The sequence below is a fragment of the Nicotiana tomentosiformis genome, chromosome 8, assembly GCF_000390325.3.
Source record: "Nicotiana tomentosiformis chromosome 8, ASM39032v3, whole genome shotgun sequence".
NCBI lineage: Eukaryota > Viridiplantae > Streptophyta > Magnoliopsida > Solanales > Solanaceae > Nicotiana > Nicotiana tomentosiformis.
This window is the reverse complement of record NC_090819.1, coordinates 142,224,185-142,296,273: the sequence shown is the minus strand read 5'-3', so window position 1 is coordinate 142,296,273 and position 72,089 is coordinate 142,224,185. Positions and strand designations below refer to the sequence as shown.

The 72,089-nt window shown below is 38.2% G+C and overlaps 5 protein-coding genes and 1 long non-coding RNA gene across 6 annotated transcripts; 5 read left to right on the top strand and 1 right to left on the bottom strand.

Moving 5' to 3' along the window:
- The first annotated feature begins 13,100 nt into the window (after nucleotides 1–13,100).
- On the top strand, nucleotides 13,101–14,764 carry LOC138896748 (uncharacterized). The gene is made up of 3 exons (XR_011410154.1): nucleotides 13,101–13,205; nucleotides 13,804–13,856; nucleotides 14,456–14,764. It is a non-coding gene; the product is annotated as an uncharacterized lncRNA (long non-coding RNA).
- Nucleotides 14,765–30,153: 15,389 nt separating this feature from the next.
- LOC104093479 (small ribosomal subunit protein bS6c alpha-like) lies at nucleotides 30,154–33,335 on the top strand. The gene is made up of 2 exons (XM_009599230.4): nucleotides 30,154–30,577; nucleotides 32,925–33,335. Exons 1-2 carry the CDS (start codon nucleotides 30,227–30,229, stop codon nucleotides 33,162–33,164), a joined length of 591 nt encoding a protein of 196 aa, XP_009597525.1. The 5' UTR covers nucleotides 30,154–30,226; the 3' UTR covers nucleotides 33,165–33,335.
- A 14,526-nt stretch (nucleotides 33,336–47,861) lies between these two features.
- On the top strand, nucleotides 47,862–49,336 carry LOC104104347 (probable E3 ubiquitin-protein ligase RHA4A). The gene is made up of 3 exons (XM_009612407.2): nucleotides 47,862–48,149; nucleotides 48,264–48,346; nucleotides 48,894–49,336. The coding sequence occupies exons 1-3, from the start codon at nucleotides 47,937–47,939 to the stop codon at nucleotides 49,324–49,326; spliced, it is 729 nt and encodes a 242-aa protein (XP_009610702.2). The 5' UTR covers nucleotides 47,862–47,936; the 3' UTR covers nucleotides 49,327–49,336.
- An 853-nt stretch (nucleotides 49,337–50,189) lies between these two features.
- LOC104104349 (splicing factor U2AF-associated protein 2-like) lies at nucleotides 50,190–50,782 on the top strand. Its single transcript, XM_070184309.1, has 2 exons — nucleotides 50,190–50,358; nucleotides 50,445–50,782. Exons 1-2 carry the CDS (start codon nucleotides 50,190–50,192, stop codon nucleotides 50,780–50,782), a joined length of 507 nt encoding a protein of 168 aa, XP_070040410.1.
- An 887-nt stretch (nucleotides 50,783–51,669) lies between these two features.
- Nucleotides 51,670–53,279, bottom strand: LOC104104346 (cellulose synthase-like protein G3). The gene is made up of 2 exons (XM_009612406.4): nucleotides 52,917–53,279; nucleotides 51,670–52,487 (listed from the first exon to the last, which is right to left on the bottom strand). Exons 1-2 carry the CDS (start codon nucleotides 53,262–53,264, stop codon nucleotides 51,933–51,935), a joined length of 903 nt encoding a protein of 300 aa, XP_009610701.1. The 5' UTR covers nucleotides 53,265–53,279; the 3' UTR covers nucleotides 51,670–51,932.
- A 6,983-nt stretch (nucleotides 53,280–60,262) lies between these two features.
- LOC117278762 (uncharacterized) lies at nucleotides 60,263–61,621 on the top strand. The gene is made up of 2 exons (XM_070184308.1): nucleotides 60,263–60,457; nucleotides 61,121–61,621. Exons 1-2 carry the CDS (start codon nucleotides 60,263–60,265, stop codon nucleotides 61,619–61,621), a joined length of 696 nt encoding a protein of 231 aa, XP_070040409.1.
- The last annotated feature ends 10,468 nt before the right edge of the window (nucleotides 61,622–72,089 follow it).

Genomic DNA, 72,089 nt, shown 5'->3' with positions numbered 1-72,089 from the left:
TCCAAAATCACCTAACAAAGCTAATGGAACCTCCGAAACTCCATTCCAAAGTCGTATTCACACATTTCCAACTACGGTCAAAATCCTAAGACTTAAGCTTCCGTTTTAGGGACTAAGTGTCCCAAATCACTCCGAATCATCTGGTAACTGAATTCAACAACGCACGTAAGTCAATACACATAATACAAAGATGCTTAGGGACTTATGCCACCAAACGGGACTTAAATTCTCAAAACAACCGGTCGGGTCGTTACATTGCTATTGAATTACTTGTTTAAATTTACAATTTTGTACTCAAACACATCTATCATTTGCATATCATATCTCAATATTTGTTGTCATTCATTGATACGTCATATCATCATGTCGGGTTAATTTTTATGTCATTGAAAGCCGGAGAGACTGGAGATATTGAGTGATATTTATGGGATCGGTCTGCACGCCGCAACATATTTTATTTATTTATACCTGGATTTGGCTATTATAGCGATTGGGCTGAAAGAGCCCCTCTGAAATCTACACACCCCACAGTGAGCGCGACTGATTTTATATTTGGCGATGGATCTTGCCATAGGCTAGATTGGCCTTATACAGTACTGAGTGACTAACTGTCGGTTGATGTGTATGTATATATATATATATATATATATATATATATGTGGAGTACTGAGTGATTGAGTATATTGAGATTATGAGTACACGAGACTTCCACTGAGGTGCGTCCCATACAGCATGTACATTGGAATTTAGATATAGAGATGTCATATTTCTCATATCATTTAGAATTGATTTATTTTACTTGTACTTAGTTTAACTGTTGAACTTGAAAGCATGCCTACATTTCTGTACTATTATTTCTATACTGGACTGTACCTGTTAAGCTCGTCACTACTTTCATCCCAAAGATTAGTCTTGTAATTTACTGAATACATGGGGTCGGTTGTACTCATGTTACACTCTGCACTTCGTGTGTTGATCCGGGTACTTTTGGATATGGCGGTTGCTAGATTTCGGAGTTTCATTTGTTGGAGACTATCGAGGTAGCTGCTTGGTGTCTGCAGACCTTGACTCTCTTTCCTTTCAGTTATTTGTATTGTTCTATATTTCCACACTGTGTTTTTATCAGTCAAAATATGTTATCATTTAGATGTCCATGTACTCAGTGACACCGGGTTTTGGGAGTGTATTCATATCAGTATTTGTGAGATTTTCTATTGAATTTAAATAATATATTTTCGGACTTAAAAAATATTTGTAGTTTATTGAGGTTGTCGGCTTGCCTAGTATTAATATAGACGCCATCATGACATGTGTGATTTTGGGTCGTGACAAGTTGGTATTGGAGCCTAGTTTATATAGGTCTCACGAGTCATGAGCAGGTTTAGTAGAGTCTTGTGGATCAGTACGGAGACATATGTACTTATCTTCGAGAGGCTGCCGAACCCTTAGGAAGAATTTCACTTTCTTGTATTATGTCATGCGAATTTGTTGATTCTGGAGACTAAATTTCTATTATTCTATTCTCTCACAGATGGTTAGGACACGTGCTACCGGATTGGACGGCCAGCCACTAGTGCCACCAATTAGAGCCGCGAGAGGTCGGGGTCGTGGTAGAGGCCGGGCCGTGGTAGAGGCCGAGGTGTAGCTCGTTCATCAGTTGGAGCAGCACCTGTAGAATCACTAGTTGCTCCAGCTCAGGAGCAGGTTCCAAATATAGTTGATCCGGCAAGACCAGCTCAAGTACCAACTATGCCTATTGTGATTCCAGGCCATCAGGAGGCTTTAGCCAAGATATTGACTGTTTGCACTGGCTTTGCTCAGGTGGTTTCGGCTCAGGCTGCACCAGCCACTTCTCAGGCAGGGGGAGTTACTCATACCCTTGTTGCCCGTACTCCAGAGCAGGTAGTGCAGGGACTTTAGATACCGGGGGCACTACTAGTCCATCCGGTTGCAGCTGTACATGTCATGGTGGGTCATATTATGAATGACGAGGAGCAAAATAGACTAGAGAGATTTGAGAGACTTCGTCCTCCATCTTTTAGTGGAACTGAGTCAGAGGATGCTTAGGATTTCTTGGATAGATGCCAGCAGATTCTTCGTATAGCGGGTATCCTGAAGATAAGTATTGTCTCATTTACTACTTTTTGGCTAACTAGAGCAGCCTTTAGATAGTGGGAGACTTATGAGAGGAGCAGACCAGTTGGTACAACACCACTTTCATGGCATGAGTTCTCCGTATTATTTTTGGAGAAGTTTGTGCCACAGACCCACAGAGAAGAACTACGCAAGCAGTTCGAGCATTTATGTCAGGAGGACCACTCAATGACTCAGTGTGAGATGTAGTTTTCAGAATTGGCTCGTCATGCAGTTTGGTTGGTTCGCACTAAGAGGGAAAAGATCAGGAGGTTCATTAATGGCCTCAACCATCAGTTCTATTTTTTTTATGACTATGGGAAATTTAGCAAGTGCTAAATTCGACGGGATAGTTGATTGTGCTAGACAACTAGAAATGGTTTGTACTCAGAAGCGTGAGGATAGGGAGGCCAATAGGTCTCATGGTCTGGGTAGTTCCAATGATGTTCCTTCTAAAGACAGTCATATCACAGCATGGGTCGACCTTATAGGCCCGCTCAGATGGCTTGTCCAGCTCATCGTGGCGCATCAACTAGACATGGTTCATAAAGTGCTCGACCGAGTCAGTCTTCTCTTAGTGCACTTCCAGCTCAGAGTTCATCTCATGCACCATCAGTTCAGGGTTCATCTGTACCAGGTTCTTCTAGTAGTTATTCTGGTTCTCGGGGTCAACCTCAGTAATTGCCGACATTTTTAGAGAAGTGTTAGTTTGAATATGGAGATTTGGGTCACATAGAGAGATATTGCCCACGCCTTACGGGAGGTTCAGCTCAACAGAGGAGTCAGACTATGACTTCAGCACCAGTTGCTTCACCACCCGTCCAGCCAGCTCGGGGTGGGGCTCAGTCAGCTATGGGTTGCCCAAGAGGGCGATGCCGATGAGGTGGAGGTCAGGCCTGATTCTATGCTATTCTTGCCAGGATAGATGTCGTTGATTCAGATGTAGTAATCATGGGTATTGTCTTAGTATGCCACAGTGAAGCTTCTATATTATTTGACCCTGGTTTCACATATTCGTATATTTCATCATATTTTGCTCGTTATTTGGATAGGCCCCGCGAGTCCTTAGTTTCACTTGTTCGTGTATCTACGCCGGTGAGCAATACTATTATTGTAGACCGTATGTATTGGTCGTGTGTAGTAACAATTGGGGGACTAGATACTAGAGTTGATCTCTTATTGCTTAGTATGGTTCTTTTCTATGTAATCATGGGTATGGATTGGTAGTCTCCATATCATGCTATTCTGGACTGTCACGCAAAAACTGTGACATTGGCGATACCGGGATTGCCAAGGGTTGGGAAGGGGTGTTTGTCATATTTGGACTTTATGAGAGATGTTGATGTAAACACTCCTACTATTGACTTAGTACCGGTAGTGTGAGCGTTTCTAGATGTATTTCCTACAGACCTGCTGGGTATGCCACCTGACAGGGATATTGATTTTGGTATTGACTTGGTATCTCAGCCTATTTTTATTCCTCCATATCGTATGACACCAACTGAATTGAAAGAATTGAAAGAGCAACTTCAAGAACTTCTTGATAAGGGGTTTATTAGGCCTAGTGTGTCGCCTTGGGTACATCGGTTCTATTTGTGAAAAAGAAAGACGGTACTATACGGATGTGCATCGACTACAGGCAATTGGACAAAGTTACAATAAAGAACAAGTACCCTTTTGCCACGTATTGATGATTTATTTGACCAGCTTCAATGAGCGAGGGTGTTCTCCAAGATTGATTTGAGGTCTGGGTATCATTAATTGAAGATTTAGGATTCGGATATTTTAAAGATGGCATTCAGGACCCGTTATGGTCACTATGAATTTCTCGTGATGTATTTTGGACTGACCAACGCCCCAGCATCATTTATGCACTTAATGAATAGTGTATTTCAGTCGTATCTTGATTTGTTTGTTATAGTATTTATTGATGATATTCTAGTGTACTCACGCAGCCAGGAGGAACATGCACAACATTTGAGTATTGTACTACAGAGGCTGAGGGAGGAGAAACTTTATGCCAAATTCTCTAAGTGTGACTTCTGACTTAGTTCAGTGGCATGGTTGGGACATACAATGTTAAGTGAAGGAATTAAGGTGGATCAGAGTTGTCCCAGACCATCTTCAGCTACTGAGATTCAGAGTTTTCTCGGCTTGGCCGGTTATTATCGTCGTTTTGTGGTGGTCTTTTCGTCTATTGCATCGCCCTTGACTAAATTTACCCAAAATGGTGCTCTTTTCAGGTAGTCGAATGAGTCTGAGGAGAGCTTTTAGAAGCTCAAGACTGCCTTGACTACAACTCCAGTTCTAGTTTTGCCTTCAGCTTCAGGCTCTTATACAGTGCATTATGATGTTTTTCGGATCGGTATTGGGTGTGTCTTAATGCAGTAGGGTAGAGTGACTGCTTATGCTTTGCTCCAATTGAAGTCATATGAAAAGAACTACCCTCTTCATGATATAAAATTGGCAGCTATCGTTCATGCATTAAAGATTTGGAAGCACTATCTCTATGGTGTGTCTTGCGAGGTATTTACATATCATCGGAGTCTCCAGCAATTTTTCAAACAGAATGATCTAAATTTAAGGAAGCGGAGATGGTTGGAGCTGCTAAAGGACTATTATATTACTATTTTGTATCATCCCGGGAAGGCCAATATGGTGGCCGATGCCTTGAGTAGATAGGCAGTGAGTATGGGAAACCTTGAATTCATTCATGTTCATAAGTGGCCTCCTGCAGTTGATGTTCAGGATTTGGCTAACCGGTTCGAGAGGTTAGATGTTTCGGAGCCCAGTCAGGTTCTAGCTGGTGTGGTTTCTCGGTCTTCCTTATATGACCGCATCATAGAGCACCAATATGATGATCCCCACTTGCTTGTTACTATTGGAGCTGTCTGAAGGACACAGTTCAGCACGACGATGCCAAAGATGTTACTATTAGAGATGATGGGATGTTGATGATAGAGTGTCAGGTTTGTGTACCAAATGTAGATGGACTACGTGTGTTGATTCTTGAAGAAACAAACAGTTCGTGGTATTCCATTCATTCGGGTGCCGCCAATATGTACCAAGATAAGAGGCAACATTATTGGTGGAGAAGGATGAAGAAAGATATAGTGGGGTTTGTAGCTCGGTGTTTAAATTGTCAGCAGGTGAACTACGAGCATAAAAGACCGGGTGGATTGCTACAGAGACTTGAAATACTAGAGTGGAAATGGGAGCGTATTACCATGGACTTTGTAGTTGGACTCCCACAGACTACGAGAAATTTCAATGCTATTTGGGTGATTGTGGATCGGTTAACCAAGTCCTCACACTTTATTCCAGTTGGGACTACTTACTCTTCGGAGCGGTTGGCTAAGATTTATATTCTCGAGATTGTTCGCCTTCACGGTGAGCCAGTGTCCATTATTTCAGATCGGGGCACGCAGTTTACATCACAGTTTTGGAGAGCACTGTAGCGAGATTTAGGCACCCAGGTTTAATTGATTACAACATTTCACCCTCAGACGGAGGGGCAGTCCGAGCGCACTATTCAGATATTGGAAGATATGCTACGCGCTTGTGTTATACATTTTTTAGGTTCTTGGGATTAGTTTCTCCCGCTTGCAGAATTTGCCTATAACAATAACTACCAATCGAGCTTTCAGATGGCTCCATATGAGGCTTTGTATGGGAGATGGTGTCGGTCTCCGGTGGGTTAGTTTGAACCGGGTGAGGCTAGGCTATTAGGTATTGTTTTAGTTCAGGATGCTTTGGAAAAGTTTAAATTGATTCAGATATAACTTCGCACAGCGCAGTCTAGACAGAAGAGTTATACCGACCGGAAGGTTTTCAATATTGCTTGCATGGTAGGAGAGAAGTACTACTTCGAGTTTCGCCTGTGAAGTGTGTTATGGGATTCGGGAAGTAGGGCAAGTTGAGTCCTAGGTATATTGAGCCTTTTGAAATACTTAAGAGGATTGGAGAGATGGCTTAGGCACTTGCATTACCGCCTAGTCTATCGGGTATTCATCCAGTGTTTCATGTATCTATGCTTCGAAAGTATGTCAGAGATCCGTCTTATGTTTTGGATTTCAGTACAGTGCAGTTGGATGGTAATTTGACTTATGATGTAGAGTCGGTGGCCATTTTGGACCGACAGGTTCGAAAGTTGAGATCAAAGAACATAGCTTCAATGAAAGTGCAGTGGAGATGCCAGCCAGTTAGAGAAGCTACTTGGGAAACTAGGCGGGATATGCGAAGCAAATATCCAAACTCGTGAGGTCCCGGGGGATTCGGGTGAGTTTCGGATGGTTAACGGATCAAAATTTGGACTTAGAACAAAGCTGGAAGTTGCTGCCTACTGATCCAATTGCACCTGCGGAACATTTCTCGTAGGTGCAAACTCGCATAAGTAAGCTTGGAAAGCACAGATGCGGGCAGTGGATTGGTGAGGCAGTGGTCGCAGGCGCGAGGGAATTTCCGCACTTGTGAGACTGCAGATGCGGACGGGGCATCGCAGAAGCATAAGGTTCGCAAAAGCGAACAATTTCTTCGTAGAAGTGAGTCCGCAGAAGTGGACAACTTCTTCGCAGAAGTGAGTCCGCAGAAGCGGACTCTTGTCCGCAAGAGTGTAGGAGGCGCATAAGCAGAAGAAAGACTGCATAATCGATTGTGCAGAAGCGGTTAAAATTTAGCAAATGCAAAAATACTGGCAATTTCCTAAACAATTCCAACTCAATCTTGAACCCCGTTGTTCCTCCTTGTATTAAATCTACCGATAGTAGTGGGTCCAGCCTGTCAAAGAGAAAGTATCATTCCATGATCGAACCTATTGGGTAGGAAATCTATGGTCATATTCATTCTATCACATCCTATAATAATGGTTGAAGGTCGCCAAGCGTTTAGTTTGGGTGTCTGACATAGCGATTTAGAGTTGAAGGAAGTGAACAGGTTATTCTCAAGATTTTCTCCATGAAGATATTATGTGAATTGTTAATAAAGGTAGAGTATGTGTAGTGCACACTAGGCCTTGTTGAATTTTGAAAGAAATAGGCCAAACTACAAGAATGATGTTTCTCCATCATTGTCCTCTATGCACCTGGTGCTTCGTCTGTCTACGTCAAAGAGGGTAATTGGAAGACCTTTTGTCTATCGTTCAGGTGGAAGCTATTGAAGGTAAAGTAGATAATTGGCTTGTGAGAGGTACCTTCTGGTTATCCTTGTTAGATAAGTCCGGAAGTTGGGATTGCCTTCGTTAAAGTGCTATAGCTAAGTCAGTGAGTCAAGGAGGTCGTCTCAAAGGCCGAGTGTGTTGTGAAAAGGAAATATTCTCACGTGTTTGTAGTGCCAAATAACTGCGGCTCAAAAGGTACTTTCTATGTATTATGAATTAAATGGGTGCAGTTCATGTCAAGGTACCGTTTCTGATAATGTAATGCCCTTAATATTGAGGTCGGTGTTATTAATATATATTTTGATATTTTTTTGAGTTGTGGATGTGTTGTTAGGAATCTTTTTGGTGGTTCTCTGGCAAGTGGTTAGGCCCAATTACAGGGGAGACTCTGCCAAAATTTCTGGAAATTTAGGGAGTTAGCCAAATTTTTAAGCTTTTGATGTGTGGATAAAGAACAACCTCTCCTTATGAGTCCTTATATAGGAGGAGAGGTTGTTCTCCTATTGGTTGGTTTGAGCCTAGGGAGGCTAAACATTTTGGCACTGATTTGGTATGAGATTCCTTAGAGATGGTAAAGGTGATTCAGGAGCAAATTCATACAACACAGTCCAAGTAGAAGTGTTATGCTGACCAAAAGGTTCATGATATTGCATATATGGTGGGTGAGAATGTTCTGCTCAGAGTATTTCCCATGAAGGTTGTGATGAGAATCAGGAAGAAAAGGGATTTGGCCCATTTAAGGGTATTGAGAGAGTTGGAGAGGTGGCCTACAGACATTCCTTGCCACGTAGTCTATCGGGTGTTCACCCAGTATATCTTGTTTCTATGTTCCAAAGTATTATGGTGATCCATCACATGTTTTGGACTTTATCACGGTGCAGTTAGATAGGGATTTGACTTATGATGTGGAGCTGGTGACCATTTTGGATCAGTAGGTTCGGAAGTTGAGGGCAATGAATATAACGTCAGTGAAGGTGCAATGGAGAGGTCAACCGGTAGAGAAGGCTACATGGGAGACCGAGGAGGAGATTCTTATCAGAAAACCTCACTTTTTTAGACTCCAGGTATGATTCTAGACCCGTTTGAGCATGAACGTTTGTTTAAGATGGGGAGAATGTAACGACTTGGCTGGTCGTTTTGTGTATTGTAACCCCGTTCCCCTATCTATTTCCTCTTCTATGTTCATTTGTGGTTATATGACTTTCGGGGGTGGTTGATTTGGTTTTGGGAAGGTCCTGCAGTTAATTGGGAAACATAGTCTCAAAGTTAGAAGCTTAAGTTGAAAGAGTTACCAAAGTTTGACATTTGTGTAGACGACCCTAGAATGGTGATTTGATGATTCCAATAGCTTCATATGCTTATTTTGGACTTAGCCTTATGTCCGAATTTGGATTTGGAGATTTGTAGGTTGGTTTGGTTCTTTTTGGTGAAAGTTGGAAAGTTGAAGGTTTGGAAGGTTGATAGGTTTAACTGGGAATTGACTTTGTCGATATCGGGCACGGATTTTAGTTCTGAAGTTGGAATAGGTCTTTTATATTATTTAGGACTTGCGTGCAAAAAATAGGGGTCATTCCCAGTTGACTTGATGTGATTCAGCATGAGTTTTGGAAGTTGGAAGTTCATTAGGCTGGAATTGTGTGCGATTCGTGGTTTTGATGTTGTTTTGTGTGATTTGAGGCCTCGAGTAGGTTCATGATATGTTTTGGGATTGGTTTCAGTGATTGGATAGGGTCCCGGAGGCCTCGGGTGTATTTCGGATGAGTTTCAGACCATTTATTCATGTTTGTCTTAGCTGATGTCTGAAGTCTGGTTTTCTCCTTCGCGATCGCGAGGAGTAAGCCGCGGAATCATAGAGTGTTATGGATGGCAAGAAAAATGTATTTCACGTTCATGAAGTTGTGACGCATTAGCAAAGAATTGGATGGCACTGATCATTGTGATCGCGATTGGACGGTCGCGTTCTTGTAGAAGGGTCAGTTCAGTTGGGGTGTCACGTGGTAAGCCTCCGCGACCGCGATGTTGTTTTCGCGTTCGCGTAGTTTAGGCAAAGGCATATTGGATTAAAGCATTTCACAGTTTGTGGTAAGTAACACTTCTAAACTTGGTTCTGAGGGTATGAATCCCTCAATTATGTGTTATATGAATTGTATGGAAGTGACGCACATGCTATGTAACGGGCGTGTGGGCGTGTACCATAGAAATTATGACTTAATTGATTCCGTGGAGTTGCATAATCAAATAATCTTGTCATTATCCACATATCCTCCATGTGTTAGAGGACATTGAGTCGAGACTCATGTTATGAACCATGTTCAGACTACGTGACGATATTTGGGGACCCACAAAGGTTTTATTGCTATTGAATTACTTGTTTAAATTTATAATTTTGTACTCGGTCATCTATTATTTGCATATCATATCTCAGTCTCTATTGTCATTCATTGATACATCATATCATCATGTCGGGTTGATTTTTATGTCATTGAGAGCTCGAGAGACTGGAGATTTTGAGAGATATTTATGGGATCGGGTTGCACGCCGCAGCATGTAAAGGGCCAAATATACCCCTCTACTTTCATATATTGTCTACATTTAACCTCCGTAATACTATCGGGCCAAATTTAGCCCTATCGTTATACTATCGGGCCAAATTTACCCATACAATGAGCAAACTTTTAAAAATACCCCTTGATCTGTTAACTAATCCAAAATCTCCCAAATTCATTTTATTTAAATCACTTGTTGTTCTTCTTTCTCCATTATTTTCAAAAATTACTATTAATATGAATGTTAAAGTTACTAGACTATACAAATTATTCATAATTGTTTTTTAATTACCAATGCACCCATTTCTCTTCTTGTAATAAATAAAATTGGTTTAGAATTTTATTTATTTTTCAATCATATACACACCGTAAGATTTAGTGGGTCTATTTATTATGTATTATATGCAGTTGATCATCATGTATGTACATGTATATTCAAATATATTTTGTCATTGCCTGGTTAGTATAGAGTTCAATCGACTAACTTAAGAGTACACAATGTGTAGGCATTTAACTAAAGTAAGGTTGAATTAGACAATGTAAAGTCTCTGAGGAACTTCAACTTCAATCACTAATACTTGCAAAGTCTCCATACATTTGGTGCAACGAATTAATTAAAATTGGGATGTTGTAAATACTTATAGAATTTAGAAAAGCTAGCTAATTTAGATTTTTTAATTTACTATACTTTGTTTATTCGGTTGTATTATTTAGTACTTTTTTCTCTTATTTTTTTCTCTAATTCAAAAAGCATGTAAATGCCAATTATTTCAAAAATAGTGGACCAATAAGAACAACAAGTGATTTAAATAAAAGAAATTTGGGAGGTTTTTGGATTACTTAACAGATTAAGGGGTATTTTTAAAATTTTGCTGATTGTAGGGGTAAATTTAGCCCGATAGTATAACGGTAGGGATAAATTTTGCCTGATAGTATAACGGAGGTTAAATATAGACAATATATGAAAGTAGAGGGGTATATTGTCACGACCCAAAATCTCACATGTCGTGATGGCGCCTATCTCAATACTAGGCAAGCCGACAATCTTAATAAACCACCATATATTTTTAATTTGAAAATATAATACTTAAATTCAGCGGAAGAAATCTCACAAATACAAATATAAACACTCCAAAAACCCGGTGTCACCGAGTACATGAGCATTTAATATGAATACAAAGTCTAAATGATAAAAATACTGTCTGAAAAGTATAGAACAATACAATAACTGAAGGAAAGAGAGACAAGGTCAGCGGACGCCAAGCGGCTACCTTGATAGTCTCCAACTGGTAACAGACTGAGGTCTAACAGTCACCGTGTCCGGAAGCACCTGGATCTGCACACGAGGTGCAGAGTGTAGTATGAGTACAACCAACTCAATAAGTAACAAGACTAACCTCTAGGCTGAAAGTAGTGACGAGCTCCGCAGGTACAATCCAGTACATAAATAATGGTGCAGAAATGTGGGCATACTTTCAAGTTCAACAGTTAAACTCAGTACAAGCAAAAATAGATCAATACTGCATGATCTGAGGAATATGACATCTTAGTGGAAAGACCTCATGTACTACTGGTCACAATTCATTTGGTCACTCAGTACTGTATATGGCCAATCCAACTGAGGGATATTCCATCCTGTATATATATATACACATCGACTACAGTCAATCATTCAGTACCGTATAAGGCCAATCCAGCCCTAAGAAATTTATCCCCAAATGTAAATGATACAAACAAGATCCATGTCTAGGGAAATTCATCACAATATAAATAAGTAAGGCAAGTCCATGCCTGGGAAGTCCATCCTGAATATATAATCATCTACGCTCATTGGGGGTGTGTACAAACTCCGGAGGGGCTCCTTCACCCCAAGCGTGATATAAAGCTGATATGGCCTACTGCATGCGAGCAGTTCCCATCCGTATAATAATAAAGCCTATAAGGCCTGCTGCAGGCGGGCAGCCCCGATCCATATAATACTAAAGCCTATAAGGCCTGCTGCAGGCGGGCAACCCCGATCCGTATAATAATAAAGCCTATAAGTCCTGCTGCAGGCAGGGCAGCCCCGTTCCATATAGTAATAATATATATAAAGCCAATATGGCCTACTACGGCGCGCAGCTTGATCCTATAAATATCCTCACAATTGACGAATATGACTGAGTGTGAAATGTACATTTCTAAAATAATTAATTCAACAGCAACACGACCCCATAGGTCCCAAAATATGACTAAGCTCCTTCATGTGCTTCTGCGCAGCCGCAAATGCGGAACTGGGCAGAACATTAAGGGGTCAAAAATGGCAATTTTTCTTCATTTCGTTTGGGTTTTTAAACCTCAGTTTTTGGGCGATTTGAAGGAGTTTTTCACAACTTTGAATTGGGTAAATATTCTATAACCAAAAGTGATTATATTTCATAAATTCATGTCTATATTCCTCCTTTATTTCGAATTTAGATGGAAGAAATTGGAATTTTTGTAAAACTTTCCAAAAATAAAAAATTAAGATTTGAAGGTCCATTTGATATCGAAATTTGATAATTTTTGTATGGTTGGACTAGTCTAGGAACGGGTGTTCGGATTTCATAAGTTTTTCTCAGATTCAAGATGTGGGCCCCACTGTCGATTTTTTAGATTAATTTCGGATTTTAATCCGAAAAAATTAGTAAATTCATATGGAATTAATTCTTGAGATTTGTATTGAGTATATTGAATTTTTTATGACTAGATTTGAGGATTTCGGACACGAATTCGCAAGGCAAAGGTTTATTGGATTTTTGAATTTGGTTGCAAAGCGAGGTAAGTGTCGTGGTTAACTTTGACTTGAGGGAATAATGTTACACCCTGTGCGTCCCAAGATGACGTAATGAATATGAGACTTTTTAATCATTATATTAATTATTTAAAGTCATAATATGGCTATATATGATGTTTGGATAGAAAATATGAAGTTTGGGAAAAGTCGGATTTAAGTTGCGGAAAAACCGACTAAAGATTTGCCTTGTAACAGAGCTTTTTGAGAAATATATTTGGTGTGCTATATGAGGTCTTTTTGGAAAATATTATATATTAAATTGAAGGTCTTGTAATGAATTTTCCAACTCTCTTAATCGTTCATTCATACGACACCCGGGTAAAACATTATAAGCTTTGGAAGAAGGACCAATGCGAGGGTGCCAAGTAGCACCTTTTGACTTTTCAAACAAAATGGATATTTATATCCTTATCTAGTTTCTTTCTTCAATTTTCCAGAATACACAATCAAATAAGACCCATAACTTTACTCTTAAGCTCTCTGCAAGAGGTTCAAACAAGATTATCATCCCGGACATGGAATCAAGAAGCGATAATATTAAAACGATCCCTACGATGTAAGTATCGCTATATCGCCTCTCTTTTTCTTTGTAGTTTGAGTTTTGGAAGGTACTTAATAGTTAAGAAAATATGTACTTTCTGTATTTAAGTGTTTAAATATCAAGAAAGGTTGATAAATTCGCTTCCTAATAGTTAGAACGCACGGGACGGTGATCGGAAGCCCTGAGTTCGAGTTATTCACTTGTAGGAGACTGTTTTGTGGATTGTTTTGTGCTGCTGTTGGGTTGCGTGTTTTACTACTATTTTGTGGAGTTTTGGAGGAGTACGGCTGTGGAGAAATAGCACATAAATACAGGGTGGTGGGCTGGTCGTTCATCGTAATATTTTCCGGCCATTTGACACTACTACGGTGGTCGTTTTGTGTATGAATAGATTGGGGTGTGTTGGATTGTTTTGTAGTTTTTGTGGTGTATATAAGGTTGTAAAATAATGTATACATATTGATATTGTTGTTTTTGGTGTTATCTTTAATTTGAAGGAAGTAAGGATTATAGGGGAGATGCTGCCCGTTTTAATACAAAATAAGTTTGTCGTTTGTTGTGCGATAGTTGTACCTTTCGTAACTTAATGATAGTATTATTATTGTTGTTTTAGATTAAGGTACGAAGAGGCGAGTTCAACTTGGTTATTGGAAAGATTGTGATAAGGTATATTAAAGTTATCCCTTCTTTCCTTTTTGGCATGATCCATATGATGCAAGAAATGAGCAAGTACGCAACTTTCACAAATAATTCTATTCGTAGAAGTACTAGGGTTGCCTATGTTCTTGATTCCCCATATGTCCTACTATCATATCGTCTGTTCATGGGTTTTATGATATTCTGAGAGATCTTATAGATTTACTTTCTTATGCATTGCATTTATTTATACATGTACATTGACCCATGACCAGATGGCATTATATACACGTATATTATATGTATATGGGATATGAAAAAGGTTATGGCATTATATACGCACCACCACCTAATCAGCTGGTATACGTTGATGATTTCGCCTACATTGGCTGAGATGATATGATGGGATGCCCTCAGAGGCTTGATGATGTTATGTACGCATATACTTATGCATGGCATGGCATTTATACACACATGCATGACATTATAAATATTTTCATGATTCACACAGTAATTCAGACTTACAGGTTGAGTTCCTTACTCCATGTTTCTTTCATGCCTTATATACTCGGTACTTTATTTGTACTGACATCCCTTTTTCCTGGGGACGCTGCGTTTCATGCCCGCAGGTCCCGATAGACAGGTTGAGAGTTCTCCTAGTAGGGTATCAACTCAGCATAAGGTATTTGTGCACTCCACTTGCTCCGGAGTTGCCTATTTGGTCAGTATGATTTGAATATGTATTGATTGGTATGACGGGGCCCTGTCCCGACCTTTATGACATTTATGTACTCTTAGAGGAATGTAGATAGATGACATGTATATGGATACTTGTATGGCCTTATCGACCTATGTCTTGAGTATACAAATGATTATGTCGGCCTTATAGGATCGTATGCCACATGTATAGGTTTCTATATCATGCTGGGTCGTCCTATGTGTAGTATTCCCTTATGTTTTATTCTAGTTATCTCATGACGGCATTTCCGGTTCATTTACCCATAATAGTATGGTAAGAGTGATACGTGATCAGCATATGTAAAGAGACAATGAGCTATAACCTCAATATCTCCCGAGGAAGCTCCGACCAGCCAGCCATTTACAATCTGACACATCAATAGAGAACATGATAGTATTAGAACAAAAACTATAACAGTCCAACTTTCAATCGATGTATCACATGAACTTAGTATAATCAAGTATACAGAAGTAAAAAAGAAATGATTACTAAGCACACATGTTGTTTGTTACAATTCCGAAAATAATCATAATTAATGAGTACATATCTATCTTCATTATGTTTCAAAACATCAAAATATCGTATCAATAGTTAATTTGTTTTTTTAAAAAAATACGTAGTTAAATTTAAGACAATCTTGCTACCCTACAATGTTTTTTATTTCAATTTTCACCAAACTTTCAAGGTTGATTTTAGTTCATTGAAGTGTAAAGCCAAATCATAGGAATGAATATAAAGAAGCAGAAGGAGGAATTGGTACAAGGGGATTCAAAAAAATACTTTAGTGTTACACCTAGGATTTGAACCTATGAACTAGAGTAATTCTCTAAACTCTATTTGCTACTACACTAGAATTTTCCGTTATGTTAAGGGAAAAGCTTAATAATCTGGCTTTTCCTTGTCTACCACATAATGAAACTATATATAACATGCAATTAGAATAGTAAACAATAGTTATACCCGTAAACAGGAAAAAGATGGATGATACAAGACATTTTTACATGATAGGTCTCTTATTTAAGATTATTTATATAAATAACATCACTTGTGGTTTATTTCAATAATGAAAGATTTTTTTACTATTTCATTGTTATTATTTTCTGAAAATTTGGAGCTTTGCACGTTAATTATTTTGAAAAGCAGTGTCTCTGAAGCCCTACTTATGTCCAAAAATACTTTTCTTAAGTTTCAGGAGGTTAAATACGTATTTGTAGGAGTTTTGGAATTTAATTTCAGATTAAAGTTCTTTCTGTAATTATAGAATCCAATTTTCTTAAATCTGAGTTAACTCTTCCCGATTTGCTTTTAATTTCCAAAGAGGTGGAAGTGTGTTTGCTATCATGGACAGGAGCGAAATTAGAGTACTAAGTATGAGTCTGGACAAATCTAGTAGTTTTTGCTTAGCATGTATATTTTTATAAAACAAATTCATTAAATATGTATAAATATTCAATAGTGATTATTTTCGCTTTTTCTTTGTTCTTGGGATCACTTGGCGGAGCAGGAGATGGAGGACCTCTGAATCTAGTGTGATATGTTGACGATGCTAGTATGCACGAACCAACCTTGGGGAATGGGAATAAACAAAAGAAAAGAAAAAATAAAAAGGTAACCAAGTCAGTAAGGAGTATTAAAGAATGTTTGCGATATTGAACATGTATTGCAGAATTAATAAATTCATGTCCTAATTTGAGGGACCTCGTTGTGCTCGAGGTAGGCCTAAGCGACACATAAACTTGGAGACAATTGATGCCAATAATTGTGTCATTTCATTAATGCGAAAATGAGTCAAATCATTACTAAAATGACAATAATGAGAAAGTCACTAATGGCATTTGCCTTATTACAATCAAAATATTTGAACGAATCTAGAAACCAATAAAGACATTGTTTCTTAATCTATTTGGCCCCAAAAGGACCTTATCCATGCTTGGCCTTCTTGGATCCGTCGATCAGGTTCCCCAGGTCGCGCATATCCAATAGTAAGTAAGCCCTTACTAGATGCCCTCCTTCATTGCCTTCCGTGTTCTGACAATCCGAGAGTCTCTTTCTCATCTTTCCCTCAAGTTCCATTAGCCCTTGCTCCAAATATTCCAATCTCTCTGTTAATTTAGTAGCAATTTTTCTCCATTCGTTGATCGCTTCCATATCCACTTTGTGTTGTTCCAAATGCCTACCTTCAGACTCGAAGACCCTTTTGCGCAGTATCCTATACTTGACTTGTGCTTCAGCAGCATCATCTATAACCCTATTTTTTAGATTAATTCCTGGCTTGACATCCCCCGCTATATCATCTACCAACCATGATGGGTAGAAGTACACATGGCCGGCATGATATCTGTTTGGATCGATAGTATCTTTCTCCACAATGACCTTTTGATTCCACATACGTTGTGCCTCAAACTTGAACAGAATGATGTTCCCTTTAAAATCTGCTTTGTATTGGACCATGTTGGAAACCCGAGGTATAACCTATTTTCTTCCCGCTTGCCTCATTACCCTTATAGGAGCATAAGGATATATCCCTCTGAACCCGATCAGCACTAGATGAGTAGTTTTTCTTGATCTGATGATGAACTCACTGCTAGGGAACCATTCAAACATCCAATGTACCTTTTTGTCAGTCAGATTGCTGAAGAAATGCACCCAGCTTACAATACTTCTAGGTTGCGCAAACATATCTGGGATAAATGTCATTCTCTTTGGATGATGGTAAGCTATGTAGTCATTCAATGGTCGTCGCAGAAGCTCTTGGCGATATTCACCTCTCTGGAAGTGTTCTGATAACCAAACCTGCAGCAACAGATTACAGCCCTCGAAGTGTCCATACCCCTTCTTGCATTGATCTAAAGCGCGATACATTTTGGCTAAGATCATGGGGATGATACTGTAAGTTTGTCCCCCGATTCCTTCCATTAGATTCCTGGCGACCATGTCTAAGCGAGTGTGGATCCTTCCCCCCTTTCATTGGAAATATCAGAAATCCCAAGAAACAGACAAAGAACACAAAAACTCGGCGGTGCGTCCAACCTAAGGAAGTGATGGCAAGTTCATCATGATGAAGGCGATATGACTTGCTATGCCCATAACATTTGTAAAGGAATTCAAATGGGTGTATAACTTCTTCAGACAGAGTAACTCATCATTTTTCTTGAAACCCAACATTTTCAAAAAACCGCAGGGAGTGGGATTTCCTGGTACTAATAAACCGGGACTATCCCGTGGCAGCTTAGCGAAACCTCCTATTTCCTCTAAGAGAGGAGTCATTTCTATGTTACCAAAGTGGAAGACAACTCTTTTCTCATCTAAAAAAATAGTGGCGACCTCAATCAATTCCCTATTTGGCCGAATGTCCAATAAGGAAGGTAAATTACCAAGAACCTTTTTCACATGATTCTTGTCACTAGGTGAGAGGTTCTTCCACCAATCAAGTAGAAAAGGTGGGATATTTTGAATCAAGCCGAACCTGGGGACTTCGTTCTTCTTTTTCTGCAAACAAATAGAGTTAGCCCTTTCCCCTTCCGGATCTGACTATTTACACATTAATGATCAACATACCGGCATGTTTTCTGCAAGTAATGCGCATAACGTGATGGTGTCCATTAGGATGATAGAAATTTCGTCGGACTTAGGACAAGGATTATCTTAGTGGATTATCACGTGGACAACGTTCTAACCCATACTAGGTTTGGCATGATGCATGCACATTTGATATTAGAGTGAGGTTTCTAGAAGGGTCTAGACCGGTACTCTCAAGTGGATAACATGAGAGGGAAAGGAATGGGACCATCGACTGCACCGCTGATCGACTAGTTTACCGCAAGTAAGCCTTTCCAATTTAAAAGGGTAATTTTGGAAGAGCGCGGACACTCATCAAGTGCCACTATGTTATTAATCGGGCACGGGTGTAATATGATGTGGAGCATGCTTTATGAAAAGATAATAACACGTTGCCAAGTATTTGCATGATAAATATGTAAAAGCAATAAATACAGTATCAAGGTAAAACATAAAAGACGTAAAAAGAAAGACAAAAGAAGAAGTTAGTTCATAGAATATAGGGAATGTAATAAAGTAAGCAAGGGAGTAGGAGTGGGAGAGACTTGATGTAGAAATATTTAAACAAATAAAGAGCAGTTTAGAGAAAATAAAGGTGAATAGGAAAGGGATATGCATGTTATAACCAATTTAAGAAAAGGAAGGTGGAGCAGGGAAGGGATGTGCATATTACAATGAATTTAAACCAGTAAAAGAAAAATGGGAGAGGGATGTGCCTGTAGTAGCAAATAAAAACGGAAAAGGGAAACGCGTTTATATCAAAGAAGACTAATCCATATAAGCCAAATTCGCTATGGTAAGAGCCTAAGTGTAAATCCCCAGCAGAGTCGCCATGTTGTCGCGTCCCTTTTTTCTCGCAAAATCGGGCTTTGATATGTGACAACTCTTTTAAGGAGGTACTAAAAGAGGAGAGTCATCACCTAACGATTTTTAAGGTGCGTTAGGGCACCTATTTGCAAATGACTCCGGTTTAACTGGTCAACGCCACCAAAGATCGGGTAAGGGATCAAGTTACCCCAAAGAAAAGGTGTTAGGCACTCCTCGAGGTTCACAACTGTAGGCTCCGGTTGAACTTAAATTATATGGATTAGTCTATGTGATCAAGTAAGCAAAGAGAGTACAAATTCTAAGAATTTTATTATAAAGAGATCTTGAATAGGGAGGTGCGGCTATTTGTTTTCAATCTAATAGAAAAGAAAGGAAAAGGGGGAGTCTTAAGTTTTTTAGCCTAAAGGATCACCCAGCGGGCACAGACTATCATCTCCTGCTATCCGATTACTATGTTAAAGTTGTTTACCTAAAAGCACTCTAATTCAATTCTAAGTCGTGCACTATGCGTGCACTACTCGTCCCATACCCATGGTCCAGGAGGTTTTGGACCTCTATTTGGATGGTTCTAGACCTTATCTAGGCTGCTTAAAAATGCAAAACTAGGCGACAAACAAAACATATAAAGAGTTAACATAAAAGCAATTGAGGGCTCACATTGACCTCCACACTCAAGCAGCGAATGCACGCACACACAGATGTCAATTAGGAAGCTGCAGAATCCAGAATATTAAACCTATCGACATATTTTCTAGACGATTTTTGAGTCAAAGTATGCGAGCGATTTCAGATGCAGGACAGAATTATTCAGGTATTGCAAGCTGATTATTGAAGGTTTTAATTTACCAATCCTATATGTGTTATGCCTAGGTGATCTACACAGTTGAGTATAACCAAATCTACTGGAAAAAGTCCCAGAATTGTCCAGGTTTTCCTAACAGTGATACTCAGGAAATAGTGTTTGAGTAGTCTAGTATTAACCAATTAACGAGCAATTATTTCCTATAGGCAGGATCTCTAAGGAACGCTCAAGTTCCAGCGGCAAAGAGAGTGATCAACGAACCCCAAATCCTAATGTGTCAGAGTTCACAAGGGTCTCAAATGGACCCCAAGCAGTGCTCACACTAGGGAGGTCAATAGAGAGAGTTTTGGTGGCCTTAGCCTTCAGCCGGCCAAGAGTGATAGATTCAGAATGTGTAGGTAACAAATGAGAGTGAGATGCCAGTGATCAAGTGATAGAATTTGAAGAGGTGCGCTTATGTTTTAGAAGCAGACATAGCATGGGTGATTGAACAAAGAACATACCGGAAAAGAGAATCAATAAAAAAACTCAAAGGACGGGTTGACATCACAAGTTCAAACACTAAGCATATTGGGCAGAAAATATTTTGTATGAAGAAGGAGAATCAGGTATTCTGAGACTACAAGATTAACATACAAAGGTGCACAGTGCAAACGAATCTAAAGTAGAGCACTAACTTAAAGAATTTAAAGCCAAGGGGTCCAAATTATGTTGAATATCCATCACAACACCAGCAAGTAGACATGCCAACTTATATCACTAAGACAAAACAATATCAACCATTATAAGGAAACACACGTTAAGATGGCTACTCTAAAGGTCCTAACTAATCACTAGGGGATACAGGATTAGGCAAACTGAAGACATAATGAGTGACAAAATAGCATGGGGAGCAAGTCATAGCTAGAGTGAAGGTCTTAACAGAGATTAAAACACATTATAGATACGAGTCAGTCATTACAGGAACACAGAACAAAGCAGGGAAGCAAACTCATGCCACGCAGAAAATGTAAACATTCAGGTACCAACACATTAGGCTAAACGAACTTAAGAGAGTTCAAATTATTCAAGTTAAGCATAAACATATCTATGAACTGGCAGATTTATGTAAAATCAAGTGCTAAAAAAGTTCAGATCACAAAACGAGTTCAATGCCAACAAGGCTGCACATAGAGATGGTCTAGAAACACATTAGGTCACGAAATTTCAGAGGTATGAATATGCAAATCATGAACATAGGAGAATAAAATTGCGAAATCTAAGGAACTTACCAGTTATCACTTGACAAAATAGACAAACAAGAAAGAACAAACTCCACACTACTCTGAACGTCAGCAAAGAACAATAGAACCCAGAATCTTAGTGAGTCAGAGTTCCCAAAGGTTTCAAACGAACCCCGGGCAGTGCTCGCACCAAGAAAAGTTGAAAAGTCAAATTCCAGAGGCCTTGGCTTTCAGCCGTCCAACGATTTTAAAAACTCGGTAACCGGCCAGGATTGGTGACCGGTCGGTCACTATTTTTCTCAACCGGGCCGGTCCGGTCCAGTTAACCAGTTCAACAGTAATTTTTATTGACTGAGTTTGACCGATCCGATTAACCGGTAAAAAAATATATACGGACCAACCCCCTAACCCCCCAAACCCAGCCCTACCCGGCTCCCTTCCATCGGTCCGGGCCGGTCCGATTTTCTACTGGTCTAGGCCGGTCCGTTAAACAGGTTTAGGTTCACTACATCGGTTCTGCAGAATTTGAGTGCTAAAAGTTTCTTTACCCAGTTGACTCAATGAATTCACTGTTAGTTTTTAGGTCTCTTTTGGGTCTTTTATTAAATGAACTAAACCTGCTCAAGTTTAGCAAACATAAAGGGTAATAAATGAAGGACAAAGTTAGACTTAGCCCAAAGATAAGGGACAGTTTTGGCTAAAAACTAGCAGCTGGTGTATGAAGTGATTAGTGAGGTATGCGTAACTGAATTAATATTTTTCACTTTCATTTCTTTCTGCTTATTATCGTGAGAATATAATAGGCAGATGTCTTTGGCCTCGAGATGATACATAGCTCCTTTAAACTTTAGAAGTATTTATGTTGTATATTATTTGGTGATGTATATTTGTAGTTTCTTAATGTGTATGTGGATTTTGCATTGCGGAAGACACTGCACTTGAAACCTTATCTCTTTAGTCTTCTAAGAGCTGCTTTTATAGTTGTCTTGATCATGGGTGTTTTAAAATTCCTCTATCAACATCTTGAATAGTTTGTTATCCACAAAATATATTTGTAGTGTGACAGAGCACCTATCTATGTCTACATTTTTTCCCCCTTGGTTTTTTTAATTAGTTGGATGTTGCTGGAGCAAGAGAATGGGTTTCTTTCGAAGGCAATATCAGGTTTAAGATGGCATATCAAAAGCTATAGTCATGCCTCGGTGTCTATTGAATTATATCTCGCTGAACTCTAGATGTTTGTTTTTTTATGAGGTGCAGGTTTCGGAGAAGTCTTTTCCTTGAAGGCAACGAAGTCTCTAAAAATTTCCCTAATATTGACCGTCTATTCTAATCTCAGATGTGCAATAACTCTTGGTCTGAATTGTTAGTTATTATCAGGAGACAACGTATAACTATGCTGGTTAATTTTGTATCTGACCACTGATATTATTACTGGAAAATTTGTAGGCTTAGTATTTATCGGACAATGGTGACACCAACATGAAACCATTTAGTGTTGGTGATCCCTCAGTATTGTTAGTATTGTTCTGGTGTGGTCTCCAACCTAATTATTGATAACTTATGTCATATTGTGGAGTAAATGAGAGCCTGCTTTTGCTAGGATGCAAGGGAGTAGACTAAGATATGTTGAGATTATCATTATATCTTTTATGTATCTAACTTGAGATATTTTATGAATTTACCACATAGAAGTGTTGAAAGAAATTATCTACTGTTTATGTCGGTATTCAACCAGAGGACAACTTTATTGTGCCTTTGAATTTCTAGTGCTACTCATTATTATTGATTAGCCGCTAGCATCTGATTTTTTTTGTATCTCCATAAATTGTCACTCCTTTTTGCTTTCTTTGTTTGCGGTGTACACTTTTTCTCACCTTTATGTATATGTGTGAACCCAATGCAAGGAGTGAGGGTTCGTCTTGGAACCACAAGAATTGGGCTGTTGTGCGAACACACGTAATTATTCTTGATATTGTAGTTCATGGCTTGTCTAATTCAGTATCAATTTATGACTCAGTTATTAAAATGCAGTTGGTATATAAATTTGTATACTCCTTATAAATATTGTATATAGAATTTGAATAGTCTGCTGATGACATAACGAACACTCATCTTTTACTATTGGCAAGTCACATAGGCTTTTAATGCTTTCTTCTTAAAAAATAGTGGCATCTTGCCATTGTAAGAGTTATTCTACCTACATATAGAATGTGTATACTTCTTGAACATGATTTATAAGAAACAGACTCTCTACCTTTATAAAATAGGAGTAAGGCCTGCATAGTTGTTACTTGAATGCGATGCTTGTTCCTCGAAATGTTCTTGAGCCAAATGAAATCAAGGGTTCATATCTCTAAAAGTGATACGTATTATTTTTTGAGGTTGCTGAGTACAACCTACAAAAGTCATGCTCAGAAGCGTCAAACATGGTAAGTTATTCGCCAAGGCCAATTACCAATAACATGATTATGTTCGAACAACAACTTGAAATCTCGATTTTCTAGTCAACAAAGATACGACAATTCAAATGATTTCAAAAGCCTATACAACCATTGCAATTTGGTATATATATTAATGCTATTTTTGTTTCAGTAGATACCGTAAAATGTTTGAGTCAAATCACATCATTATATCATGTACTATCTAAGAAAATATTATTGAATGGATTAAACATTGAATCACCTAATATATGTAATGTTGAAAGAAACTATAGACCAATTAAAAAAGTCAAGATATGTGCAAACTGTCTTAAATATCAATTCTATAAAAAATATTTGTGTATGAAAGAACTAACTGAAATGAAACATTAAAAGAAGAAGAACAATAATGCAGAGAAAAGAGTGAGATTATTCTTATTAATTTTGGGATGATTTATAATGGGGTAAAGTCCCTCTATTTATAGGGGGAAATGACTTAGCCACAAAGTAACAAACTTTCTAAAAGATAGATATTCCCTCTAAGTACAATTCTATTCATAACACTCCCTCTTGAATATCTACTCAATAGGTAATTTACCTTGTTAAAACCTTAACTAAAATAAAATCTAGTGGGAAAAAAAATTCAAGGAAAAAGAGTACACATGTTTAATAATACGCATTTTGGTTGCCTCGTTAAAAACCTTGCAAGAAAAACCCAGTGGGACAAAATCTTGTAAGGAAAAAAAAGTGTAACGTGTATTAACTCCCCCTGATGAGAGCATCAATTCACATTCTTGAGCCTTTGTATGCCAATCTTGTACACCAGCTTCTTCAAGGTTGACATCGGTAGAGATTTGGTGAACAAATCAGCCATATTATCACTTGAACAAATCTGTTGCACATTGATACCACCATTCTTTTGAATCTCATGTGTGAAAAATAACTTCGGTGAAATGTGTTTTGTCCTATCTCCTTTTATGAATCCTCCCTTCAATTGGGCTATGCATGTTGCATTGTCTTCATATAAAATTGTGGGTAGTTTGTCACATTTCAAACCACATTTGTCTTGAAGAAGATGTATTATAGAACTCAACCACACACATTCTCGTCTTGCTTCATGAATAGCAATTATCTCAGCATGATTAGATGAAATAGCCACAATTGATTGCTTAGTCGATTGCCAAGATATGATAGTGCCTCCACAGGTAAACACATAGCCTGTTTGAGATCGAGCCTTATGTGGGTCGGATAAATACCCAGTATCGGCATAACCAACAAGTTCAGGACTGCATTTGTTGCCATAAAATATGCTCATATCTTGTAGTCCCTTATAGATACCGCAATATGTATTTGATTTCATTCCAATGTCTCCTTGTAGGAGCAGAGCAGTATCTTGCCAAGACATTAATCGAAAAAGTTATGTCAGGTCTTGTAGTATTAGCAAGATACATTAGTACACCAACTGCATTAAGATATGGTATTTCAGGACCAAGTACCTCTTCATTCTTTTCTTGAGGTCGGAGCAGATCCTTATTCACATTAAGTGATCGAACCACCATCAGAGTACTTAATGGATGTGCTCCATCCATGTAAAACTGTTTTAATACCTTTTCTGTGTAGGCAGATTGATGAACAAAAATTCTGTTTTCAAATGTTCAATTTGCAAATCGAGACATAATTTTGTCTTTGCGAGATCTTTCATCTCGAATTCCTTCTTTAAATGATCAATTTCTTTTTGAAGTTCTACAGGAGTTCCAATAAGATTTATGTCATCAACATATACGGCAAGTACAACAAATTCCGGTGTTGTTTTCTTTATAAAACTACATGGACAAATTGCATCATTTATATAACCTTCCTTTAATAAATACACACTGAGGCAGTTATACCATATTCTTGTTGATTGCTTTAGACCATACAAAGATCTTTGCAATTTGATTGAAAAAAATTTTCGACACTTTGAATTATGTGCGTCAAGCATTTTAAATCCCTCGGGAATTTTTATCTATAGCTCATTATCAAGTGAGCCGTAAAGGTAGGCTGTAACCACATCCATTAAATGCATGTCAAGCTTTCATGGACAACAAAACTAATAACGGAATATTATAGCATCCATAACAGGAGAATACGACTCTTTATAATCGACATCAGGCCTTTGTGAAAATCCTTGTGCAACAAGGCGTGCTTTATATCTTTGTACCTCATTTTTCTCATTCCTTTTACGTACAAAACCCCATTTATAGCCAACAGGTTTAACACCATTAGGTGTTTGGACTACATGCCCAAAAACTTCACATTTCGCAAGTGAATCCAACTCGGATTGGATTGCTTTTTGCCATTTTGGCCAATCACGTCTTTGTCGACATTCTCCAACAGATTGAGGTTCAAGATCCTCACTATCTTGCATAATGCTAGATGCAACATTGTATGCAAAGACATAATTCACCACTATATCCAATCGATTCAAATTTGTCTCAATATCGATTGAATTTATCGGTAGTTCCTTATTTTCTCATGCTCAATGATTTCATCATGAATATCAGGATTGGTTAAATCGTGGATTTTTTCATGAGACTCTTTCGTAGTGTCATTTTGATCATTTGTTTTTATTTTTCTAGGATTTCGATTCTTAGAACCCAATGGTCTGCCACGCTTTAGGTGTGCTTTTGACTCATTAGTTATGACACTAAAAGATTGTCCAACAGGAACATCAATACGAATTGGAACATTCTCTGCATGGATATGTGATTTTTTTATCCTTTTCAGATCTGTAAATGCGTCTGGCATTTGATTTGCTATTTTTTGCAAGTGAATGATCTTTTGCACCTCTTTTTCACAAATAAAGGCATGTGGATCAAGATGATGCAAAGGTGGATTTTTCCACAAAATTTCTCATTTGGTTTTACCAATTTCTCCCCCTAATTTTGGGAAAAGTGTCTCATCGAATCGACCGTATGCAAATCGAGTAGTGAAAAAATTCCCCGTTAATGTTTCGAAGTAGCGAATAATGGAGGGCGATTCAAACCCAACATATATTCCTAACCTTCTTTGGGGATCTATTTTGATGCGATCTGGTGGTGCTACAGGCACATATACTGCGTATCCCAAAAAATCTAAATGGGATATATTAGGTTCATGACCCAAAACTAATTGCAATAGGGAATATTTATGATAATTTATCGATCTGAGACGAACTAGCATTGTTGCATGCAAAATGGCATGACCCCAAACAGAAGTAGGTAACCTCGTTTTCATGAGTAACGGTCTTGCTATCAATTGTAGACGTTTAATCAAAGATTCTGCAAGGCCATTTTGAGTATGAACATGAGGTACATGATGTTCCACTTTTATCCCAATTGATAAGCAATAATCATTAAATGCTTGGGATGAAAACTCAACAGCATTATCAAGACTAATAGACTTAATTGGATTATCGGAAAATTGTGTTCGTAATCTGATTATTTGTGCCATTAATTTTACAAACACCAGGTTGCGAGATGACAATATGCACACATGAGATCATCTAGAAGATGCATGTATTAAGACCATAAAATATCTAAACGACTCACTGGATAGGTTAATAGGTCCACAAATATACATGTGTATACGTTCCAAAAATGCAGGGGACTCAATCCCAACCTTTGTTGGTGATGGTCGAATAATTAACTTACCTTGATGACAAGAAGTACAAAAAAAATCATTATTTAAAAAAATCTTTAAATTCTTTAATAGATGCCCATTTGAGTTTTTTATAATCCGTCTCATCATAATTGATTCAGGATGTCCCAATCGCTCATGCCAAAGTACAAAGTATTAGAATCAGTAACCTTTTGGTTTATGATAGAATGTGCCTTAATTGCACTAATTCTTGTCCAATACATATCACAAGATAAAGATGGGAACTTCACAATAACCCTTTTCTCACAAGAGACATTCTTGGTAACGATGAGATATTCAAGATTATTCTCATTTATTGTCTCAATATGATATCCATTTCGGCGGATATCTTTAAAACTCAACAAGTTCCTCCTGGACTTGGAGGAGAACATTGCATTATCTATGATAAGTATTGTTCTCCTAGGCAGAGTTATAGTAGCTCTACTAGAGCGTTCAATTAGATTACTACTACTAGAAATTGTAGTAACATCTGCCTTACACATACTATTACTACTACCAAAAATTGTAGTAACATCTGCCTTACACATACTTAAATTAGAGAAATATTTCTTTTCTTTGAATATTGTATGTGTCGTACATGAATCAACTAAACAAATATTTTTACAATTGAACTTTGATCCAAATTTGCTTTGAGAGATATCCATATTTTGCTTCTCATGGTTTGACATACAAAAGAAATAGACGAATAAATATTAGTATTTAGCACCATTAAACATAAAAAGTAAAATTAGCTTTCATGTACTACATGGGTTTGCTCAATTAGGCTATCTTTAATAGTCTATATCCTAATTCACTACTAGGATTCATAACAAAATTTCATAGACTGGACTAGTTAATCGTATAGCAATATTGACTACTCCATCCGTTTCAATTTATGTGAACTTGCTTGATTGGGCACGGAGTTTAAGAAAAAATAAAAAAAATTGGAATTTGTGGTCCTAAATAATTCAAAAAGGGGTTCAGAGTATTTGTGTGGTTATAATCGTTTCTCATTAAGGATAGAATTGAAAGTTTAAGCTAAATTGTTTTCAAATTTAAAAATGAATCATTCTTTTTGGATCGCAACAAAAATTAAATAGGTTCACATGAAACAAAACGGATAGAGTAATTATTAGTAGTGACATGGTGACAAGACAATAATATTACTTTCTTTTGTTAAATATCAAACGTGCACTTCTGGAAATTAACTAAGTTCGATTTGGTTGTCAATTCAACAAACCAAAGAATGAAAGCCGTCAAATCTAGGTAACAAAATAAACATTTGCTTTTGTTGGCGAATGTTCTTGCCAGTTGCCAATTGCCAGTAACAATCTATACATTCGTATGTTTTTTTTATTTTTTTGTCCAAAACCAGTAACTAAATATTCTCTTCACATCACAATGTTACTTTAATAAAAAAAAATATGTTAATCCTTAAAAACTAACCAAACTGAAATATTGTTTAAAATAAATACTAGAACTATATTTAATTAAAATGAACTAACACTATTTCATAAAATACATAAAATTAATTGATACTAATGATTACTACTCAGGTAAAGAATTGTGATTGCTTGATGTTTATTCGCTAGCTACTACGAATAAGTAAAAATAAAAATCAAACTGCTCAATCATCTTTAACCACGGATCCATCACCGATCAAGTGATCTATTTTTTCATCAGGGTGCTCAAAGAAGTTTGCCACATCCAGGTGCGTGATATCACATTCATTGTCACAGATAAAATTAACTTCAAGGCCTTTATTCTTTAGAGATGCTTGATAAAGCTCAACCAAATGTCTTGATGTACGACAAATATTTGCCCAATGCCCTTTTCCACCGCAACGACAATATTCAATTTACGAACCATTTGCCTTTGGCTTCTCATCTTTTCCTTTCCACTTTTGGTGGTTATTTTTCTTTGGGGGATGATTAACACCAGAAAAATTTCTTCCTTGTCTACGACCATGGCCACGACTACGAATAGGGCCACGACTTTTTTCACGCTTAGCATAATGGGAATACACCCCATCCACTTCAGGCAATAATGTAGACACGATGGGTCGATTATCGTGATTTTTCATGAGCAAGTCATTGTTTCGTTCAGCCACAAGTGGAAGAGAAATCAACTCAGAATACTTCTTGAAACCTTTCTCTCGATACTGCTATTGCAGGACCATATTGGAGGCATGAAACGTTGTGAACGTTTTTTCAAGCATATCATAGTGAGTGATATTATCTCTACAGAATTTCAATTTAGAAGCAATTCTGAACATCGCCGAATTGTATTCAGAAACAAACTTAAAGTCTTGGAGCCTCAGATGTGCCCAATCATATCATGCTTGTGGAAGAGTGACCAACTTTAAGTTGTCATATCTTTCCTTTAAGTCATTCCAAAAAATAAGTGGATCTTTGACTGTGAGATATTCTATTTTCAACCCTTCATCAAGGTGGTGACGCACGAAAATCAAGGCCTTAATTAGCACAGTCTTGGGTAGATGCTTTATTTTTATCTTTAATGGCGTCTCCAAGACCCGTTGCATCTAAATAGATTTCAGCATCCAACACCCATGTCATACAGTTCTTGCCCGAAATTTTAAGGGCAACAAACTTTTTTTTCATAATATTAGTCATAATTAAAAAAGGAGAAAAGTTATACCTTAATCTTCTCAAAGAGTTTCTTGAGATTGAGATGATATAGTCTCGTGCTGATAACGTGAAATGAAACAATAAAAGAAGATGAACAATATTGCAACGAAAAGAGAGAATTCTTATTAATTTTGAATGATTTACAATGGGATAAAACCCTTCTATTTATAGGAAAAATAACTTAGCCACAAAATAATAAAGTATCTAAAAAATAACATTCAGTCTAAGTACAAATCGTTAATTCTTGTGATCTTCTTTATTATAGTAGTTATCTTCCCTAACAATATTTTACAGGTAATAATTTTGGAACTAATTTATTGTATGTTCTCTGTAACAACACATTTGGCTACAGTTGCCAAAAGAACGGCAATTGTACGGAGGTTAAAGTTTTGTAAATTTTGCGAAGTAACATGATGGTTAAAGGAAAGCCAATAAATTTTCTCTTGTACAGTTTTTACCAATGTTGGAATTGGGAATAAATTTTCCCTCCTTATCCACTTTATCTCTCAACAACAAACAACAACAATGGCGTCTTCTTCTTCTTTATCATCAATATTCCCATCTCTCACCTCCACATTCTCCTCTTCTAAACCTTCAATTCTCTCACTCACACACCCTTTTACTAAAACTTATAAGGCCTCTGTCCCAATAGTGAAGGCCCAGACTCTAGAATTTTCGGGATCTTTCTTTGAAGGTGGATTCGGAGGAGGAGATGATGAGCCACCAGCAACTACACCTTGGTCTGGGATTTCAGCCGTTGAAGATAAAGAGGAGCCGCAGTGTCCTCCTGGGTTACGCCCTTATGAAACTATGGCGGTTTTGAGACCCGACATGTCTGAAGATGAGAGACTTGCTCTTACCCAGAAATACGAAGAGGTATGATTTATGAATTTATGCAATTTTTTGTACTCCCTTCGTTCCCAATTTATGTGAGAGTGGTTATAAAATATTTCATTAAAAGTAAAATGAGAAGTTAAAGTTAGATTTTTTCTGGATATAAAATGTTACTTTTGGACAGACTAAAAAGAAAAGAGCATTCACATAAATTGGGACAGGGGAATTAATTGATATCTCCTAGTAGATTTTGTTTTGTAACTTGCAGGACTAAGCTCAAGGTGGTAACTTTTGAGTTTTGAGTTTGTAATTGCTGATTTCTTACTATTTGAGCGTGAGAGTCTAGAAGTTCAGAGTGCTAAACATTTATCTTTTGAATCTAATACTGCATCTATCACAATTTGTTTGCAGTTGTTGCTTATTTACAGTCAATTTTTTGACTAACTTTTTGAGATAAAAATGAGCTAGGCTAATACATTTTCTTATAATTAAAATTTGGATGTCGAAAACTGCACGAGAAGTATTATAAGTTGTACTCATTTGATAGGAAGATGGCTAGGGACAACGAATCGAGGAAGAAAAATAGTTGATATTCGGTTTGCATTCATAATGAAAAGATTAGTTATGGTGAAAATGCAGCCCCGTAGAGAGCGTAATTATTCCCTTGTATACGACTCTCAATCTTGCTTACTCTTCTTTTCAGTTCTTATTTCTCTTGGCTAGGAAATCCTCTATTTTATTTTTCATTGTGAATGGGTGAGCTTGAAACCAAAGGAAGTTTTGAGCTTTGCAATTGATAATTTAAGCACAGGAGTATTAGAGAATAAACTTCCATTTCCTCCGTCTAATAACCATTCTTTGGAAAATCTGAGCTGTTGATCCAATAAAACTCTTAGAATTGCGGTGCATAATTTTATAACTATAACTTAAGCTGGCATAGATATGATCCGAGTAACAAAGAAAATTATTTCTTGGCTTCTGCTACATTTTCATTTTTCTTTTTCCCATGGAATGACTTCCCTTTTAATCTTATTCTTTTTTTCCATCTGTTGCTTGAGTCCAAATAGATATAAGATATTTCCGCGCACAAGCACATAACTTGATGTAGGTGGATGGCTCTAAGTTTTTTTGTAGTAGCTAGATATTGTGTTTTACTTTCATTCAGAGGCGAATCCAGAATTCAAACTCTATAGGTTCATCCTTTAAGGTTCTTAGCATTGAACCCATTGTATTTTTATAATTATGGGTTCATTATGAGTTCATATCTGCTATTTATTGAAATTTCAGTGGATATTTTCACATAAATTTATGCTTTGCATTGAAAGTATTGGGTTCAGATGAACCCGCTGCTGCAACGTTGCATCCGCCCCTTGCTAATCACTGTGGCCTGCAGTAAGTCAAGCATGCCTAGTAAAGAGGTTTTCTTAGAACTCTCCCCTTTTCTTATAATGTTCTTAATACTCTACCTCTTACCAGTGGCATTTAATGGTTTAACAAAATTATCATTACCTTCAACATATGCAACTACTTTGTGATTTTCTATGAATTTTGGCTAGTACCGGTAAATCTTTATGTTTCGCCTTAGTTTGATCATTGATTGGGTAATCAAGATATTAGGTGGTTGAGTTAAAAAAATAAAGAAAAAGAAGAACAGACGGAGAAGCAAAGCAGTTACAGAGGGAGGGATGATTTTCTTTAACCACTGTATCTACAACCTTTAACCACTATGTTCCCAATGGAAAAGCTATGAATTGTTAGCTGTCCAAGTCTCCATTATCCACACAACTCACTGTCTCCACCTGCACAAACTATTGTCTGACTTTAAACCTTTTTTGCAACCTTTGAAGTTTGAACTCAAAGTAGCTCTTTATTTACTTTCTTTTTTTGTTCCATTTCAATCTAACAAGAATATTTTATTCCTTTTGTGATTAATTTTTAACCAGGTTCAGTATCTTTGAGTCTCTGGTTGCTCAATTTCATGTCCTTCCTGAGCCATTAACTGATTAGACATACTAAGAAAAGCTAACCATAGAATTATGTCTTCTAATTTAAGGGACAAGTTCATAAATATGAACTTTGTTAACTTGAGAAATCTGTACAGTGTTATCACTCGGATTTTCACCTGAAGCTAGAAACAATATGTATATTCTTATTGCAGTGTTAATGCTTCAACTGGTCATGGAGTAAGTAATTTTCATGTAATTGTTTGCGTTATAGATTCATTGCATCTGTGTTATGGAGTTACATCAGGTTCCGACACTATCTCCCTTCAATTTCAGTTGCACACAATACTGGCTATTTGATGAATGATGATGCAACTATTAAGTCTTTAGACCAAGTATTTTCATTAGTTCTCCAATGTCGTTTTGTTTTTCTTTCTGTTGGGCAGTTACTGGTTGCTGGTGGTGGTATGTATGTGGAGGTCTTCAACCGAGGCGTTATTCCACTTGCGTACAGCATTAGGAAAAAAAATAAAGCTGGAGAGACAAATACATACTTGGACGGGATCTACCTCTTGTTCACTTATTTTACCAAGCCTGAATCCATTGCAACCCTTGAGGCAACAATGGTGGCTGATGATGATGTTATCCGATCGTCCACTTTCAAGATTAGGAAAAGGAAATACTAGTTTAATTAGTTAGTTTAATTTGTATTTTTTCAGCTGTAAAAGACAATAACAGGGGGAGGCAGGTTTTCCTCATCTCACCTCTCCGATGTTTTAGTCTTTTTCAAAGTAAAGCAGTACCATTTTGTAATATATTTTTTACATTACCGAAAGTTGCCATTACATTCTGCTTTAGCATCCTCCAATTTGGCTGTATAATAGTACCATTATTGAGCACTTGATAGTCCTGTATAAAGATGATCCTTGATTTTTTGCTTCTGTAGTTTCTTTGGTTGTCAAGTCAGATTACCATTTCTCTTAATTATAGAATTTAAAACCACATTTCTTTTTACAACCATTGTCGAGGCCAGCTTCGTGCAACTTGACTAATTCCACTCGGCATCTATTACCTCCCACCGGCATAGGTACATGAGATGAGAAAGTGAATTAGTGTAGTCTATTCTCCTCTTTCTCTTGCCCTCTCCCCTGTCAATTGATCTCTGTTTGGTGGTTGGTAGGTGAATTTGTATCTTTAATTGGACATTTTTTGAACTTTGTTTATGAACCCAGGTTGACAGTTGGTACTGAAGGAAGTTGAGAAACAGCATTTTATTTTCTTAGAAACAGTATTTTATTTTCTTTCTTTTTGTTGATGCCCTTTTGCCCTATCTAAACTGCCATGGCTTCCAAAAGCAAGACTAACCACTTTGTGGGTTGTGATTTAGACATTTGGTTCAAAATTTTGTGCTGATTGCTTTAAGACAATTGTGTTGGCTTCCACCAGAACATATGTAATAAAATAGTCTTTTTAAGTTGATTGCTAAGAATTTTTTCCAAAGTCAGGCTACTTTATAGTTAGATAAGTTTTAATTTTCTTTGATTTCTTTTGCTTTATGGGAAATCTTGAGAATCTGATTTAATGGTGTAATTTGAAGATGACCTCAATGCCCACTTTGAGAGAGGGAAATGATGAGAATCTTCTCCATCCCACAAACAATAGCAGAGCTTTATTCTAAAAAATGCCCACATGAAGTGAAATTACATCTTGTAAAGTTGTTGAAAAAGGATAAGTTACAAATTAAAAACTAGTAAACGGAGACATAAAGAAAGAGCAAGTAGGTTACATTCAAGGGAGTTAGCTTAACAACCAATAAAGCGGGACGAAAATCATTAGAAACTAGACATTCAACAATTTCTTTCCGTTTGTCCAACCTTTGATAGATAGAAATAGGGGTGACAACCGGACGGGACGGGTCAGATATGGGTCGGGTCGAGATGGGTAATGTAAAAACGGATAAATTATCTGATCACTCATATTTAATATGGATAAAAAATGTGTTAACCGGTAGATAATATGGATATCCATATTATCCATGACTTCTTGAATATGATCACTTTTAGGAGAATTTCTAGTCTCCCAAACTAAAGGAACCCCCAATTTGAAGCTTTGCAAATGTAAAAGTTAAACTCATTAGTTATTCATTAATTATCCATTTTCTAAATGGATAATATGGTTCTTATCCATATTTGATCCGTTTTTAAAAAGTTCATAAACTAACCCATTTTTAATGGATAATATGAGTGTATAATTGTTTCTATAACCATTTTTCCACCACTAGATAGAAATATTTGGTACTTGTATGGTATCAAAGGTAGTAGATACTCGGTGAAACTTGTGTTGGTAGAGGTAGCAGGTACTCAGTGAAATAATCTAAATGTGCATGAAAATTGTTTACCCTCAAAATCGGATAACAATTGAATTTGTTAGTGGTTTTAAGGATATGCAGATTAACTTGATACAAAGTGATAAATTAGATTGCAATTGAAATAAATAACGATAAACTAACTACAAACCACGTGAGTTGGATGATTTCAACGTAAGGAAGCAAGCCACCCTTGAGTTGAATACACTTTTATTGACACAAAAATATCAAAGAATAAGAGCTTAGAGAATGTATTGCTTATTAGTATATATTACAATGTTCCTAATGAATTGTCAAGTCCCCTTTTTATATTAGGGAAGATCTACCTTTTAAGGTGTTATTTTATTGTTTTATAATAGGCAAAAGTCCTTGATTTGTTGACCGTTGGTTCCCTTTTTGAGTTGTTCCGTGATTTCTACCATAATGACTGATTAATGGCGAGAATTACGGACCCATGTCGGATGAGTTGGAAAAGCTTTCTTCTAGGCTGTTGGAAACATGACCGGTTACGCCTTCGGTAAATTCGAGGGAAAATCTGATGGTTTCGATTTTGACAATACTTTGGGTTCGATCATAATCACCATGTGCCGATCTTGGCCGATGGTTTTATACGTCAGATCGATCTTCGAGCTCGACTTCACCCGATCACAGATATTTCGACCCTGGCCTAATCAGGGAGTTCGGAAGCTCGATCAAATATCGAGCTCAGCTTTACCCGTATACAGATAGTCCCCTCGTTCTTCGGAGAGTAGATGACGAGGAACGACATGAGCCTCAGGTTCTCACTTCGATATATCATGACGCAAGTGACAAAAACATGACGTCAAAATCCCTTTGTGTTTTGGAGACTAAATGATGAGAAATGATACGAGCTTCCGATTCTCAGTCTGATTAAATAATGACGACGAATTCATGACATAACTGACAAGAATAGTTAAAATGTCCCATCGGACCAGTCTTCAAGGCATTAAAAGTGTGTCAGTTAACGGCCGACCTCTACAGGATGTGAACCGCCGTTTGAGAAAACTATAAATACCCCCTTTCATCCATTCATTAGAACTTTTACATTAGGCTTTTGTGTTTTAAGAAACCTTCATTACTCTCATCTTCTAGTCTTCTGAAAACTTAAGTTTAAAACTTCTTCCCTTCTGGTTTTCTGAAATCTTTAGTTTTAAACTTCTTCCCTTCTGGTTTTCTGAAAGCTTTCATAAGTCATCTATTAATTATACCTCCTCTTATATCATCACCTTCCTTTCTCCTCTATTTAGAAGCAAATGGCAAAGACTACAAAATCCGTTCCTCACAAAGAAAATCCCTCTTCCTCAAGACCATCTAAGAACGTTTCTCATGTTGTTACTGAAGAACCGACACCAGAACCCCCTCCAAAGATGTTCGTACTTGCGGGGTGTTCAACCGGAACCAATTCCAAGGTTGAGAAAACCTTCTTGGTACCGGGTCAGTGTGAACCGGTCTCGAGGTACATATGTTCGGTCACCGATAGTGTCCTCGAGAAGTTCAAGGAGGATTGCAACTGGGCCGATAAGCTTGTAGTGGTCCCTACCCCCCGAGGAATCGATCACCACCCACGTGGAGGTTTTTTTAAGTGTTTACACTTACCCTTTCACGCTGGTTCCTTTAGATCCGGTCATCATCGCCTTCTGTAAGAGGTACGAGGTGATCCTCGGTCAGATTCATCCTTCGTTTTGGAGGATAGTAATTCTTCTTCGCTTCTTTGTGCACAAGGTCGAGGGATATCCCTTCACCATCAACCAGCCTTTGTGCCTGTATAGCCCTCGGCTCTATCGATGGGGATTAATCAAGCTTGCACGTTGGGCCAATAAGGCCCATTTTTCGAGCATCGATGAGGATCGGGACCGAGGCTGGCTGGCTCGTTTCGTTCGAGTGAAGACCTCGGATTTGATCCCAGCCGAGCATATGCCATTTCTTGAGAAGTGGAATATGAAGCGTAAGTATAATCTTGATTTTAAGATTTCATTCGATGTTCTTTTCTTTCCCTCCCCTCTCATCTATATTTTGTGGTGGTGCAGCTATTGCTCGGATACCAGATGCGGTTCCTCGACTCAAGGAATGGGTCAAGGGCATCGTGAAACAAAGACCTTATTCCGAGCATTCGTGGCGCGAGCTCTCAAAGGGCCGATGGGAGGCCCGTTCTCATGGTAAGAGTTTCCTTAAGTGACTTTGATTTCCCTTTCGAGTTATTGATTTCTAACTTGTTTTTACTTATTTTTTATAGGTTTATCAAAAGATGTTGAGATGATGCCTCCGTCCGGTGATGACGATATATTCTTCGAGCCCCCTGACTCGGGACAGGATAAATAGAAGAAAAGGAAAAAGGCTCTAAGTTCTACGGGCCCTTAGAAGAAGTGGCCAAAGAAAAGATTGGCTCGTAAACCCAAGGGAAGCACCAGTGGTCGAGCACTGTCCCCGGACTCGCTCTATTGACTGAGGGATGAGTCCGAGGGGGGGAGGAGAAGCCTTTGATCTCGTGGCCAGTATGCCGCAGGTCGAAGGGCAACGGCGTCCGAACTAGGAGGAGGTGAGGCCGAATTTCATCATGTCAGGGAGGCCGAGGTAGAGGCAAGAGTTGAGGTTTCCCGAGATGCGGGCAAAGCCTCGTAGGAAGCACTCGGTCCGATAGTGATTGCTGAGTTGCCCTCGTTCACAGAGTCGATGTTTAATGAGGCCCAAGCAACAAAAGAATGCCCCATCGAGGGAGCCCACAGATTGAACGACCTTTTTCGTGGCTTTTTCGATGGCATGGATTCGACGGCCACATAGGATGCCATTGGATTTGGCGATCTAGATATACCTAGGAAGAGCTCACCCTTTGAAGAAAGAGGGCCTTCCTCGAGCCCGAAATTGATCGATCGATTCCCTACCCCAAGTGCATATCCCGATCGAAAGCGCACCATTGTTTTTCCCTTCTTGAGGATGCCCGAGTCCTTTACGTCCCCATAGGGGTGGCCCGCTATCTTTGATGCCTAGTGATCAAGTATGATCAAGCTAAGATGAACGAGGTGGATGCACCCTGCCTGTTCAATGAAGCTCAACAGGCGTTGAATCGGGTAACTTCGAATATCCCTTTATTATGTACTTGTAGGCTTCGGTAACATTTTAATATTATTAAATAATCATAACATTTTCCTTTGTGTATGCAGGCCGCATTACTTCATCACGAGGCTTTTCTCTTATACCGAAAAGAGTTCAAACGTGATGAGGTCAAGACTCGGGAGCTCACTGAGAAGAAGGATGCTAACAAGCTTATTAGTGAGAAATCCCAAGCTGAGCTAGCACCGGTTCGGAAGGAGCATGCCCACTTGGTCGAGCAGGTAAGAAGAATTTTTTAAGTTAGTCATGATGAGTCAGACACAATGGTTGACGATACGAACCCGCAGGTTCAAAAGAAGCTTGACCAGATCGAGCAGCTTAGGGGGGAGCTGGATACGATCAAAGCCGAGGTCGAAGAATGGAAGAAGAACACGGATCGCCTGGACTCGAAGAAGGAGACTGTCCGGGCTCAGTTGGCTTTGGTTGAGGTTCAACTTCGGGCTGCAAGGGAGAAAAACTTGGTGCAGGGAACAAAGATCGGTGGTCTTCAGTCTCAGCTGAACTCGGCTATCTCCGGTCAAGAGAATCTGGCCAAGGAGCTTGAGTCGGCTAAGTCAGAGGTTGTTGTGGTCAGGGACAAGGCTGATGATAAGGTAGCCCAACATAAAGCTGATGCCGAGGCGATTCAGGACCAATCGAGAAACATGGTGAAGCATGTGAGGTGGCAATCCCGAAGGGAGGCCCTCGAGGGAGTCCATGCTCAGAATTTTGACATATTGGTTGTAATCGAAAATGCCAAGATATACGAAGGCAAGCCCAAGAAGCTGGCTTATCCCGAGAAAGGTTCCAAGGGGTCCAAAAATTCGGGTGAGTCCGATGGTGGCGAAGACCTTGTAGGTGACGATGTAGCCCCCGATGAAGATTAGGCCGTTTAGGATCTTTTTAGGAATTTTTGCCTTTTTGTACTATCTTTTGTCGAGGCCGTTCGTCCTTTGTAAAAAATATGTATCAGGGCTATTCAACCCTTATAAAGAAATTTTGATATATATAAGTCTTTTCCCTTTCATAGCTTTTGAATTTTTCCTTTGCTTTTTTATTTGTATTCGCAAAGGTCAAAATGCCTTAGCATGAAATAATTAGGTTATGTTCGAAGGTTCGAACAAACCTTTCCTTTAACATTACCTAGGTATTCGGTGTTACCGAAAAAATTTTCCCAAAATAATTTAGGTTTATAGCTTGCCGAGGGTAGCCTTTAGAACCGGTTATAAGAATTTTTTGAAGGCCTTGTTTTTGTTACAAATATCGGACGTCTCTGAGTCTTGTTAATATGGCCGTAACCTTTTTAGTTCGGGCAGTGCCAAATAATCCTTTGTCCCCTCGGGTTTTGTTGACCCGGGAATGGCCTTAGCCTTTTAATTCGGGCAATGCCAAATAAGCTTTTGTACCCTCGGGTTTTGTTAACCCGGGAATTACCTTAGCCTTTTAATTTAGGCAGCGCCTATAGTCCCCGAGTGAAGTGAATCTACAAACTCGGATTAAGGTGACCCTTGGGCTCGATACCTTTAGAGGATCGGGTGTAGGAAATTCCTTGAGAAATGCAAGAAATGTTTTTTGAGGACAAGATGTTTATGTGCAAAGAAAAGTCTTCTTTTTTATTCTTATGCATAATAGTTGTACATGTATATATATTTTGTGATAAAGCTCGAGCAGTTTGAGCGGGTACGGTTCATTTGACCATTTGGCCCTTACAATAAATCCTATTGATCGAGACCCTTCAATCACGAAGTTTCTTCCTTTGTTAAATTCGATACCCGAGGATATTGCCCCAATGTTCGGGGTTGACCAAAGAGAGGTCTCGAATGCTGTTGTGATCATTGTCAGCGGTTCGTAGCCTGCCTTCGATTCTAAGTTAGCACGATTTACTTGTTGCCTAGTTAAAAATCTTGCCGGAAAACCCATTTAGGATAAAGTCGGTTCAAGGAAAAAAGAGTGCAACGCGTGCTTTCAGACCTAGGGTCTCGTATCATCCTTTATTGGTTACCTGCAAGTGTTAGTTTAAAATGTAAATAAAAGAAATAACGGGATCGCACCTTAACAGTAATATTTCTTTAAGTGAGTTATATTCCAGTTTTTTCGTAGTTGCTCACCGTTCATTGTTCCGAGCTTGTAGGATCCTTTCCCGGTGATCTCGATAATTAGGTACGGTCCTTCCTAGTTCGGCCCTAATTTCCCTTCGTTCGGGTTTCGGGTACTTTGTGTGACCTTTCTTAGTACCAAGTCTCCGGTATCAAAGTGTCGAAGGTTGGCCCTTCGATTGTAATATCTTTCGATCCGCTGTTTTTGGGCGGCCAGCCGGACACGGGCGGCTTCGCGCCTTTCATCTTATAGCTCCAGGCTCGTACTCATAGCTTCGTCGTTTGATTCCTTTGTTGCATATCAGAGTCTGATGCTTGGCTCTCCGAGCTCGACTGGTACTAAAGCTTCGGTGCCATAAACCAAAGAAAATGGGGTGGCCCTGGAACTGGACTTTGAGGTTGTACGGTACACCCATAGGACCTAAGGTAGAATTTCCTTCCATTTTTCTTTGGCGTCGGTTAACCTCTTTTTAAGATTTTGGAGTATGGTTTTGTTGGTAAATTCAGCTTGTCCATTCTCACTAGGGTGATAGGGAGTGGATAAGATCCTTTTGATCTTATGGTCTTCGAGAAACTTGCTTACTTTGCTGCCAATAAATTATTTTCCGTTGTCGCACACAATCTCAGCCGGTATTCCAAACCGACATATGGTGTGGTCTCAAATAAAATAAATGATTTCTTTTTCCCCGACCTTCTCATATGCGTGTGCTTCCACCCATTTAGAAAAATAGTCAGTCACAAATAAAATAAATTGAGCCTTGCTGGGTGCCTGTGGGAAGGGGTCGACAATGTCCATCCCCCATTTCATGAAAATCCATAGTGACAAGACCGAATGTAGCAGTTCTCCGGCTTGATGAATCATTGGAGCATGCCTTTGACATTTATCACATTTTTCTACGAACTCCTTTGTGTCTTTTTTCATGTCGATCCAGTAGTAAACGACTCTGATTATTTTTCGAACCAGTGATTCGGCACCCGAATGATTTTCCACAGGTACCTTCGTGGATTTCCCTCAAAACGTACTTAGTATCCCCCAGCCTTTGACATATCACAAATGGGCCATCAAATGTTTTTCTGAACAGGGTTCCGTCTTTGGCCAGGCTAAATCGGGCTGCCTTCGTACGCAGGGCTCTCAATTCTTTCGGGTTCGAGGGCAGTTTTCCAGTCCTGAGATATTCCATGTACTTATTCCTCCAGTCCCAAGTTAGGCTCGTCAAGTTGATCTTGGCATGGCCTTCTTCCACCACCGATCTTATAAGTTGTACGACTTCTCCCGAGTTGATCTCGTTGTCTTCGATCGACGATCCCAAGTTAGCGAGGGCATCGGCCTCGCTGTTTTGATCCCGAGTCACATGTTGCAAAGTCCATTCTTTGAACTGATGTAATGTCACCTGTAACTTATCCAAGTATCTCGGCATTCGTTCTTTTCTGACTACGAATGTCCCATTAACTTGATTTACCACAAGGAGGGAGTCGTTTTTGGCTTCGATCACCTCTGCCCCCAAGCTCTTGGCTAGTTCAAGGCCTGCTATTATGGCCTCATATTTGGCCTCGTTGTTAGTCAATTTCACAGTTTTAATGGATTGTCCGTGAATAGGGTCCAGATTCCCGAGGAAGTTCCAGAGTTAACCAGTAACTCTCTTTCGGCCTCGGGTATTAGGACATGTGTAAAGTCGACCACAAAGTCTACCAAAATTTGAGACTTAATGGAGGTCCGAGGTCGGTACTCGATATCGTTACCACTTATTTCTACGACCCATTTAGCTAATTGGCCCGAGAGTTCAGGCTTATGCATAACGTTCCTCAACGGGTAAGTAGTTACGATACATATGGGGTGACATTAGAAGTACGATTTTAGCTTCCTAGAGGCGCTTAGCAAAGCGAGTGCTAGTTTTTCCAGGTTAGGGTACCTAGTTTTGACCTCACCTAAGGTCCTACTAATAGTAAATTGGAAATTGCGTACCTTGCTCTTCCCGAACTAGGACTCCACTTACCATTATCTCTGAGACCGCCAGGTACAAGTAAAGTCGTTCGTCTGTCTTTGGTGTGTGAAGCAGCGAGGGGCTCGATAAGTATCTCTTGAGTTCCTCCAAAGCTCGTTGGCATTCAGGGATCCACGAGAAATTATTCTTTTTCTTTAACAAAGCGAAGAATCAGTGGCCCTTGTCGGACGACCTCAAAATAAATCGCCCTAGGGCGGCTATTCGCCGGGTTAACCTTTGCACGACCTTTACGTTGTCCACGATCGTGATATCTTCGATGGCTTTGATTTTATCGGGATTGATCTCGATTACCCAATTAGATACCGTGAATCCTAGAAACTTACCCGACTTAACTCCAAACGCACATTTTTCTGGGTTCAACTTCATATTGTATTGTTTTAGTATGCTGAAGGTTTCCTACAAATGTTTTAAATAGTTATATGCTCAGAGGGACTTAACTAACATGTCATCAATGTAAACCTTGTGGATCCATGGCCTTCCGAGAAGGGCGTTGTACCTTATGTATCCTTCAATCATATAAAAATTGGCTTCTTGTATGGTTCCGGTGGTATTAATCGGTAACGTTATATCCCCCTAGTGGTTTCACATGCTATATTGAACCCATTTAGAACTCAGACTGCATGCACGATTTTGTCTTGTAGACCGAGCTGCTCCACGACCCTCGACCGAATGATGTTGGCCGAGCTACCTGGATCAACCAACACACGTTTAATTCGAGTTTTATTTACGAGTACAAATATTACTAGTGCAACATTGTGAGGCTGTACGATCCCTTCCGTATCCTCATCGCTGAAAGATAAAATTTCTTCTGGTATGTAGTCTCGAGTTCGTTTCTCCCTAGTGATGGATACTTTGGTGCGTTTCAACATCGGCCACTGTGGGATGTCGATTCTACCGATGATCATATTTATGACGTGTTGAGGGTCGGTATCCTCTTGTTCTGTCTGTTTGTTAGAATCCATGTTCCTAAAATGGTTCTTGTCTCGGTCACTCAAGAATTCTTAAAGGTGCCCACTGTTGAATAAACTGGTTACTTCTTCTCTTAGATGTCTACAGTCTTCCATTCTATGACCATGAGTGCCATGATATTTGCACATCTGGTTAGGGTCTCTTTGAGCTGGATAGAATTGTAGAGGTCGAGGCCATTTGGTATCACTGATGCGCCCGATAGTTGATACGATGGCGGCAACATCAACATTAAAGTTGTATTTTGATAGCCTCGACGCTTATTTAGGCCCGATGGACCTGTCGAAGCTGTTTTTGGTCATGAGCCCCCGATTACTTCGACCTTGGTCATTTCTCCTTTCGTTTCTTATGGGGTTCCGCTCGGACCCGTTACTCCTCCGATCTTCATTATATGGAAGATATCTATCCCTGTTTGATCTTAGTTCATGATCGATATCTCTCTTGTCTCGGTTGAGGATTCTGACGAGATAAACAGATTCTGAAGGGGTCCCAAGTTGGTCATCTTCAACTCTGTTTTTCGATTGATACCGGTAATGTACATCGGCCCAGTAACGAAAGGGTATTCTATCAGATTCTGCTTCAGTTGTTGTGAAGCCACTGAGCTCCGAATATTGAGTCCCTGAGTGAAAGCTTGAACAACCCAATCATCAACGACTGACGGTAGATCCATTCGTTCGATTTGAAAACGGGACACAAATTCCCTGAGCATCTAGTTATCCTTCTGTTTAACTTTGAATAGGTCTGATTTCCTGGTTTCGACCTTGATGACACCAGCATGTGCTTTTACGAACGAGTCTGCAAGCATAGAAAATGAGTCAATAGAATTAGGAGGTAAGTTGTGATACCATATCATATCTCCCTTTGACAGGGTCTCTCCAAATTGTTTTAGTAGAACAGACTCGATCTCGCCGTCTTCCAAGTCCTTCCCTTTGATGGCACATGTGTAAGAGGTTACATGCTCGTTTGGATGGGTCATTCCGTTGTATTTAGGTATTTCGGGCATACAAAATTTCTTGGGGATTGGCTTCGGAGCCGCGCTCGGAGGAAAAGGTTTTTGCACGAACTTCCTGGAATCCAATCCTTTCAGTATCGGAGGTGCTCCTGGGATTTGATCTACCCTGGAATTGTAGGTTTTCACCTTTTTCTTGTTCACTTCGATTTTCTTTTTCCCTGATTCTATCCGCTTTGTCAGCTCCTCGAGCATCTTTATAATCTCGGGGTTAGTACCCGATTCTTGTTCATTTGACCTTACCATGACCAGCTCATTTCTGTGGGTGACTTCACGGGATGGATCGGGTTCAACCCTTCTCGGCGCCTGACTTTGGCTCTACAACTGAGCTATCGCCACTTGTTGAACTTGCAACATTTAGAAGATCATCCATAGGCTGACTCCGTCTTCTTCATTGTTTTGTGTGTTTTGAACTGCCGATCGTGCCCTACCACGGACGTTATTTTTGAGGTTGGTAGGCAGGTTTGTGTCAATAGCTACATGTGAATTAACATCAATCGGTTCTGCGATCGAAATCCCAACGAGACCAGCGGGTGGCCCTACGTTACCAGGCGTCATGTTGTTATTCTCACCCTGATGACCAGACTCATTATCGATATGTAGGGGTGATAATTGAGAGTTTGATATTTTTAGCCTGAAATCAAAGACACTTCAAAGAGCAAGCGTAAAGTAGTGTGTGTTATGGAGATTTATATCAAATAACTATTATTATCCTTAACCCCATGGTGGGTTCCAAACTGTTTACCCTCAAAATCGGATAACAATTAAATTTGATAGTGGTTTTAAGGATATGCAGATTAACTTGATACAAAGTGATAAATTAGATTGCAATTGAAATAAATAACGATAAACTAAATGCAAACCACATGAGTTGTATGATTTCAACGTAAGGAAGCAAGCCACCCTTGAGTTGAATACACTTTTATTGACACAAAATATCAAAGACTAAGAGCTTAGAGAATGTATTGTTTATCAGTATATATTACAATGTTCCTAATGAATTGTCAAGTTCCTTTTGTATATTAGGGGAGATCTACCTTTTAAGGTATTATTTTATTATTCTATAAAAGGAAAAAATCCTTGATTTGTTGACCGTTGGTTCCCTTTTTGAGTTGTTCCGTAATTTCTACCATAATAACTGGTTAATGGCGAGAATTACGGACCCCTGTCGGATGAGTTGGCAAAGCTTTCTTCTAGGCCGCTGGAAACATGACCGGTTATGCCTTCGATAAACTCGAGGGCAAATCTGATGGTTTTGATTTTGACAATGCTTTGAGTTCGATCATTATCACCATGTGCCGATCTTGGCCGATAGTTTTATACGTTAGATCGATCTTCGAGCTCGACTTCACCCGAACACAGATATTTCGAACCTGGCCTAATCAGGGAGTTCGTAAGCTCGATCGAATATCGAGCTCGATTTTACCCGTATACAAAAATCATGAGAAGCTAGACATTCAATGATTTTTTCATGCCTCTGCTTAAGTTTTGATGGATAGAGTTACCCGATACTTATGTGATAAAGATAATAGATACTTGGCGAAACTTTTACGGTAGAGGTAGTATATATTAAAAGAAATAATTGAGATGTGAACAAATTGATTCAGACACCATGATATCAAGAAAAATGAGAGCCAGTAGGTTTGAATAGTAGAGCATATTGAAGATATTTCTCATCACTGATTTGCTAATTTAAATTAGTTAATCTAAGTGATCACCCCGTCATCAGCGGCTAGTGCTCGCCCTGGCCAGGAAACAAGATCTTGCACTAATGCATGTTTCCTCTTCATATACAAGTCTCTTAACAATTGGTAAACTTGTCTTCATCTGAAAAGTTGAATCACTTTATGATCACATGATTAAATTGAGGTGTTTTTTTGTTCTTTGGCTGACTTAAAGGTCAATCTCTTAGACTGCTAGCTTTTTCTTTTTTCTTTTTGAATAATTGTACTGCTAGGGTTAATTTTCGTCGTACCTTCACTATTTTATTGAGTACATGTTACCTCCACCGACACAGTTATTAGAAGAGCATTGTCAACTCCAAGATGACATAAAGAAGAGTATTGTAGTAAGTTGACGGCCAACGTAAAAATAGTTCAGAAGTGATAAATGTTCTCAAATTACCATGAATATAATAAAATGGTTACATACTCCATCTAATTTAAGATTAAAGCCTAGTTAATTGATTTATTTTTTTGAGAATATACCTTGCCTTGGTGGATGAGAGTGCAAATGTGATATGACATTTCCAAGTTTATGGATGGGACCCTTTTATTGAATCAACCTGCACTGATAGGTGCATATGAATAAATGCATGTTGCAGGGGACACTTGTACTATATTGTTATTTATTTCCATATAAGAAAATGCTCATTTATGTTCAACACTTTGAGTGTAGTATGTGGAAGAACCACTCATTTTGTGGATGTCAAACAGAATAAATTCCAAATGTTTAGAGTATATAAAAAGAATTATCACTAAGGATTTGCTTTCATCCGTCTAAATCGTGGTGCAAGAGTTATTTGGTACTTGTGCCGATGATAGAAAACAAGGACTCGATGGAATAATCGAGGCACGTCCAAGTTGTCCCGACACAAATTACTAAAAAAAAGATGTAAAGAAATTATCCCTAATATCAGAAAATCATCTGTCTTTACTAAAATCAAGAATGACTTTTACCTTCCAGCCCCAATGAGATTCTGAAACATCAAGAAAATAGAGATTGAGAAATACTTAGTGAAGTTAGGTTTCAGCAAAATTGCCCCAATAAACTGTTGCACTATTGGTTTTCGTTACATGACAAGGTAATAACTAAAGGTAAGTTAGGCTTATCTGATCAGTGCTCAATATCTTGATGACAATCTTCTGAGGTTGATTGATTATCGGACCTGGAAATCATGATACATAAACTTATGTTTATGGGAATCTTGTCAAAAGACAAGTGAGAAAGTAAGATATTTGTATATACATAAAGCAAAAGGGTAAAAAAGTGTACCTCTTATCTATCCTAAATATATCTTAATTTTACGCTCCGTTATAAAAATTTATATACCTTTATTGTTAGCAAATCGTCTCGTATTCGTACTTGAGCCTAACAAAGTTACAACTTAAGTATAACAAAGGTTAACTTTAGATCCATAGTCAAAAGTAGAGTGTAACTTTGGACCATTTTCCTAAATTAATTTGATATGTTGAACCACCCAATCCACGCTAGAACTCCCTTAAAGTTAAGAACATCAAATACAAGATGATTGGCTAACAACAAGAATATGAATTACCCTAAAATATATGGGACGATGAACTTAAGATATTTTGTATAGTAGAGTAGTAAATTGTGACTTTTTCCTATAACCTATGTATAGTTTTCAGATGCTTTTCCAAAGAAAAACTATGATTGAATCCTATGCTAATAAGATGAAGATGAAAGAGTGGGCTGAGGAACCTGGAATTATTGCCTTTTCTTTTTCTTTTTATATGTATAAAATCTCAGTGGCAAGTTATGAGCAAGTCACATCATTGAAAAAGTGTATATAAAGTAATCATGTTATGTTGATCACTTACTTGATCTCTAAAAGCACTTCACATTTTAGCAGTCTCCTAAGCATTATTGCTACTGTCCTTGTCAAATCTCAATTAAAATCCAAAATAAACATACCTTTTTAACCTCTTTCATATTTTCGTGATACAATGTTTTTGATCTTTGTTTGTATATATAAAGCTTAGTACGAACACTTTTTCGGATCTTGCATGAATATGGGATGCCTTGTGTACTGAATTGTTATATATATATATATATATATATATATATATATATATATATAAAGCTATAAGGTTTATGTATATTAGCTTATACCCTCATAATCTTTCTCATTAAACCTTTTAACAAACTGAGTTTTAAGAGTTTATTGTTCAATGGGGATCCCTGAATCTCCTAGTCCACCTCACTTATATCCTCAAGCACTTCAACTTAAACTTTATCAAGCTTTCATCTTCTCAATTCCAATACTTTTTTCTATAATCTTGTTTCTTTTGTTTTACTTGTTTTATCTTAAAAGAAGGGCTTCTACTGGTTCTAATTCCCCTGCTCTAACACTTACAAGGAGTTCAACTCATGCTATTATTCATGTCAGTAAATATCTCCTAGCTGATTAGTCTATGTTTAAATTTCATAATATTTCAAGAACCATAGTATACAAACTAAAAAATTGGTGGTTTGCTAATAGTTTTCTTATTTTGCAGGGTGAGGTAGATATAAAGGGGATGCTCAAGAACAAGCTTCCTGTGATATTATTTGATGAAGATTCAATGATCAGAGATTCCCAGTAAGTTAAACTTTTGTTTGTGCTACTGGGCAAATCCATAGTCTTTATACAAAAAACTTGACAGGTCTAATTCAAGAGTTTGAAAGGGGTGTCTCGGCGTAACTGATAAAGTTGTTGCCATATGACCAAACAGGTTTTGAAACAGCCTCTTGCAGAAATGCAGACGTACAATAGACCCTCGTGGTTCGGCATTTCCCGATCCCGCGCATAGCGGGAGCTTAGTACACTGCCCTTTTAATTCAAGAGTTCCATTTCATCCTTAAACTTTTGACAAGTCCTTATAACTTTTTAACTACATATCTTAGTTCACGAGTATAATCTTAGAATATGGACAAAGTAACTAAATGCTGCCAAAAGTTACAGATAAAAGGGTGCCTGGATTCTGATAAAGATTTTTAGTTAATCCATGTGGTTCAAAGATTTCATTATTTGAAGATACTAAAGTGAGCATTTCAAGTTCTAAGGTTGAATTAATATAAGACAATTTTGTCAACATAGTACTTATAATTATGAGGTGTACTTATAATTATGGGGTAATTTGTCACAGGTGTTGTGTTTGCTTGGGAGAATTTGAGATCAAACAAGCGTTGCATCAGTTACCTTCTTGTAAACACATTTTCCATGTCGAATGCATACGCCATTGGCTTCGTTCGAATTTCTCTTGTCCTCTCTGTAGATGCCATGTTATTATTTCAAGACAAAATCCACAACCTCCACAGCAGCCAGCTTCTAATCTTGAACATAACAATCAAGTCAGATTAGATGATGGAAATTCCAATAATAACAACCCTCCAAATATAAATGAAGAGGAAAGGGAACAACACGATAGAACGATTAACACAGCCAATATTAGCAGAGAAGAACATCATGTGGTGATAATTGAAGAATTGTGTAGTGCTAGTTCATCCTCTAGCACTGCTGAAAATAGTGAAAGAGATTCTTCTCATGTAGAAACTCTTGTTATCAGTATTAAGGCCTAATTTTGCTGCATTTTCTGGAAGTGTGTGTGTATATATATAGCATTTGGAGTTTAATTAGGATGATGCTCAATTTTCTCTTGGAATTTGGATGACAGAGTAGCAAAGAAATTTAGGGGATACCATTTTATACTCATCACAATCTGATTATTAGATGAAACATTGCAAGATCGTCAAGCTTTTAATTTACTGCTCAGTTTTAAAAAAAAAACAAAAAAAGCACACAAAACTGTTGCATATATTATGGAGTATAAGATATAACATTACGTATGACAATTTTTTTTAGTTTTGGTAAGACATATGACAGTCGGAGTCTTTTTTTTCTTCGAACGAAATTGGAGAGTGAAATTGGAAAAAACGGCAGCCTGGTGCATAACGCATACCTCATTCATGCAGGGTCCGGGGTAGGACCGCAGGAGGACCAGTGACCTATATATCACACAAAGATAAATTGACGGTTGCTCCAAAGGTCCCTTAATGAAATTGGAAAAAAAGTTTGTACGAAATCAATTTTTTGTTATTAATATAAACTTCCGTGATTTGAATATTGAAGTAATTATTTCGAGTGAATAATCGCCCTAGAATCAATAAATCCAACCACAGGGATGGAATATGTAGTAGAATGAGTCGGTTACTCTTTCAAAAATCTCCAAAAAACATATAGGTGGACCTTGTTGATAAATAATTCAAAATTGTTGCTAGTTTCTTTAATTCATGTCTAAATAAGATTTGTAGCTAAATTCATATAGGAATAGATTTTCTGACTTCTAGTAGAAGTAGGGTTTGCTCTATTAGAAATAGGGCTGCTAAGACCTATTTTCTATGCGATTTTTTTTTGAGATTCATAATTTTATTCCTAAAACAACATGGACAACAAGGGCAAGAGAAAACTGGATGAAACAGATTCAGAAAAGAAGGAAGCGAATAAACCTCCAAATAGCTGGTTCGAATTAAAAATCAATACTCATGTCTATATTACAAGATTACCAGAAGATGTAACTGTTGACGAAATAGTTGAAGTTTTTTCAAAGTGTGGTATTATAAAGGAAGATTCAGTAACACAAAACCCTAGAGTGAAGATTTATTGATTTATTTCTATAAAGAAACTGGAAAAAAGAAAGGTGATGCGCTCGTTACATATCTTAAAGATCCTTCAGTTGATTTAGCCATTAAAATTTTAGAAGGTACGCCTTTAAGGCTAGGTGAAAAAATTCCAATGACAGTTGCGCGAGCAGAGTTTAAGCAGAAAGGAGAAAAGTTCGTACCAAAGGAAGTTGACAAGAACAAGAAGAAGAAACTACAGAAAGTTGAACAGAGAATGCTTAGTTGGGGTGGTCGCGATGATACAAAGATACTAATTTCAGCTATTGTTGTGTTTCGCTATATGTTTGCGCCCGTTGAATTGAAAGAGGATGAGAATTTATGTTTTGAGATAAAGCGAATTTATGTTTTGAGATAAAGCAAGACGTATGAGAGGAGTGTACAAAGTTGGTCCCGTAGGATTAGTCAAGGTGTGCGAAAATCACCCACAGGGTATTGTTTTGGTTAAATTTAAGTATCGAAGGGATGCGCGTAATTGCATTGAAGCGATGAACGGACGATGGTTTGCTGGTAGGCAAATCCATGCTAGTGAGGATGATGGAATTGTTAATCATGCTTTAGTTCGAGTTTTAGATGAAGAAACAGATAGATTGGAGAAGTTTGGAGCGGTACTTGAAGCTAGTTCATCGACAGTGACGGACCCGAAATTTTGTGCAGACGATAGCAACGATAACCACTAGTAAGAGCGGCAATCAAACTTGTTTTTTTGTTCATAGCAGGGCTTCAAAACAATATCATTTTGAACTTGTGTTTTTTTTTTCTTTCTAGAATGACTTGGTAAAAGCTCAACTATTTTAACAATTTATCTGCTATAACATAGTTCACAATTTGTTAAATTTTACAAGCAATATTTAATAAAGATCTATATAATATATGAAACAATGTAGCAAGCATAACTAATCAACAAAACAGTTAAAAACTAAATAAAATTTTGGTTCATAGATGTAGGTCTGCCCCTGTTCATAGATGTACTTTTCCATGTGGAAATAGTAGCAACTAGCAACACCTATTTTTGCTTGCTATACAATCGATTTGTCTATGCACTTTTTGAATAGAAACCGTTTTCTGAAAGATTTTGACTTTCATACTTTGACAGGTTTTTGAGATCTCGCCAAAAAAAAGGGGTTAATAGATGTAATACGAGCTCAATTTGTCGCACGCCAACTAGTTTTGTAATTGAATGGAAAACCTACTTACGCATTAATTAAAGAAAGTAGCAAAAATCAATTCTCGAGCAATTTTAGGTTTCCTATTACAACTTTAAATTATTCTTCAACATAGCTTATTTAAATACAGTAGAATATAAAGAAATACAACAATATACATTCTATGAGATCTCCATGATCCTTTTATTTCTGAAATATCCACTAAATCTAATATTGGCTTATTCAACAAAACCTAAGTTATAAGACTACAAGAACGTTAATTCTTTGTAGATACTCTATTGCTAAGCTTGTGAATACAATAGCTAAAAGTCCAAACTTAAAAAAAAAAAATCATATCTATTGTTACACATTTCTTAGAATAAAAACAAATACTATATATAGAATACCAACAAGAAATGTGGAGATAATAGTGACCTTTGTAGGCATCCTTCCTTTATCACCTCTCAAAACCATAGCTTCATAAATTGGCAAACAATTTATTACTACAAAAGCAGTAATAAATATTTGGATAAAGAGAGCATCCAAGCTTTGATCACCCTTGAAAATGTCTACTAATGCTTTGAGGAATGCTACTAAATTGATTATTGATGTTGTTGTTAAGGTTACGAACATAGGCGAAACAACCCCAAACTCGAAAATTCCTTGACGATACCTTTTACCTTGGTCATTATCTACTACTTTGCTTGTCAAACTGAACCCTTGTGTGGTCATGCCTAAGTGTTTAGTTACATACTCAATAGTTCCAAATAGAAAAGATGTTAATCCCCTTATCATCCATATTCTTTGGTCATTCCACCACCTTTTCCATGTCCCTTGAGCGGACATAAAAATCAAGCAATCTTGCCCGTACGCTCCAAGAAATAAAAAAATGTACAAGAAAAACCATGGATCTGAAACCTGCAATCAATTTAAAAGAAATGTGATTTTAGATAATCATATGTTATTTCTATAAGGAACAACAACAACAACAACAACAACAACAAACAAGAAACAACAATATACTCAGTGTAGTCCCACAAGTGGGGTCTTGAGAGGGTAGAGTGTACGCAAATCTTACCCCTGCCTTTAAGAAGGCAAAAAGGTTGTTACCGATAGACCCTCGGCTCAGGAAGGAAAAAGGGAGGGGCAATAACAAGCAAACTAATCTGACAACTGAAGCGAAAATACAAAACTAACACTAAGGAATGCAATCAGAAAATCGAAACAAAGGCAGCAACAAGTAATAACAGAAGTAGAGACACTAAGTGATGTATCAAGAACTAATTTTACTAATCACTATGTGTTTTTGCTTGCTATATTTTGTACATAACTTAAATTGGTGCATACCTTTGGAAAGATGGGAACCCCATTGAGGAGAGTAAGTTGAGGAATGAAGGCATATATGGCAATTGGTAATGACCAAATGGGCCAAAATGCATAGTGAGCATAACAATGGGCCATAACAAAGCCCATGGACCGAACACCGAAAGTTAATGGGCTATATTTTGAGAAAGCAACTTCAAGTAGACCCACAGACCACCTCTTGTTTTGGCTGATCACATCATGGAGAGAAATAGGTACATCTCCTAAAAATGCAGGCCTTTTAGGATTGCAAAACACTGATTTCCATCCTTCACATTGAAGTCTATAACCTGTGTAGTAATCCTCCACTAGTGATCCATACCTAAAGCCCATCTGCAGAATTTTGAGAGAAATGTATATTTTTAACTGCTAAAAAAAAATACCCGATAAAATAAATATTTTTGTATATATATGTACAGCCAGACCTCTCTATAACAACATCCCTATATAACAACACTTCACTGCAAAAAGCTTTTTCGGAACCAGTTATGTTATAATATATGTTCTCTATAACATCACTTGAGACTGTTATAGAGAAGTTTGACTATATATTATATATGTATTTTATATACTTTTTGGCTAGCAAATGCAGTTAATTTTGGTCGACCGGTCAATTTTGTATTTTGACCTAATTTTGAATTTGTCAGCTTATATATATATATATATATATATATATATATATATATGGCAAGTTCGAATGATTGCCACGAAAAAATTGTTGCAGTTATACTCCACATTCACTGACTTATGCTCTTGTTGCTTCAGCTCTAGTAACTTTTTCTTGGCAACAAGATCTTACATATGGCAAGTTCGAACTGATAGATGATAGAGTTGGTTCGAACTTGCCATATATATATATATGACGAACCAAAATAATAGAGGGATGGTTATGGCGGGTAAATCCAGCAGTCCAATATTTGCTAAAAGCTTGACGCTCTTCATTGCTGTTAATATAATCATCGTCCACTTTTCCTCTCTCGATTACATTTTCTATCCTTGTCTTCATGTTTTCGTACATCAACTGCGCAAAAAAAAATTGTTTTAATTATATAAATTGTTGAATCCCTTGACAATATTCAGAGTATGGTGAGAAAGAATAGAATAAAATAATAAGTTGTTCCAATAAGAGCAGTGAAATTATTATTAGCAATCGAAATTTATGAATATTTTACCACATGATTATAACAAACATGCCGTATATAGGATAGAGTTAACTACTACTCCGTTATTGCGACTTATTAAATGAGTGAATGACATAAAAATATCTGATTCTTGCCATGGCTATAACGTCAGACGGATTGAATTCAAAGAAAAATGACAAAGAGAAATAGAATGAATTATACTGATAAATGTTGGAAAAAACTCTGGCCTGAGACTAGTAGTCAATAAAATTGTGCAAGTTGCTTATCCTACTGCTACGTACACAAAATGATTGCTATATATTGACAATGAATATACCAAAATATATTACTAGAAATTAACGTAGTGTCTTTTTCTTTCTTTTTCAAATTAATTTTTTTGAACTTTTTCTCATCTTTGTACTATATCGTTTTTTATCATGTAAGAAAGAGTTGTAGAATGTGACCTGTTATGCGGTAAAAATGGCAAATCGTGCGGCCAAACTTCTAAAATCTGCTTATTTTTAAAATATTTTTTTCAAAGTGCTTTTCAAAAAAGTACTTTTGGGGAGAATCAATTTGTATTTGACTAATTAATTTGAAAAATACTTTTGAACAACAATTAGTGTTTGACCAAGCTTTTAAAAAGTGTTTCTAAGTGTATTTTTTCTCAAAAGTGCTTTTAAAAAAAATGATTCTAGAGAGAAACTACTTTTTTTCTACTTGTCAGAAACTTTCTGCTTCTGCTTCTACTCAAAAAAAACTTTTTTTTCTTTCAAAAAATTTGACCAAACACCTTAACTTTGAAAAAAAATACCTTTAACAAAAACAACACTTTTGGCCAAGAAAAAAACTTGGCCAAACATGCTATAAATCCCCATCTCTTCAGATATTTAACGTACGTCGCACATGCTTGCAGAAAAAGTAAAACTAATATTAATAAAACTTTATATTTTAAAAATCGCATTATAGTTCAGACGACACATATTTTCAAGAACTACGGGCATACACCAATAAACTTGAACTTTAATTCTTTAATTAATCAATTAATTATTTCTTAATATATATATCTGACTAGTTAGGGCAACTGTATTAATCATCTCTCTATTCATTCCGTTTTATGTCCATGTGCATGCTTAGGTTAAAGACAAGCTTTTGAGTTTTACAGTGCTGAAGAAGAATTATATATATATATATAGACATCGATATGTTAAGAGTTTTATATTTGTTTCAGTGCTTTAGATATTTTATCTCAAAAACTAATCAAAATAAATAAAAGACAAACAAATCAGCAAAAGTACTGACGGTTGCTCTTAGGTATTTCAAACTTAAAGACATATTCAAACAGCTGAAAATAAAACTTAAATGGACTTTTTTTTTTTTAAAAAAGAAAGAGGAGAAAAACGAAATACTGTATTGGTGGTGAAAGAACGTTACACGTGGAATATTGTAATGCTGACATGGCATGGTACGTGGAACAATGATATGACGACAAGTGGTTTTCTTAATTGATAAAGAAGAGAAGGCACGGGAGGAAATACCCACGAGACGGTACAAAAAAAAAAAAAGAACCGGGCCTAACAGTTGGCAAAGAATAAATGAGGACGAAACGAATAAAGAATAAAAAGAAAGAAAGGTATATGAACCGGAAGTAAATAAGAAAGGAAAATCGGAACAAATATGAGGCATTTATAGCAATAAATACGCCAGTTATAGATATCCGAGATAATGGGCAATCAATATCAATAATGCCCATAATCAACCCAAATTATGTGAGTAAAATCGTTACTATTGTATATTCCTATATAAGGACACAAAATTCTATTTGTAGAGACAGATCAGAAGCAATATTGAAATATACTCTTTACTTTTTCTGCTTTCTCGAAATTCTCTACCTTGACTTTGAAATTTGTCCATCAATTATTTCCTAAGTTATTCTTATTAATTTCCTTTGATATCATTGTGAAAGTGAAGTAAAACTTGCTTATCAGTAACCCGTTTTCTTCTAAAATTAGATTTTGGCCAAAAGACTTATGTTTGGTTAAACAAATTGGTTCCGTTACCGGGAATCTGATAATCTTTTCACTTTCCAAATTCACTTTTCTAACAAACAATCATGTCAACTGCCAACGACAACAACCAACTGAACCAACAGGAGGGATGAACTCCACCAATCCCTTCACCACAAGAATCTCCTCGACAGTCCCGAGAGGAAACGCCTCAAAGATCAACATCACATACGAATGATCAAATAGGGGACGAGCAGACTGCCGAACAGGACGCATTAAAATAATTAATCACAGAACACGTCAACAACGCCCTTCAAGCTTTTGTTAGTGGATTGCCAACTGCGCCACCAACACCTCCTCCAAACAATACCGCGACTATAGAAAACCCACGCTCGGGACATGCTAATTCAGAAAGCGGAGGAACTCCCAGTGAATCTCGTGATAGAAGGTCAGGTAAACCAAATAATTCTGATTTACAAAGTTTGGTACTAACTTTGCAAAAACAGCTGAAAGAGCAGAATGATCGCATACAAAAAATACATGGAGTTCCACCCGTGATTAAAGGAGTGGATATTGATAAATATTTACAACAGTCTTAGAAGCCAAGTGCAGCACCTTTGCCGATTCCTAAGAAGTTTAAAATGCCTGATATTCCAAAATATGATGGAACAACCGATACACGAGATCACGTAACCGCGTTTACAATTGGTGTGAAAGACAACGATTTAACCAAGCAAGAAATTGAATCAGTGTTGGTCAAAACATTTGGTGAAACACTCATGAAAGGAGCACTAACATGGTGTTCTCTCTTACCTGAAAACTCTATTGATTCTTTTGTTGAGCTTGCAGATTCATTTATAAAATCACATTCGGGAGCTCAAAAAGTTGAGAAGAGGATGGAAGACATCTTTAAAATAAAATAAGGGGATACTGAGCTACTCAGGGAATTTGTGGATAGATTTCAAAGTGAAAGGATGATGCTACCGCGAGTACTTGATAATTGGGCAGCCATGGCGTTTGCAAGTAACTTAAATGAAAAAAGCGCAGAAGCCATGAGGAGACTTAAGGAAAGCTTACGAGAATTCCTTGCTACATTATGGAATGATGTGTACAATAAGTACAACACGAAGCTGCGGATAGAAGAAGACATGATCACTCAGGTAAAAGGTGATGAAAGAACAAGTTCGAGACGACCAGAATCTGAACAAAGGTCCGGTAAAAACAGGTACGAACCTTACATAGGACCTGCAGGACGGGATTCACGGTCCAAATAAGAAAACGTACGGTATGATTCTAGATCAACGCATAGAGATACAAGTTCATCATCCAAGTTCATAAAAGGGCGAGATGTGCGAGACAGCAATGCTAATTCAGATGATAGGATTGGTGATTACAGTTTCAATATTAGCACTCCTGAGTTGGTAGTTGTTTTAAGGAGTATGGGAGATAAGGTGCGGTGGCCTAAAGAAATGAGATCAAACCCTAGCAGAAGAAATTCAGATTTCTGGTGTGAGTTTCATAATGACCATGGCCACAAAATAGTAGATTGCAGATTATTACAAGGTGAAGTAGAGCATTTATTAAAACAAGGTTATTTAACTGACTTGTTCAGTGAGAAAGGTAAGCAATCTTATATGAAGAATAGACAAGAGCCTTCGAAACCTCCGTCACCAAAAAGAAAGGTTAACGTGATAAGAGGGGGAGAAGAGGTCAACTGTGTGACATATACGGCTGCAAAGAAGACATCGAAAGTCACAGTTACCCATGGGAAGCGAGTTCGCCATGTTTTGGAGGAAGACAGTATAACGTTTGATGATGCAGATGCAGATGGCTTGATAATCCCTCACAATGATGCACTGGTAATATCTTAGCTTGTACATGATACTAATGGTAAACGAGTTTTGATTGATCTAGTTAACTCCATAAATATTATTCTTCTGAGAGTGGTAAATGAGATGCAAGATGATGACAAGATGGTGCCGAAAGCACGAACCTTATCTGGATTCGATAATTCAAGCGTTGTCACAAAAGGGGAAATAGTGCTTACCACATTGCAGAAGGAGTTGTCAAGGATACAAAATTCCAGGTCATAGATACGAACATGGCTTATAATATGATTCTTGGCAGGTCGTGGATTCATGATATGGATGTTGTACCGTCTACTTTACATCAAATTATTAAGTTTCCTTTGCAATGGGGGATTCGACAAATCCGTGGAGATCAGCAAGCTTCTAAAAATATCAATTCAGTTACGGATTCGATCACAGTGAACGATGATACAAATAAGAAATAGCAACTACAGAATTCAGTTGAGGACATAAATACACAAACCTCAACTGAAAATGGTTCAGGACAGATAAATGTAGATTCGAGACCTGATGTCATTCAAGAGCCAGAAGAGAATGAAAACATCAAAACAACAATTGAAGAACTCGAGGCTATCACACTTTCCGAGCAATGGCCAGATAGAAAATTTTATGTTGGAATGAAGCTAAGCCCGGGAATGAAAGGTAAACTTGTCAAATTTTTACAAAGTAACGCAGATCACTTTGCTTGGTCGCATTCAGATATGAAAGGTATACCAACGGAGATGATGACCTACAAGCTAAATGAAGATCCTTCATATCCACCTGTCAAACAGAAGAAAAGGAAGCAGGGATCCTTCAAAAATCAGGTGATCCAGGATGAGGTACAAAAACTTTTAAATATTGGATCAATACGAGAGGTAAAATATCCTAACTGGCTAGCTAATACTGTAGTAGTACCAAAAAAGAATGGGGAATGGCGAGTTTGTGTAAATTATACTGACTTAAATAAGGCTTGTCCTAAAGATTCATTCCCTTTATCGCACATAGATAAACTAATTGATTCTACTACAGGACATGAGTTGTTAAATTTTTTAGATGCCTATTCAGGATATAACCAGATAAAGATGGACCCTTTAGATGAAGAAAAAACTTCCTTTATCATGGACATGGGGACTTACTGTTATAAAGTCATGCCTTTCGGACTAAAACATATTGGAGCCACGTATCAAATATTGGTAACAAAAATGTTTCAAGAACATCTGGGAAAGACTATGGAAGTCTACATTGATGATATGCTAGTCAAATCGGCATAGGCAGGAGATCATATCCAGCATTTGTCGGACACTTTTCAAATTCTCCGCAAGTTCAATATGAAGTTAAATCCAGAAAAATATGCCTTTGGCGTGGCTTCAGGTAAGTTTTTGGGTTTTCTTTTTTCTAACCGAGGTATTGAAGTGAACCATGCACAGATCAAAGCCATTGAAGAGATACCAGACATACTTATGAGCAAAAAAGAGGTATAGAGGTTGACAGGTAGGATAACAGCTTTGGGAAGATTTATTTCCAAATCTTCGGAGAAAAGTTTTAAGTTCTTCTCACTATTGAAAAAGCAAAACCAATTTGAGTGGACTAACAAATGTCAACAAGCTCTTAAAAATCTAAAAGCATATTTGTCAAATCCACCCATACTGGCTAAACCAAAGGATGGAGAAAGGCTACTCATCTATCTCGCTGTGTCAGAAATGGCGGTAAGTGAAGAACTGGTACGAGAAGATAAAGGTAAACATTCTCCAATTTATTATGTTAGAAAATCTTTGTTGGATGCTGAAACTCGATACCCTCACTTAGAAAAACTTGCTTTAGTATTAATTATGGCATCTAGAAAGTTGAGGCCTTATTTTCAATGCCATCCTATATCTGTAGTAACTGCCTATCCCCTAAGAAATATATTGCATAAGCAAGAGCTGTTAGGTAGGTTAGCTAAATGGTCTATTGAACTTAGTGAATACGATATTGTGTATCAACCTAGAACTGCGATAAAATCTCAAGTTTTAGCAGATTTTGTGGCAGATTTAAACGCAGGAATAGTTCCTGAAGCTGAAAAGGAACTACAGGTATTCACCGGATCTAATTCAGGTACTTGGACCCTATTTACTGATGGCTCCTCGAATGTTAAAGGAACGGGCATAGGTATTGTTCTAATCCCACCTTCGGGAGAAATCATAAGGCAAGCAATAAGATGTTATCCCATTACTAACAATGAAGCAGAGTATGAAGCTGTAATTGCAGGACTGGAACTGGCACGAGAACTTGGGATAGAGCGGATTATAATCAAAAGTGATTCGCAGTTGGTAGTTAACCAAATGTAGGGGACTTACATAGCAAGAGAGGTACGAATGCAGCAATATTTGGAAAAGGCGCGAGAATTAACCAGACAGTTCCAGTCGTGGAAAATCGTGCAAATACCCAGGGAGAAAAATGCAGAAGCAGATGCACTGGCTAATCTCGCATCTGTTGCCAAAGTAACGAATGCAGAAAATACTACCATAATACATTTGTTCCATTCGAAACTCGACCAAGATAAAAATGAGGTAAATTTTAATAATTTAACTTGGGATTGGAGAAACGAATTTGTTAACTTTCTACAGTACGGAATTCTACCTGAAGACAAGAATAGGTCTCAGTCACTTCGACGAAAAGCTGCCCGTTACTGTTTGGTTCGAGGAAACCTTTATCGAAATATGTTCGGAGGACCTTTAGCAAGATGCGTTGGACATTCTCAAATAGAATATGAGTTAAGAGAAGTACATGAGGGACATTGTAGAAATCACGCAGAAGGAATGTCCTTGGTAAAAACTCTAATAAGAGCAGGATACTATTGGCCAAAAATAGAAGAAGATGCAAAAAGTTTTGTGGCCAACTGTGACAAATGCCAACGATATGGCAATAACATGCATCACCCAACGAAGCTTTAACATTTGGTTATTTCACCATGGCCTTTTATAAAGTGGGGGATGGATATCGTAGGACCACTGCCACAAGCTAAAGGAAAGGTACAATTTTTATTAGTATTAACAGATTATTTTTCCAAATGAGTAGAAGCAAGAGCCTTCAAACAGGTGCGGGAGAAAGAAGCCATGGAATTTATTTGGCGAAACATTATATGCCGGTTCGGAGTTCCAAAATAAATCGTATGTGATAATGGCCCGCAATTCATAGGTACGAAAATCACAGAATTTTGTCAGAGTTGGCAGATTAAAAGGATAACTTCCACACCTTACCACCCTGTGGCCAATGGACAAGCCGAATCAACAAACAAAGTTATTATTAATAACTTAAAGAAAAGACTAGAGGAGTCAAGAGGCAAGTGGCCTGAAGTATTACCAGGAGTCTTATGGGCTCATCGAACGACAACAAAGACAAGTACGGGAGAGACTCCATTTTCACTTGTTTATGGTGCTGAAGCCTTAATTCCAGTTGAAGTAGGTGAATCAAGTACGGGATATATACAAGCAACTGAGGAATCAAACAGGGAAGAGATGCAATGGAATTTAGTTTTGCTTGAAGAAAGGAGAGAAGCGGCTCTAATAAGAATGGCGGCTCATAAACAAATTATCGAGCGATACTACAACCGGAAAGCTCATCTTAGATACTTCAAAATTGGGGACTTCATCCTCAAAAAGGTTTTTCAATCAACGAAAGCATCTAATGCAAGGAAATTGAGTTCAAATTGGGAAGGACCCTATAGAATTTGAAGCATCATTGGAAAGGGAGCATATGAGTTGGAAACCATGGAAGACAAAGTACTACCATCAAATTGGAACGTTGTTCATTTAAAGAAGTATTACTTCTAGGCAAAAGAAGTATCCATGGCCAGGTATCACTCAAATATGATTTTATTTTATTCCTTTTAATTATACTAACCATTTTAGATGATAGGCAAAAAGCTAACCCGTACCAAATGATGATATTAGACCCGAAAGACACGAGGAATCCTGAATTATTACCGATCTAGGTTACAAATTTTCTGATGGAGAAAAAGGGTTAAGCAGTCATCATCTAAATGAATACTTCTGAGTCCCGTGTGTATTTTCCTTTTCAGGGAATGTACCAAAAGGAAGAAACAATCCAGTACACGAGATTTCACACATAAAAGCTCTAACATTGGGGGGACTATATATATATATATATATATATATATATATATATATATATATATATATATATATATATATATATATGAAAAGGAAAAGAAGACAAAAGCCAGAATTCAAGCCTGAATCAGCCTAAGAACCAAAAATCAAGCCTGAATCAAAAACCTTTGAAGTAACCTTGAGAAGGTGTAAAACTCGCAAAAAGGACACAAGATGGATACAAGATATACTCCAAGTTCTTATGAGTTTTTAGGTTAAGGTCAATAATTAGACACATGACAGTAGACCCGGAATTTTGAAACCTGTTACAAATAAAGCAGTTATGAAAGAGTTGTAAATATTATATTGCATAAATATAGAATGATGTACAAAATTTGAAAGTTCAAAGAATAAAACTTCCTCAAATTATTTCTTTTTCTACTTCTTTTATTTATTTACACCAATATGAAGATGAGACGTCATCTTCATCAGTGTTGCTTATAAAAGGGTCCTCTTTTATAAAACTTTTGTGTCTATCAAAATCACATTTTGTGTCTATCAAAATCACGGACGGTTAAAGCATTTTTTAGTGCAAGATTGAATGTCAAAGAATGGAACAAAAACTCAAACATCAAAATAGGTGGAAAAGAAAGCCGAGATTTATATATTAAGCTTTGTAAAAACAAAGTATTTGTTTGTCATCAAACACCAGAACAAGATAGGCGTAAACCAACAACCATTCCAAAAAGAAAAGAAAAACTTCTCACCAAAAAGTTCTAAACAAAACACTCAAGTAAGAGAAAACATTAGGAGACATCATCCACTGGAACATCAGCAACGGGAGCATCATTGACGGAAGTAGAGGGGTCAGCTTGAGAAGAAGAGGCTTGAATATTAGCTTCACCAGGAGCAAGTCCATCATCTTCAGGAACTTCACCTTTAGGTGAAGGAAAGCTTTGACTTTGCTGAGTTTTTTCAATTGCCTCTTTAGCTTTAGTAATCAGGGTGAAGGTCAAAACCCTCCTAGCTGGCTTCCATTAGAGTCTCGAGGCGAGTATTCAAAAAAGCCCTGCTCAAGTCAAATGACAACTTATCCTCGAGAGCTTCATAGTCTTTCTCCCACTAATCAATTTCGGTTATCAACTCCTCCTTCTCTATTTTGGAAGCATCAAAATCTACCTTCAAAGGGGCAAGGGAACTTTCCAAGAATTTAACCTTATCAGTAGAGGCACAGAGATCTTCTTGAGTTTGAGTAAGTGTTTGAACCAACTCTCCTGTATAAGTCTCTTTCTGGTTAAGGAGTTCCCTCAAACTCCTTATCTCTTCGGTTTCCTTCGAAAGCTGCTCAGCAAAGGAGGACTCAAGGATATCCTTATCCTTGCCAACTTGACTTGAAGAAGCCTTTTCAATCACTAACTCGGCAGCGATCATTTGCATTTGTTGCTCTAAGGCATCCTTCTCCTCTGCCAACACTTCCTTCTCCAGTTGACCTTCTAATTGCTCTTTCCAATTGTCATCCTCGGTGCGGTAATCAATAATTTGTTGGTCAGCATGGACGATCCTTTTCATTAGTTTAGTACCTATCAAATTGATCTATAAAAAAAAAGAAAAAGAAAAGGGGTTATGGATAAAACAAAAAAAGAAGAAAGAAGGAGTAAAGTCAAATTCGAACCCTCAGAGATGAATGAACAATATCGTTCATCCAAGTCAACGAACTATGACTCTCCAACTTCGCCTTCTCCATAGGACCGAGCAATGGCTTCAACCATACGTCATCTTGACTTGACTTCTTCAATAAGTTCCCACCTTCAGGAACCTCGACAACAATTTTCTTCATCGCCTTCTTGCTAATGGAAGGATCAACTTCTATGTGAGAAGTAGTAACAGCTGAAATGGCAGATGAGGTGAAAGCAGTCACATGGGGGAGCATCAACAACAACTTCAGGTAAGGGAACTCGAGGATAATTAGGGACTGACGCTGGAAAATAGGTAAGGGGAAACTCCTCAGAAACAGGTTCAAAGGCTTCCTCACATCCGAAGCCATGAGTAAATAATTGTTTAGCAGAAGTAAGGGGGGATCATTCACTTCTTCATCAAAGATCACTAACGGGGCACTCTCTGGCTCGTCCAAAGGTCTAGAGAGAACTGAGCTTGATGGAGGGGTAGCTTCATCATCGGAAATAACACGTCTCCTGACTCGGGGCCTGCGAACTAAAGAACCCTCCTCTAGTTCTTCTTCACCCTCAGAGCCACGGGCTCCATCAACCTTTCTTTTTGAAGAAGAGCTGAAAATTCTTCCTTGAGCAAGACTCACGGTAAGTCTTGTGGATGAAACAAAAGCAGGACTGACGCCACGAATAGGAAATCCTAGCAAAGTAAAAAAGGCATGGTATGAAACTTTTAAGTTAGCAAAAGAGAGAAAGAAAAAGACTAAGCGGGAAAAAGTACCGTGCATCTTAACTTTCCAGCCGAATCTCTGTGAGAGATATTTCCAAAGATCTTTTCTCCATAGGGGAAACAGATAATAACTTCTCTACCCAAGCACAGAAGTTAGGAATTTCCTCAAAAACTTCCATGGTTGCTGAAAAAGTAGGAACGAGAGTACATGAGTATCTTCTTTGAGAAAGGAAAAAGACAATGTAGAAGTACTTACATGCAAAATTCTATTTTTCTAGAAAAGTCATGATTTCTTCAACCACCAGAGCACTAGTGGGAGCAGCAACGAATCGGGCATACCATCCACGATCTCTGTCATCTTTAGGGCTAACTAATACTCTCTTACTTCATGCCACAAGGGAAAATATTCCTTCACAAAATAATTTAGGGGAGTAAAGATGAGGCAGATGACGTGAAGTAAAAGGCATAGAAGCCAAGTTCGTCAAATAACGGAGGCATGCAACATCTCTCCAAATAATAGGACCATTATGTCCTAAGCACATATTGAAGTAACGGCAGAATTCAATGATCACTAGATCAATAGGAGGTTCAAAGCCTAGGGTAAAGGGATATGTGCATCCGAAGGAATAACCAATCTGATATAAGGTTATTCTCTGGTCGGCACCAGGAATTGAAATTAGGAATTCGGGTTTCCAATAACATTCTCTTCGAACAAGAGCGAGAAGACTGGTAGTAATCAAAGTTGGGTAACGGTCAACACGATCAAGGGAAGCCATGGAACAAACTTGACTCTTCATGGATTCACGATCAGTTACAAAGGAAAACTCTTGAGGAACAATTTCATCGACAGTGGGTTCAAGTAAAGTTTCAGTTGAATCTTTATCTCTAGAAGAAGATCTTGGTGTTATAGGAGCCCTAGGTCTAGAAGAAGACAAATTGACAGCACTATTTTGAGAGGGGGAACTGATAGTAGACTATATTTATGCAATTTAGACACTACCTACGCTCTAATTTAGCCGCACTTTATTGATATTTGAATGCTAAAAGATAACAAAATACTCTAATTAAGAATTTGATGCTTTGCAGGAGCTACTCCGAGCTTGGAGGGAGCTAACGAGTGTTTTGGAGTCAACATGGAGTGTGAAAGACCAATCGAAGGTTAGCCCGGTCGAAAAGGAGCGAGAAAAGCAAGCGAAACGACCCCTCCAGGTACGCAGCCGCGGAGTGGGCCACGAATTGGTCCGCGAACTCAAGGTAATGAGGCAGTCCAAATCCGCGGCCGCAGATGGGCGAACGAAAGCCAAACACGCAGGGTTAATTATGTAATTTCCTAGGCGACTAACCTAAACCTATATGAAACCTAAACTCGCCCAGAAGTGAGATATAACTGTTTTTAGAAGATTTTAGAGGCAAGAACGAGGGAGAGAAGACGGGTAATTTCCTAAGAGTTTTCATCTTCTTCTTCATACTTCTATTTGTTGATTATGAATTATTTTAGTGATTTATTTTTCATTAGTATGAGTAGCTAAATCTATTTTCTAGGGTTGATGGAACCAATTGTTGGATGAAGTCTTGACTCTATTTTGTTATAATTGAGTCGTGTTTGTTCTATGATTGTTCAACTACGTATTGTATTGTGGTTAATTTGAAGGGCCCTCGATTAATCGTGTCTAGTTACCTTGTGTTGCTTGAGAAAGAACACTTTGTTAGATTGTTGTTGAACAACACCACTTTTGGGGAAGTTAATAGATTAATTACTTAAATTTAAAAGTGGGGTTAGAAATAACGAAGTTTTGGTGGGATAATTCTGAGTTGCATAAATTGTTAACTAGAGTAGTTCGAGTAAATTATCGTAATTGATCGAGAGGTAATTACGGTAGCCCGGAACTCATAATCCTCATAGATTATTACGGCGAGATTATAGCTAAAGAGTTGAGAATTAATCCGGCAATTGGAAAAATCAATAGCCCTAGATCCTTTTACCCTTGAATTCAATTTTAGTCTTGATTATTGCTAATTTTATTTTCATTTTTACTTAGCTAAATAAATTCCCCTGATTATTCATAAAACTCTTGAATCCAAAAGTTGTCTGAGCTTATCATTAGCATTGTTTAAAGTTGTAGTAAATAGGTTAGCTCCCTGTGGGATTCGACTCCGGACTTGAACTGAGTTTTATTTGCAGCGACCGCTTAGTCCTTTTTACAAGGCATAGTTGGGCGTGATCAAATTTTGGCACTGTTGTCGGGGAACTAACAATGTTATTTATTACAACATAGAAGAATTGCTAGGATTCTTAGTTTAGATCAATTTCTTATGGTGTTTAAATTTTTCTATTGAAATTCTGACGTTTGAATTCTCCTGTGACTCAGGTGTATGCCTAGAAGCTCTTCGAGGACTGGTGAACTTTTTAAGGACTCTCAGTCCCCGAGAAAGCATTCAGGGCATTAAATTGAGCCAACAAGAAGAACAAACAGTTACAACAAAAACACACACTCGAAATTCAAATGGACAACGTGGACGATGTCAACGAAAACAATCGGAATAATCGGGTTGACCCAAACAATGGAGTGGTGGCACCTCTTGTGCCAGAAGCTGCTCTTTATGATTGGGCACAACCAACTCCTGATAACTTAGCCATCGCTATTGTTGTACCTCAGATACAAGCGGAGACATTCCAGATCACCAACAACATGATGCATCTGTTGCAAAATAAGGGACTGTTCTCCAGGTCATACATTAAAGACCCACAACAACATCTGAAGAATTTCCTATCAATATGTGTGACCCAAAGACAGTCGAATGTGACTCCTGAAGCCATCAAGCTATTACTGTTTCTATTCTCTGTGACTGGAGAGGTTCAAACTTGGCTGAATTCGCACCCAATAAACTCCATTGCCACTTGGGAAGAATTAGTCAAACAGTTCTTAAACAAGTTTTATCCTCCCAACAAGACTGCAAGGCAGATTGATGAGATATTGCAGTTCAGGCAGAAACCAACTGAGTCCTTGCAAGAAACCTGGGAGAGGTTCATGGGTATACTAGCAAAGTGTCCACACCGTGGCATTCTAGATCAGATGTTGGGACAGAGATTCTACATGGGTTTAACAGATAGTTTGAAGGCCAATGTAGATGCTTCAGCTGGGGGTGCATTTTTTAGCAAGACATTCACAGAGTGCAAGATTCTTCTTGACAAGATGGCTCAAAATTCAGGCTGGATGGCTAGAGGTACGACACTTACACCAATAGTGCATTCTGTTGCTCTTGACCCAAACAATTCCCATGCAGAGAACATAGCCACTCTCATGACTCAGATGAGTATACTGACAAAGAAAATTGATGAGATGAGTACAAATCAAGTGCACATTGTTGATACAACGAATGGAGGATTGTTCACTCCTTACATAAACTAGTCATATGTGTGCTCGTGAAGTGGAGAGAATGACAATCAGGGCTTCATAGAAGACATGAATTATGTCAATAATTTTGGAGGTCAGAGGCAAGGTAGGCAACAATGGGGACCAACACCAAACCAGCAATACAGACCCAACCTGCCACAGCACAACCCCAATTCTGGAGGCGCACGAACATAAGGTCAAGCTGTGCCTTATCAAAGGTAGCATGTCGATAATCAGCAGCACCAACAACAGTTGGCCTACCAACCACCTCATCAACAACAGGACAACAATATTGTAGAAATTAGGGGTATGTTGCAATAACTCATTGGAACAAATGGTAAGATGCAAGAAAAGTTAGCAGCACATGATTCAGCAATCAAAGGCATTGAAACTCAACTAGGACAATTGTTTATGGCCTTGAACAATCACCCCCAAGGAACATTGCCTGCAGATACAAATATTAACCCAAAGGAACAAAACCAAAATCAGCTAATGGCAGTGAGTCTTAGGAATGGAAGAGATTTAGGCAGAGAGCAAGAAGTTGCTCAATTTACGAGAGAGACTACGCCAGTTACATTAGAGGTAGATGAGTCAACAGAGCTCACCGAGGTTGTAATTGAACAAGCACAGGTTGAAAAGGGTAAGGAGAAGGACGGTGAACAAGTCTCAGAACAGGTGGCACCTCTTGCGCCAGAAGCTTCCAACAAAGAAAGGATATCAAGTAGTGGACATAGGTTGACTCCTGCACCATTCCCTCAGATATTGGCAAAACAAAATAAAGATGATCAATACAGGAAATTCATGAAAATGCTTCGACAGATTCAATTGAATATTCCACTGATGGATGCTTTGAGGGAAATGCCAGGGTATGCAAAAATGATGAAGGACCTGATGTCGAGGAAATTTGACTTCCAGGACCTGTCCATTGTAACTCTGACACAGACCTGCAGCGCGGTAGTGACAAGACCTATGGCCCAAAGGTGTCTGATCCAGGTAGCTTCATTATCCCATGCACTATTGGGAGTTATGCTTTTGCTAAAGCATTGTGTGACTTGGGAGCTATCATAAACTTGATGCTCTTGGCGATCTATACAAAACTGGGCATTGGAAGAGCTAGACCGACCTCAATGTTGCTACAACTAGCCGATCACACAGTCAAAAGACCGACAGGAATTCTTGATGATGTGCTTGTGCAAGTGGAAAAATTTGTATTTCCTGCAGACTTTGTTATTCTTTACTGTTAGGTGGATGAAAAGATACCCATCATTCTAGGAAGGTCATTCTTAGCCACTAGGAGGGCATTAATTGATTGTGAGACTGGAGAGTTGAAAATGAGGTTGAACAATGAAGAAATATTATTCAACGTTCAACAATCCATGAGGAGACCTAGTGAATTTGCAAACTGCTCACTAGTGGAGGTTGTGGATGTGATACTGCAAGAAGAGGATGAGACCCTTAATGTCAAGGATCCACTAGAAGCCTGCTTGATGAATTTGGAAGAGATGGACGGTGAAGGGTTGGCAGAGTGAATCATGGCTCTCAAAGGTCAAGGATTCTGGAAAAGGGAACCCCAGTTCGAGCCCCTACACTTAGACGAGAGAGCAACACCACCTGCAAAACCATCAATAGGGGAGCCACCACAGCTGGACTTGAAATCGCTTCTAGCCCACCTCAGGTACACTTTCTTGGGGCCTAATTCTACTTTGCCTATTATTATATCATCTGGTTTGCTAGCTGTGCAGGTAGAGCAACTATTGCACGTATTGCAAGAATGTAAGACTGCCATTGGTTGGACCATGGTAGACATAAAGGGTATCAGCCCAGCCTTTTGCATGCACAAGATTCTTCTGGAAGAGAGGCACAAACCTTCTAGGGAGAATCAACGAAAGCTGAACCCGAATATGAAGGAAGTAGTAAAGAAGAAACTGATCAAGTGGCTGGATGCGGGTATCATCTTCCCCATCTCTGACAGCAACTAGGTTAGTCCTATCCAATGTGTGCCGAAAAAAGAGGAATGACAGTCGTAAAAAATAAGAATAATGAGTTGATCTCGACTCGTACAGTCACGGGGTGGCAGATTTGCATGGACTATCGAAAACTGAACACATCCACTTGAAAGGACCATTTCCTATTGCCTTTCATTGACCAAATGTTGGACAGGTTAGCTGGGCGGTCCCACTTCTATTTCTTAGATGGATACTCGGGGTATAACCAGATCTCAATAGCCCTGGAAGACAGAGAGAAAACATCATTCACTTGTCCATAGGCATCTTTGCCTTTCGGAGAATGCCCTTTGGACTTTGCAATGCACCGTTTACATTCTAGCGGTGCATGTTAGCCATTTTCACTGACATGGTGGAGGATATTATGGAGGTGTTTATGGATGATTTATCTGTGGTGGGGGATTCATTTGAAGATTGTCTTCACAACTTAAGAAGAGTGCTCAAAAGATGTGTAGAGATAAATCTGGTGCTGAATTGGGAAAAGTGCCATTTTATGGTACAAGAAGGAATAGTGTTGGGGCATCGAGTGTCCAGCAAGGGCATTGAAGTCGACCATGCTAAGGTTGATGTGATTGAGAAGCTGTCACCGCCCACTTAGGTAAAGGCAGTGAGAAGTTTCCTTGGGCATGCCGAGTTCTATAGGCAATTCATTAAAGAGTTTTCCAAAATTGCTAACCCCTTATGTAGGTTGCTTGAAAAGGATCAGCCCTTTGTATTTTTTAATGATTGTAGGTTGGTTTTTGAGGAGCTAAATAAGAGATTGGTGAATGCACCCATCATAGTGGCACCCAACTGGGAGCAACCATTCGAGATCATGTGTGACGCTAGTGATTATGCTATAGGAACGGTCTTGGGGCAACGCAAAGACAAAATGATGCACCCAATTTACTATGCAAACAGGACGCTCAGCGGTGCACAACTCAATTACACTGTAACGGAAAAGGAAATGCTGGCAGTAGTGTTTTCCTTTTACAAATTCAGGTCGTACTTAATTGGTTCAAAAGTTATTGTTTATACTGACCATGCAGCAATTAGGTACTTGATTGCAAACAAGGAGTCAAAGCCACGCTTGATTCGTTGGGTTCTGTTGCTACAAGAATTCGATCTGGAAATTCGTAACAGAAAGAGGACGGACAATCAAGTGGCAGACCACCTTTCAAGATTGGAAGGAGCTGAAAAGAGAATGGAGGTTGAAGACATAATAGAGACATTCCCGGATAAACAATTACTTGTTGTGACAATGGAGGAGACGCCATGGTATGCTGATATTGCTAACTATTTAGCAAGCGGTATTGTACCTTATAAACTCTCCTCAATTCAAAAGAAAAAGTTCTTCCGCGATTGTCGAGCCTATTATTGGGATGGACCTCTATTGTTTAAAATATGTGTAGATAACATGATCCGGAGGTGTATCCCCGAGAAAGATCAACCTTTTGTTTTGTAGGCTTGCCATGCTTCACCATATGATGGACACTTTGGAGGAGTCCGAACAGCAGCAAAAGTATTGGAATCGGGTTTGTATTGGCCTACCCTGTTCAAGGATGCCCATGCTTGGTTCAAAATTTGCGATGAATGCCAAAGGACAAGCAATATATCTCGCCGTCATGAGATGCCGATGACCACAATTCAAGAGGTAGAGGTTTTTGACATGTGGGGGATCGACTTTATGGGGTCGTTCATCAGATTGTATGGTAACAAATATATATTGGTAGCAGGTGACTATGTCTCCAAGTGGGTCGAAGCAGTGGCTCTCCCAACCAATGATGCAAAAGGGGTAACAAGTTTCCTAAATAAAAACATTTTCACACGTTTTGGCACCCCGAGAGCTATAATCAGTGATGGTGGAACCCATTTTTGCAATAGAGCGTTCACACATCTATTGGAAAAGTATGGAGTTCGCCACAAAGTAGCCACACTGTACCACCCACAGACGAGCGGGCAAGTTGAAGTATCCAATAGAGAAATTAAAAGTGTCTTGACAAAGACAGTAAATGCAACAAGGACTGATTGGGCGAAGAAGCTGGATGATGCATTATGGGCGTACCGCACAACATTCAAAACTCCAATTGATATATCACCGTACAAGTTGGTGTTTGGAAAGGCATGCCACCTTCCGGTAGAGCTCGAACATAAAGGACTTTGGGCAGTTGAATCTTGATATAGAGACCGCAGGCACCAGCAGAGTCACTGAGTTACATGAGCTCGAGGAATTCAGGTTCCATGCATTTGAGAATGCTAGATTATACAAAGAAAAGATGAAAATGATCCATGATAAGCACATCTTAGATCGGAACT

Excerpts from the sequence above, each read along its gene's own strand:
- LOC104093479 (XM_009599230.4), top strand. The coding sequence starts at position 30,227 with ATGGCGTCTTCTTCTTCTTTATCATCAATATTCCCATCTCTCACCTCC. Across the intron at positions 30,578-32,924 it reads TTACCCAGAAATACGAAGAG|TTACTGGTTGCTGGTGGTGG; the intron begins GTATGATTTATG and ends TCTGTTGGGCAG.
- LOC104104347 (XM_009612407.2), top strand. The coding sequence starts at position 47,937 with ATGGGGATCCCTGAATCTCCTAGTCCACCTCACTTATATCCTCAAGCA. Across the intron at positions 48,150-48,263 it reads CAACTCATGCTATTATTCAT|GGTGAGGTAGATATAAAGGG; the intron begins GTCAGTAAATAT and ends CTTATTTTGCAG. Across the intron at positions 48,347-48,893 it reads TCAATGATCAGAGATTCCCA|GTGTTGTGTTTGCTTGGGAG; the intron begins GTAAGTTAAACT and ends AATTTGTCACAG.
- LOC104104349 (XM_070184309.1), top strand. The coding sequence starts at position 50,190 with ATGGACAACAAGGGCAAGAGAAAACTGGATGAAACAGATTCAGAAAAG. Across the intron at positions 50,359-50,444 it reads TGAAGTTTTTTCAAAGTGTG|GTGATGCGCTCGTTACATAT; the intron begins GTATTATAAAGG and ends GAAAAAAGAAAG.
- LOC104104346 (XM_009612406.4), bottom strand. The coding sequence starts at position 53,264 with ATGGGCTTTAGGTATGGATCACTAGTGGAGGATTACTACACAGGTTAT. Across the intron at positions 52,488-52,916 it reads GGGTTCCCATCTTTCCAAAG|GTTTCAGATCCATGGTTTTT; the intron begins GTATGCACCAAT and ends AATTGATTGCAG.
- LOC117278762 (XM_070184308.1), top strand. The coding sequence starts at position 60,263 with ATGCAGCAATATTTGGAAAAGGCGCGAGAATTAACCAGACAGTTCCAG. Across the intron at positions 60,458-61,120 it reads TCGACCAAGATAAAAATGAG|ATTAAAAGGATAACTTCCAC; the intron begins GTAAATTTTAAT and ends CAGAGTTGGCAG.